Source organism: Cucumis melo, chromosome 10, assembly GCF_025177605.1.
Source record: "Cucumis melo cultivar AY chromosome 10, USDA_Cmelo_AY_1.0, whole genome shotgun sequence".
NCBI classification, from domain to species: domain Eukaryota; kingdom Viridiplantae; phylum Streptophyta; class Magnoliopsida; order Cucurbitales; family Cucurbitaceae; genus Cucumis; species Cucumis melo.
This window is the reverse complement of record NC_066866.1, coordinates 22,476,985-22,549,073: the sequence shown is the minus strand read 5'-3', so window position 1 is coordinate 22,549,073 and position 72,089 is coordinate 22,476,985. Positions and strand designations below refer to the sequence as shown.

At 35.7% G+C, this 72,089-nt stretch overlaps 2 protein-coding genes and 1 long non-coding RNA gene across 10 annotated transcripts; 1 reads left to right on the top strand and 2 right to left on the bottom strand.

Annotated features, from left to right (window-relative positions):
- The first annotated feature begins 16,638 nt into the window (after positions 1 to 16,638).
- LOC103493442 (uncharacterized) lies at positions 16,639 to 21,314 on the top strand. 6 transcript variants are annotated; one of them, XR_007824491.1, is made up of 10 exons: positions 16,639 to 17,145; positions 17,223 to 17,310; positions 17,992 to 18,081; positions 18,555 to 18,613; positions 19,092 to 19,177; positions 19,303 to 19,364; positions 19,563 to 19,646; positions 19,824 to 19,860; positions 20,394 to 20,613; positions 21,041 to 21,314. It is a non-coding gene; the product is annotated as an uncharacterized LOC103493442 (long non-coding RNA). The 6 variants fall into 6 exon arrangements; XR_007824488.1 differs by lacking the exon at positions 17,223 to 17,310 and having other exon boundaries at positions 20,403 to 20,613; XR_538441.3 differs by lacking the exon at positions 17,223 to 17,310 and having other exon boundaries at positions 21,044 to 21,314.
- A 2,512-nt stretch (positions 21,315 to 23,826) lies between these two features.
- LOC103493440 (glucan endo-1,3-beta-glucosidase 3) lies at positions 23,827 to 28,501 on the bottom strand. Of its 3 annotated transcripts, XM_051091414.1 has the most exons (5): positions 28,186 to 28,501; positions 26,336 to 26,426; positions 24,970 to 26,223; positions 24,559 to 24,586; positions 23,827 to 24,444 (listed from the first exon to the last, which is right to left on the bottom strand). In XM_051091414.1, exons 3-5 carry the CDS (start codon positions 26,180 to 26,182, stop codon positions 24,282 to 24,284), a joined length of 1,404 nt encoding a protein of 467 aa, XP_050947371.1. In that variant the 5' UTR covers positions 26,183 to 26,223; positions 26,336 to 26,426; positions 28,186 to 28,501; the 3' UTR covers positions 23,827 to 24,281. The 3 variants fall into 3 exon arrangements, with proteins under 3 accessions (XP_050947371.1, XP_008452393.2, XP_050947372.1); XM_008454171.3 differs by lacking the exon at positions 26,336 to 26,426 and having other exon boundaries at positions 28,186 to 28,500; XM_051091415.1 differs by lacking the exons at positions 26,336 to 26,426; positions 28,186 to 28,501 and adding an exon at positions 27,592 to 27,689.
- A 25,442-nt stretch (positions 28,502 to 53,943) lies between these two features.
- On the bottom strand, positions 53,944 to 55,419 carry LOC107991218 (zinc finger BED domain-containing protein RICESLEEPER 2-like). Its single transcript, XM_051090599.1, has one exon. It carries the CDS (start codon positions 55,417 to 55,419, stop codon positions 53,944 to 53,946), a length of 1,476 nt encoding a protein of 491 aa, XP_050946556.1.
- Between the last annotated feature and the right edge of the window lie 16,670 nt (positions 55,420 to 72,089).

Here is a 72,089-nt window from a genome sequence, read left to right as displayed (position 1 = left end):
GGTCGGGTCAGCTTGGAACCGGGGCGACCACGAACATCGATCTTCGGCGTTCGACGACAGAATGCTTCGCGGCTTGGAGGAGTCCGACGACCGGTTCCGTTTCAACGCGGCGGAGAGTGGCAGGGCGTCGGCGGACGCGGTGGAGTGAAAGATGCACGGCGGCGTCCGGGTGCGTGAGATCGAGGGGGCGTTAGGAAATGGATGGTCGCGGCAGACGAAGGCTGGAGCGGGGAGATTCCGACGACGGCGACGAAGGAGGCGAAGCTGGCGCTGTCGGAAAAGAAGAAGAAGAAGATTGACGAGAAGGGTGGCGTCGCTGTCGGATGGAGAAGAGAGTGAAGAAGAAGGAGAAGGCCGTCGGGGAAAGGAAGAAGAAAAACTGGGGGGGGCGGCGCGGCGCGTCTAGGGTTTTTTTAAAAAAAAATAACTATTTTATATATATATATATATATATATATATATATATATATTAAATTAAATAATAATTATAATAATAATATTTAATAATAATAATAATAATAATAATAATAATATAATTAATAATAATATTAATTAATAATAATGTAATAATAATATTAAATAATATTAATAATAATATAAAATAATAGTAATAATAACAATAATAATTTATAATAATAATAAAAAAAATAATATTAATAATATAATTAATATCATATTATTATTATAGCAATTTACAAAACATTATATTCAAAAAAAAAATTTCGTATCCCCGCAAAAAGATAAAATTTACCTCGAAAATTCGGGACGTTACATTCTTCCCTCCTTAGGGAACTTTCGTCCTCGAAAGTTTTATTCCTCGAACAGTTCGGGGTAACGGGACCTCATGTCATCTTCTCGCTCCCATGTAGCCTCTTCCACCCGGTGATTCCGCCATAAGACTTTAACCAAAGGAATTTCTTTATTCCTCAACGTTTTCACCTCTCTAGCCAGCACCTCAACGGGTTGTTCAGTATAGCTCAAGTTTTCGTCAATCTCCAGTGGCTCGTAATCTACTACATGGGATGGATCTGGCACGTACTTCCTCAACATAGAAACATGAAACACATCATGAACTGTCGAGAGTGATGGTGGCAACGCCAAGCGATAAGCTACAGGGCCAATCCGCTCCAGAATCTCAAATGGCCCAACAAAACGGGGACTCAGCTTTCCCCTCCTTTCAAATCGTAAGACACCTCTCATAGGTGCTACCTTTAAGAACACCTTGTCCCCTACCTCAAATTCGAGATCCTTCCGCCTCACATCTGCATAACTCTTCTGCCTACTCTGAGCGGTATGCATGCGTGATCTAATCTTTTGTATCGCTTCATTAGTAGACTGCACTAACTCAGGACCCATCAATCTCTGCTCACCCACCTCACCCCAGCAAACCGGGGATCTACAACATTTGCCGTACAAGGCCTCAAATGGTGCCATGCCAATAGTAGCCTGATAACTGTTATTATAAGCAAATTCCATCAAATGTAAGTGGGAGTCCCAGCTACCTGGAAATTCCAATGCACACGCCCGCAACATATCCTCTAAAACTTGGTTCAGATGCTCAGTCTGACCGTCAGTCTGTGGATGGAAAGCTGTACTAAAGTCTAACCTCGTGCCCATAGCAGTCTGCAAACCCTTCCAGAATTTGGAAGTGAAACGGGCATCTCTATCAAAAACAATCGACACTGGCACTCCATGTAATCTCACTATCTCAGACATGTACAGCTGTGCCCACTTACTAGCAGTATAGGTGGATTTAGCCGGAACGAAGTGTGCTGATTTGGTAAGTCTGTCCACCACAACCCAAATCACTGTAAAACCCCTCAGAGTTCTCGGCAGTCCTGTAATGAAATCCATGGACACGTTTTCCCACTTCCATTCCGGTATGCTCAAGGGTTGTAATAAACCCGCTGGTTTCTGCCTTGGTGCCTTAACCTGCTGACACACCAAGCATCTACTAACAAATTCTGCTACCCCCCTCTTCATGTTACGCCACCAATAAACCCGCTTCAGGTCCTGATACATCTTCGTACTACCAGGGTGCATGGAGAATGGGGAACTGTGAGCCTCAGATAATAATTCTGTCTTAACCGCACTATCTGACGGCACACAGAGGCGTCTCTCAAACAAAAGTCCACCATCAGAGGATATGGAGAACTCAACCGCTTGCCCTACCTCTGCTAGGCCATGTTTCTCGACCAAATAAGGATCGTTACTCTGAGCATCAATGATCCTTTGCCTCAAAGTCGGTTGTACCGTCAACTGGGCTAACTGCATAGTAACTGCCCCCACCGACACTGCAATCTCAGCCCGCTCGATATCCCGATGCAATGGGGCCTGTCGGGTAATAAGTGCTGCTGAATGTGATACCTTTCTACTAAGAGCATCAGCTACCACATTTGCCTTGCCTGGATGATACAGTATCTCACAATCGTAATCCTTCACTAACTCAAGCCACCTTCGCTGTCTCATATTCAATTCTTTCTGAGTAAAGAAGTATTTCAAGCTCTTATGATCCGTGAATATCTGTATCTTTTCACCATATAAGTAATGCCTCCATATTTTCAAAGCAAAAACCACCGCTGCCAACTCTAAATCATGTGTAGGGTAGTTCTGCTCATGACTCTTCAACTGACGAGACGCATAAGCGACCACCTTACCCTGTTGCATCAAAACACAACCCAAACCCTTCTTGGAAGCATCACTATAAATCACGAAACTGCCAGAACCATCAGGTACAGTAAGAACCGGTGCGGTAACTAGCTTCTGTTTAAGGTTCTGGAAACTGTCCTCACATGCCTTGCTCCAAACAAAAGGAGCTCCCTTCCTGGTCAACTGAGTAAGAGGAGTAGCTATACGAGAAAAGTTCTCCACAAACCATCGATAATAACATGCTAAACCCAGAAAGCTACGAACCTCACTGACTGTGGAAGGTCGGGTCCAACCGGTGACTGCCTCTATCTTAGCTGGATCCACAGAGACTCCAGCCTTAGAAACCACGTGGCCCAGAAAGGACACCTGCTTCAGCCAAAACTCGCATTTCGAGAACTTTGCATACAACTTATTATCCCGAAGTGTTTGCAAAACTATACGTAAATGCTCCTCATGTTCGGCCTCCGTCTTGGAGTATATCAAGATATCATCAATAAACACGATCACAAAAGTATCTAGGAACTCCCTAAACACTCTGTTCATCAAGTCCATAAACACTGCCGGAGCATTCGTCAAACCAAAAGACATCACAATAAACTCGTAGTGTCCATATCTGGAACGAAATGCTGTCTTCGGTACATCACCATCCTTAATCCTCAGTTGATGGTATCCCGACCGAAGATCAATCTTAGAGAACACTGTGGCTCCCTGTAACTGGTCAAATAGATCGTCGATCCTGGGCAAGGGATATCTGTTCTTTACGGTTACCTTGTTCAACTCCCTATAGTCAATGCATAGACGCATCGACCCATCCTTCTTCTTAACAAATAAAACTGGCGCACCCCAAGGTGACACGCTCGGTCGAATGAATCCCTTATCAAGCAATTCTTGTAACTGCACCTTTAATTCTTTCAGCTCTGCGGGGGCCATCCTGTAAGGGGCTCTAGATATAGGAACCGTGCCCGGCTCCAACTCTATGGCAAACTCAACCTTTCTGTGCGGAGGTAACCCCGGAAGTTCTTCAGGAAAGACATCCGGATAGTCCCTCACCACCGGTTCTGATGACAGGGATACATCGACCTCTCTAGTATCCACCACGCTCGCTAAGATACCCCAAGTACCCTGACTGAGCAGTTTACTGGCCCTGATGGCTGAGATTACCTGAGGCAACGACCTTGACCCTCCTCCCTTAAATTTAAAACTGGCTATCGAGTGAGGGTTAAACGTTACCTCCTTGCGGGAACAATCTATGCTGGCGTGGTTAGCGGCCAACTAATCCATACCCAGGATTACATCAAAGTTGAGCATATCCAGGACTAACAGCGTTACTTCAATCACATGGCCTGCTATCTCAATCTGGCATGCTTTCACCTTTTCCTTCGACAACATACACTCCCCGGAAGGAGTAGATACTGATAGAACATGGTGTAAGGGCTCTACCTCTAAGCGGGCATGCAACACAAATGCGGAAGAGATAAAAGAATGTGACGATCCCGAATCAAACAAAACTAAGGCGTAATGCCCCAATACTGGAAGCGTACCTGTCACCACCGTGCCCGCCCTCTCAGCCTCAGTCTTGTTGGTAGCAAAGACCCTACCCTGATGTGGAGCACCTGCTCCCTGATTCTGCGCGTTCCCCGTAAGTCTCAACGGGCATCTATCAGCTGTATGACCCTCTTGCCTACACTTAAAGCAAGTCCTCGTCCCGAATAAGCAACGGCCCAGATGGTGCTTTCCACAAGTGGTACACAACGGCTTCCCTCTGGTAGCTTCCCCTACCTCAAAAGGTTTCTGCTGGAAGCGGCGAAACTCGCCACCTGATCTGAAGTTCCGCTGTGGCACTCGAACAGGCTGCTGCTCAGCCTTCCTCTTCTGTCCCGATGTTGAACCTCTACCAGCGGTCTTAGACGAGTTGGCCCTCTCCTATAAACTGAGATCCGCTGCCAGGCGCAGTGCATCGGCATGAGTAGCGGGTCGGAAAGCTCGGACCAAACCCTGAATGTCCAGTCGGAGGCCTCTAACAAACTTATCAGCTCTGGCCGCCTCGGTCGCTATCATCTCGGGAGCGAAGCGGGATAACATGTCAAACTCCGCATCATACTGCTCCACTGTCATGTCATCCTGCTCTAAGTTCAGGAACTCCTGCCGCTTGGCATCTCTCAAACTAGCAGAGAAGAATTTCACATAGAAACTCTCCTTAAACTGTTGCCACGTGATCTGACTCACATCACCACCTAGCATTCTCTTTGTAGTCTCCCACCATGCAGTACCTCTGTCAGTCAACATAAAAATAGCACACTGAACTTTCTGATCCTCAGGGCATTTCATGTATCGGAATATGGTCTCCAAAGACGATAACCACAGCTGAGCCCTGGTGGGGTCCTCCAAAGACCCATCGAATGTCGTGGGATTATACTTCCTGAAATCCCTCAGGTGCTTAGCCTCTACTGACAACTGATCCGGCACAACCTGGGGCGCAACTGGTACTAGAGCCAGAGCTGGAGCAGGAGCTGGTGTTGGAGCTGGCGCTGGAGCTGGCGGGGCAGGCTGCTGCTGCTCCCGCATCTGCATAATCAAATCTCTAAACCTCTGCTCCATGGCAGCTAGATCCGCATGAGTAACTGGCGCAGCCGGGTCAGTGGCTTTGGCTACAGGCTGCACCTCAGGCTGAACGCGTCCTGCTCCTCTTCCTCGGCCTCCTCGGCCACCCCTACGTGCACCTCTCCTTGGCGGCATTTCCCTAACAACCACCAGTGATCCCTTTAGTCATAAATGGTAATTAACTTTGCAGTTTAACTTAGGTAAGGTAATGCATATAGAGTTATACATATACTTTCTAAGAGCGTACCTGACGAGTGGCAAGGATCGTTTTAGCCATAAGGACACAAAACACAGACTCACATTATAAGTCAGTCTACAGAACCTAAAACTTAGGCTTTGATACAAACTGTAACGACCCAACTTTCCGGACTAAGCTGAGGTCACTACTCAATACCAAAACTCGACCACACAACATAAAATTCATAACGGACCGGTTACGATTTCTTAAAACGTTAGAAATATTACAAAAAAACAGTATCGGGCCCTATTTTAAATCACAGTCACAAAAGTTTCAAATAAAAACTCAGGTCATCAACTCAAAATCACAAAACCACATATTCTAACAAAAATCATCAGCGGAAGCAATAAGAAAACCAGACGCGTCCATATGGCCTTCACGTATCCTTCCTGCCTCTCGTCGGTCTGCCCCTCGTTGTGCCCTTACCTGAAAAGTTAAAGAAGAGAAAAGGGTGAGTATAAGGATACCCAGTAAGGGACCCACTACTGGGCCCGTTAGGGAACAACAGTTAACTTCCTATTCGGGGGTACCCTACATAACAGTCTAGTGGTTCCGTAGAACGCACATATCAGTCTAGTGCTCCCGAAGGATGCACACATCAGTCTAGTGCTCCCGAAGGATGCACACATCAGTCTAGTGCTCCCGAAGGATGCACATATCAGTCTAGTGCTCCCGAAGGATGCACATATCCGTAAGGCACACTACCCGACAGATGAAGCTAACCGTTACCCCTCAGTCCATACTAAACCGTCTACAACATTCATACCCCAACGGCGTTCATATTACAGTTCCGCCATAGGCTTGTCAGTCAGATAGTATAGGTTTAAACAACTACACCCTCAGTTGCTATACGCGTTTCCAATTCGCACACCATTATGGTAACCCCTAAACCCAATCAACTAATCAATCAAAATCGGACTCACCGTCCTTCCCCGACCAACTCCATGATCAATGCCCAGACCAATGACTACCACGTACCTAACCGTAAACTTCAGGGTCCATCGACATAAAATCCCAATCCACAACGTAGCCCATTAACATAACCACCCTATACCGAACATCCAGCATCGGGGTCTATCCGCAAGCAACTCCTTACACCCGATAGCACACAAGCTACAACTAGCGGTCGCATTACCTTTACATCAGACAAGAGTATAGCAACAATACTTAAAAGTCAATCACACATACATTTATTCGGTACAGTTACTAACGTGTAATCCCCTGTGGATTATTACGTTTCCAGCCTCGATTCGAGGTCCAGTAGTAGGAAAACCCTTACCTGATACTCGGTTATGCCCCTCGATCGAGTCCACGCTCAACGGATCCACCTAAACGAAAACACGAAGGTTTTAATCGATGACACTAGTAGAAGTCATTTTAAATGGTCCTAAGCGACATCCGTTGACTTACCCAAGGAAAGGAAAGCTATCTCCAAACAAGCCTGCCGCGGAACCCGAGAAGTTATACGTCAACTCCTTAATACCTTCAAGGAATGAAAGGTAGGACCAAATCTTATTCCAATATTCAACTCGAATCGGATATAGCAACATTAGGGAAATCATCAAAACAATCCTTACCGAGAACTCACCGTGACCCGGAGTGGAGGAGGGAAGGCTTAGGTGGCTCGGTAAACAGGGAGCTCGGCTTGGCTTGGAGGTGTGCGGCTCGGCTCGGCTTGGATCAGTTTACGGCTCGGCTCGGCTCGGCTCGGCTCTCGGCTCGGCTCAGCTTGTGGCTCGCGGCTCGACTGGATCTGCTTGTGGCTCGCGACTCGGCTGGATCTGCTTGTGGCTCGCGGCTCGGTTGGATCTGCTTTTGGCTCGCGACTCGGCTGGATCTGCTTGTGGCTCGCGGCTCGGCTGGATCTGCTTGTGGCTCGCAGCTCGGCTGGAAATGGGTCTCGGGTCGGGTCAGCTTGGAACTGGGGCGACCACGAACATCGATCTTCGGCGTTCGACGACGGAATGCTTCGCGGCTTGGAGGAGCCGACGACCGGTTCCGTTTCAACGCGGCGGAGAGTGGCAGGGCGTTGGCGGACGCGGTGGAGTGAAAGATGCACGGCGGCGTCTGGTTGCGTGAGATCGAGGGGGCGTTCGGAAATGGATGGTCGCGGCAGACGAAGGCTGGAGCGGGGAGATTCCGACGACGGCGACGAAGGAGGCGAAGCTGGCGCTGTCGGAAAAGAAGAAGAAGATTGACGAGAAGGGTGGCGTCGCTGTCGGATGGAGAAGAGAGTGAAGAAGAAGGAGAAGGCCGTCGAGGAAAGGAAGAAGAAAAACTGGGGGGGGCGGCGCGGCGCGTCTAGGGTTTTTTTAAAAAAAAGAACTATTTTATATATATATATATATATATATATATTAAATTAAATAATAATATAATTAATAATAATATTAATTAATAATAATGTAATAATAATATTAAATAATATTAATAATAATATTAAATAATAGTAATAATAACAATAATAATTTATAATAATAATAAAAAAATAATATTAATAATATAATTAATATCATATTATTATTATAGCAATTTACAAAACATTAAATTCAAAAAAAAAAAATTTCGTATCCCCGCAAAAAGATAAAATTTACCTCGAAAATTCGGGACGTTACATCCCTACATCACATAAGACATGAATAAGGTCCAATGATGAAAAGACAAAGAAAGAAGAACAACAAGCAAATAAATTCAAACATGGAAATAATCAATATGGCAGAAGTATATCATTCAACATGGTCCTATGTGTAGCCAGAAGCAAGTCATATTTGAATGCATCTATAGTACAAGAGAAGAGAGGAATAATTGAACCCACCAAAAAAACATGTACACAAAAAAGAGGGGGTTTTGAAGGAGTACATAATGTCAAAGCTAAAATTATCAGTTTCTCAGAATGTAATACATGACTAGTTTTCATAGCCATATGCAACCTTTTCAATGACTGAAAGGAAAGATATCCTTCACATCATTGAACATGTTAAAGAATATAAAATGAATTATTGTTGTTGCCTCAAATCGATTATGATTGAAAAATGAAGCCATGAACATAATTTTCTAACCACCGACCAACATGACATTAAAAGAGAACAGTGGCATTCGTATTTCTAAAGGCTTAAATAAGAAACTGAAAATCAAGACAAGAGCCAAAGAAGACTACAACTTGTAAAAATACAATAAGTAGGTTTCACTTGGCCCTAAATTTATTCAGAAAAATCATCACAGACCAAACATTTAACTCTTGATCTTAAAATGGTATAAGCATATATAACCAGTGAGTCAAATGCCTCAAAACTTGGAAAAAGTTTAACAATGAGGGATACAAGAAAAGAATGGTCCGTAAATTATGTTGGTCCTAGTTAGCAGTCATACGCCAAATCATCAATGAAGTGAAATCTAACAATGGATGTGTAAATTATGTTGGAACTTACTTTTGGATGAAGAAATGCGGGTCACGAGTTGGAGTAGAAATAGTGTCCACGTAATGAAAAAAATATTGAGAAGACAAGTCAGTTGTGGTACATAGCATATGTACATTAAAATGATTCCCACTAAACAGATCACATATGCCATTGTTGCAAGTAGCATGATGTGTATTTGACTACAAGAACAGTATCTTGCATTTAGAAAAAGTATATAAAATAGACGTTAAAGACTAAAAATTATTGACTTTAACTTGAAATTAAACTATAACTCAAAGATGCAAGCTCACTACATCCGAGTTTAACATGAATTGGTTTTTTTTTTTTTTTTGGAGAATTGAAAATATTAGTTTAGGGATCTAATTCATCTTAAATTGTTAGAAGAAGATACAATGAAAAAAAGGACTTAACAACCCCAAATGGACTTAGCTCATAATTCATCTAATTCAATGAATGAAAACACAAGAAACAGAATCATAAAATATAGTATCAAACCGAAATGGCAACCAAGTGCCCAAGTTCAACAACTATAGTGCCAAACCCAACATAACTAGCTAGTCTCCAAAAAGTGCCTAAGATTTAAAGATAACCAAAGAATGTTTAAATGTGAGCTAATTTCCTGACTCATAACCTACAATAAAGTGAGAAAAAAAGATTTAATGACCCAAAATGGCAACCAAGTAGCCAAGTGCAACCACTAGTACAAATTTGGATTTTGATGGCGCAAAATTTACGTCATAAAGACATTTGACAACATAATTCCTTCCGCGTCGTTGAAGCCACTGTTAAGAAAAATTCCACACTTTTATTTTCAACGATACATTTTAATCCATCCCACCCTTTTTCCTTGATTCCATGTGTCATTAAAACCCAAATTTTTAGTCTTACCGGAAGGACTTGGAGCAACGTCCAAATGAAGAAAAGGAAAAAATTTGATGGCGGAGAAGAGAAATCGAAGAGACCAAGATTCAACAAAACGAACTTGATTTACATGGCATTGCGACCAAGATTGGACAACAATGGCTAGTTGGTGGGTTCGATGGTCTTGGCTTGTTGTGGTGTCAACGATGGCAGTGACTGGAGCACTGAATCGACAACGGCAGGTGGCAGAAAATTGGAAGGCAAAAGTTCTTCACAATTGTTGGTTGGGTAATTTCATTTGACAATCGTTGTTTTTTGGTAGAGAGAGAAAAAAATTGTTGAGAGAAAATTATACAAAATTAATCGCACTAGAGAGGGAATTAAAAATTTTTGAAATTTGGGATTTTTTTTATTTCAAAATTTTTTTACTGACACAAAAAATTTGTTGTTAATTACGACACTTTAAATGTGTCAAGAAAATTTAAATTGTGTCAATAGAATTGTATCAAAAAATAATGTGTCATTTTTATTTTCAACGATACAATTGTACCTCACCCATCCTTTTTTTTATTGTCAACGACACAATGTCTTAATTAGAAGTTTCGTTAAAACCTATTTTTCTAATAGTGTTAGGAATGCCTAATTTTAAAGAAGAGAGTTGGGGATGCCCATCTCTGAGGTTTGGATTTGGTATTGATTAACTCTATCATCTCCTAAGGAGTAGTGTTTTAGGTTTTAGACCAGGAAAAACCAGTACAAAAGTTTTGTTTTCTAAATGATTGCTAAGCTAATGAATTTATGATATCGTTATGATTATTGTTTAAATATTTATGAAATGTTATTTAAAACTTGGTCACTCACTATGCTCATTTGGCTCATACTTTCCAAAATGTTTTTTCCTTTCCAAGTAGAGATCGTGTTCTCGGAGCCTGATTAATCATTGTTTGTCTGTTGAAGAATTTAGTATTTTCTTTTGTATGTGTGTCTTATGTTTTGAAGTTGTTGAATAAGATATTTTGAAACCAATTACAAATTGTCACGTCATTTACTAAAATAATTGTATTTGAGATTAACTAAAAATTAGCATGTGTCCCAAATTAAATTTAAAGACAAATTGGACAATTCTAATGATGTCACATGTCTTTATCATGACAGTTGGATCAAATTAATTATTTTGATTCAATTAAATATTATTTACTTGGGCTAAAATTCAATTGATCCCAAAAATGACCTTTATTTAGCCCAAAATTAAATATAACCCAAATCCATGTGATTGAGCCCATGGATATGGTCCATGGACTAGACCGGTCCAAGTTCATAAAAACCCACCAGGGAACTCTATAAATAAAGAAGTTATCTTCATTTGGGAGAAAAAAAAATTTTTACTCCAAAGGTCTAGAGATAATTCTCCCAAGAGCTAGAAGACTCCCCAACTCCTGAAGTTGACCACCCTCGAAGATTGAAGCTCCTTTGAAGATACAAGTTTTATTCCAATACTCCAACTTCAAGAACATCATGTGCTCCGTTTCTTCAAATCAAGCGTAAGCATCCAATCGAAAGAGAATTAGAGGATCAAATTCTAGAGATCGAACCATATCGCATCAAATCAACGTAAATACAACATCAACACAAGTTCAACTCCACGAACCAAATTTCTTTAAAAATCTCGTATGAACAAATTGGCATGTCCGGTGGAACATCTCTACCTCTCATCTCTCTCTCGCCATCCAAATCTACAAGAAAATCAATGGCATCAAATAAGGTTGCATCCAAATCTTCTGTTGCAAGTGATTCTTACACTGAACTTGTCACCTAAAGTCACTTAAAGAGAAGCATGCAAGAAAAAAAAACAAGGTTCTATCATCAAGAAGAAAAGTTTGGAACTGATAGAATCTCCTAAAAGCGGGATCATCATCAGAGAGAATCCTTTGTTCAACAACTCTACGCCTGCTTCTAATCTATCAGATAAAGAATCACACCTCGAAGTAGTGTCTGTCAGTATGGAGAACCACAACAAACTTCTTTCATGTACTCCAAGCCATACACCAAAAGAATTAATGACTTATGAATGCCTGTTGGGTACCAACCTCCAAAGTTCCAACAATTCGACAGAAAGGGTAATCCAAAACAATATATTGCTCACTTTGTTGAAACATGCAAAAACGCAGGATCAAGAGGAGACCAACTAGTTAGGCAGTTCGTTCGAAACTTAAAAGGAAATTCTTTCGAGTGGTATACTGATCTAGAGCCAAAAGTAATTGACAGCTGGTAATAACTGGAAACAGAGTCTCTCAACCGCTTCTATAGCACTAGGCGTGTTGTCAGCATAATGGAGTTGACGAACACCAAATAGCATAATGGAGAGCCAGTCATCAACTACATAAACCGATGGAGAGCTCTAAGCTTGGATTGCAAAGACAAGCTCACTGAATTGTTTGCAGTGGAGATGTGCACCCAAGACATGCATTGGGAACTTCTGATCTATATTTTACAGGGAATAAAACCTCGCATGTTTGAAGAATTGACTCGCGCCCATGATATGGAGTTGAGTATCGCCAACAGAGGAGCAAAAGATTTCTTGATTCAAAGAACGAGAAGTGACAAGAATGATATCAATGATACTAAAAGGATTACAAATAGTGTTCTAAATGAGTCTATGGTTGTTCAAGATACTCCATTGAAATCTTTCTCTAAAAGAAAAGAAACAAAACATGAAAGAAATCATGATGGCGATCAAAAGCGATGCCCAACTCTTAGAGAAAGACAGAAAAAAGTTTATCCCTTTCCTGACTCTAATGTTGCAGACATGTTGGAGCAATTGATAGAGAAACAACTTATTCAGTTGCCATAATGTAAATGACCAGAGCAAGCAGGAAAAGTAGATGATCCTAACTACTACAACTATGATCGGGTGATTATTCACCCTGTTGAAAAGTGCTTTTTTTAGGAGCTAATTCTAAAGATGGCTCGTGAAAATAAGATTGAGCTCAATATTGATGAAGTAGCTCAAACGAATCATGTTACAGTCAAGATGACTTCAAGAGTTCTGCCATCAATGTTGCTTTATGATCAAAGGGAAAGTTTGATTCAATTTAGGACTTTCGAACCTATACTTGTTCGATTCCAACAAAAGATCAAGACAACGAACTCTCAAAATAAAGAAGAGCCTATTGAAGATGATGACAAAGAATGGATAGTCGTGACTCGTCAAAAAGGGAGACAAACAAATTTCATTCAAACGAAGTCGCACTTCCATCAAAAGAATTCAAAAGAAAGCATCTCTCAACACAAAACAACACAAAATCAAAATGCATGTCATGCTAATGCATGTCATGCTTTCAGCGTAGTAGAAGTCGACAACTATGCATTTTCTGAAGAAGTCGACAATTCAAATGAAATTAAGCAAAGGACTTCTGTCTTTGATCGTATCAAGCCTTTAACTACTCGATATTTAGTCTTTCAAAGATCGAGTATGGCCACGAAAGAAAAAGAAAATCAATGTCCAACGTCTACTTCTACTCGAACTTCAGCTTTCAAAAGGCTAAGTATCTCCACATCGAAGAAAGATCGACCTTCAACACCTGCTTTTGATCGTGTAAAGATGACAAACGATCAACAACAAAGAGAGATGAAAATTTTGAAGACAAAGCTATTTCATGAAGCAAACAATGATGACGGTAAGATTCACAGTCATGTTCCAATCACGCATGAAGAGGAAGCTATTTGTTGACATAAGTATAGAAGGCTCCTTGACTGTGAAGCCAAGACTTATTATATTCACCAATTCTACAAACGGAGAAGGTGAACAAATCCTTGATGAAAATATGAGCTACTAAACATGTAAAGCTTCTTATCGCAAGAGCCTAAATTGCATGGTGCTCCTAGCCCACAAGAGCTTAAAAGGTGAATGGCCAAAAAAAGTTGAACTACGTTTTGACTTGATCCCTATATTGTAAAGAGTACGTAGGCAGCTTAAGGAAAACTTTAAGTTCAGTCCAGTAAAAGGAAAAAAACTCAAGTTGAATTACGTTTTGACTTGATCTCTATATTGTAAAGGGTACGTAGACAGCTTAAGGAAAACTTTAAGTTCTGTCCAGTAAAAGAAAAAAACTCAAGTTGAACTACATTTTGACTTTATTCCTATAAGGGTACGTAGGCAACTTAAAATAAATCTTAAGTTTAGTTGCACACAAACAAGAGCAGTGTCATGACCACGTAAAGCATGGCACTAGGCAATTGATGGTGTTCAGTTTCATTAAAAAAAATATTAAGATGAGGAATTTTATTCTTGACTGTAACATATTGAGATGAGGAAAAATTTGCTGCATCGATATTTTGGAGAGGAGGCAAAGCTGCATCTACATTGATGAAGCCTAAAGTCTTCAAACTTGAGCTTGAAGAAGCAATGATGAAGGTTTTTTTTTTCTTGAGAAAGACGAAACTTTTGAATTTACGTATGAGAAAGCGTCAATGAAGCCTTCAAGCTTGAATATGAGGAAGCGTCGAAGAGGCCTTCAAGCTTGAATATGTGGAAGCATCGATGAAGCTTTCGAGCTTGAATATGAGGAAGCTTCGATGAAGCCTTTGAGCATGAATATAAGGAAACATCAATGAAGCGTTCGAGCTTGAATATGAGGAAGCATTGATGAAGCCTTTAAACTTGGACATGGAAAAGTAACAATGCAATCCTTGAAGTCGGTGAAGCATTGGTGAAGTCTCCAGTCTTGCATTTGAACGAGCTTTGATGAAATCTTTGACCTTGAATTTGAAGAAACATCAACAAAGTCTCAGAATTTTGATTATGAGGAACTTGATCATGGATCATGCAGCAAATTTTTCCTCATCTCCAAAATATCGATGCAGCAAATTTTTCCTCATCTCAATATGTTACAATCAAGAATATCCCATCTCCAATAGGGTGCAGTCGAAAAGATCGTCATCTCAAATATGTTGTCGTCGAGAAGATTGTCATCTCAAATATGTTGTAGTCGAGAAGATTTTCATCTTAAATATGTTGCAATCGAGAAGATCATCATCTCAAATATGTTGCAGCTGAGAAGATCATCATCTCAAATATGTTGCAATTAAGAAGATTGTCATCTCAAATATGTTTCAGCTGAGAAGATCTTCATCTCTAATAGGTTGCAGCAGAGAAGATTGTCATCTCATATGTTACAGTAAAAAATATCTTCATCTCCAATAGGTTGCAGATGAAAAGATCGTCATCTCAAATATGTTGTCATCGAGAAGATTGTCATCTCAAATATGTTACAGTCGAGAAGATCATCATCTCAAATATGTTGCATCCGAGAAGATTCCCATCTCAAATATGTTGCAGTGGAGAAGATTGTCATCTCAATTATGTTTTAGCTAAGAGGATCTTCATCTCCAATAGGTTGCAGTGGAGAAGATTTTCATCTCAATATATTACAGTCAAGAAGATCTTCATCTGCAATAGGATGCAGACGAAAAGATCGTCATCTCAAATATGTTGTCATCGAGAAGATTGTCATCTCAAATATATTGCAATCGAGAAGATCGTCATCTCAAATATGCTGCAGTTGAGAAGATCTTCGTCTCTAATAGGTTGCAGCAGAGAAAATCGTCATCTCAATATGTTACAGTCGAGAAGATCTTCATCTTCAATATGTTGTAGCCGAGAAGGTCGTCATCTCAAATATGTTGCAGTCGATAGAAGGTCGTCATCTCAAATATGTTGTAGTTGAGAAGGTCATCACCTCCAATATGTTACATCGAGAGGATCATCATCTCCAATATCGACCATTGAGAGGATCATCGTGTTCAATATGGACCATCGAGGGTTTCATTCATCTCCAATCTGTTATAGCTTTAAGCATGATGATAATAGTACATCTCGACCTCCAACTCTCTAAATGATGATGGTGCAACTTTAAGAGGATGACGACAGTGCAGCTCTACCTCCACCTCTCTAAGATGACAACAATGGTGCAGCTTCATTTCCACCTCTCCAAAGATGACGACAATGAAGCAGCTCTGCCTTCGCCTCTCTAAGATGATACAACTTTTCTTCTGCCTCTCCAATAAGATGATAATGGTGCAGCTCTGCCTCTACCTATCCAAGAAGACGATGTCGACGAAGCAGTAAGGCGTCATGATAGAGTTGCATCGTGTATCATGAACAAAGCCCAAGAAGCAACAGGGTGTCATAATAGAGTTGCATCGTCTATCATGAACAAACCCCATACGTCGACGAAGCAGCAGGGCATCATGATAGAGTTGCATCGTCTATCATGAACAAACCCCAAAAAGCAACAGGGTGTCATGATAGAGTTGCATCGTTTATCATGAACAAACCTCATACGTCGACGAAGCAGCAGGACGTCATGACAAAGTTGCATCATCTATCATTAACAAACCCCAAGAAGCAGCATGGCGTCATAAGGTCATATTTGCCCCTTACACCAAATTCCAATCAAATTCATATACTAAATTCATAGTTTGCTTAATTTACTCGTCTTTTGACTTCAACTTTATCTTTTTCGAGATTCATCCTCATAAATCTCAAAAAGGGAGCATTTGTTGAATAAAATTTTTTGGATCAATAACAAATTTCCATGTCATTTACCAAATTAATGACGAAAAAATACAAATAATTGAATTTGCATTACAAGAAAAACCCTTTATTATGATAGTTGGTTTCATCCCAAATTGAAAGGATGAGAACAATAACTGTCATCAATCGTCAAAAAGTGGGTTTTTGATAGAAAAAAACGATAATTTCGGAATGTCCAAATTCATGACAGTTGTTTGCTATCATAATATCTAAGGGCATTAAAAAAATTAATTAAAATTTTTTATTAAAATAAAAAAATGAAGAAAAGGCAAAAATCTCTCCCTCGTGCAAAACCCTCACGTACACTCTCCTTTCCTTTTCCAAAATCCCTCCCGTTCCCGACTCCTTCCTCAACGCTGCCGCCAGCCGTCTCCTCCCCTTCCCGTCTCCTCTCTCACGCAAAATCTCTTCCATTTCGGTTCGAACATCGCTGTTATCGTTTCAGTTCGAACGCCGGCCGTCTCCTCTCTCAAGCAAAATCAGTATTGTCTCGGTTCAAATGTCGGCCGTCTCCTTGTTTTTTTTTTTTTATGTCGAACCGAAACGGCCATGTCCATTCCCTAGGGCCGCCAGCCGTCCCCTTGTTGTTTCAAAGCGAGGCACCAAACTTGCACCTTGAGCCTAGGCACGCACGCACGTGCAATGTCTTTTTAAAATACTGCTTCTGGTTTTGCTGCATTGTCAAAACATGAAGAAATCTAAGGATGTTTGCCTAGGGAAAAAAAAGGAAGAAATCCTATAGAGGTGAGGTAACCCTTCATTTGCAGGGCCACCGCCACAAGGTACTGATGTGAACATTACATGCTTTTCTGAATAATACTACAAGTTCTATATATATTTTTTATATGAACATATGCAGGTTGTCACGCGGGTCCATCTTTTTCTATGTTTTAATATTTATAAATTTGTTGAAGGACTTTTGGAAAGGGAGCTTAGGGAGTATTCATGTATGATCTTTTTTATCATTTTTTTTTTCTCTATCTATTCAGAGCTAGATTGTAGCTGCAATGCTAGGAAGTTTCATTTGGTTTGTAAAAGGCAGATTATGTTTAAAGGAATTAGATTGGGCTTTTGAGTATTTGGGTTTTGAGATGGATTTGATATCTTTGTATCTGGATCTAACATGCATTGATCATAAAAAGTGATGGATGAGAATTTGAAGTTATGAAGAGAGGTGTATTGGAAATCTTTTAGTTTGTGTTTTGTGTGTATGAAATGATTGAAATAAGGTTGGCCAAATGGTGGCTTTCGGCAGCTGATGATCAAAATGGAGAAATTGGTTTCCAATTTTACATTATATATAAGACATGCGAGAAAATAAGCGAAATCTTACGAAATGAAAGGAATTCTTGAATGAATATCAACCAAAGTTAAATAAATAAGGGGAAAAAATGTCAAATATAAAATTTAAAAGAGACATTTCTAAGAATAGCAAAATATTGAAATTATTTATAAAATATAGTAAAGTTCATTCAAATCTTTATAAAATCGTATATATACATAGATATACAAGAGTGTTGCAAAGATGACATCCATTTCATGTAATTATTGAATAGGATAAGATAATGAAAAAATTGCTGCTTTTGGTTTTGCTGCATTGTAAAAATTTAAAATATATGTTTGCCTAGGCATGCACGCACGCAGAAATCTAAGGATGGAAGTTGGATGTGATCGAGACTTGTGTGCTTTGGAATCTACTTGAACGGGTTTGAAATCAGGTACATTTTTGTGAACTCGTCGATTAAAAAAATTTGGATAGGGGGACAATGAACGAAATTTTGTCGTAAAATCTAATAATTGTGATGCTTTAATAAGAAGGATGTCTATCTCAATTGTGAGGTTTAAATGTGTAGATCTGTGTCTATAAGTTGTTGCACGAAGGTAAAAATTGCTGATACATTTTTAACTTTGTATACTAACATCGCTTGGAGGAAATGAAATGATTTATTTACCCATCCATTAAGTTTTGCCCTTAGTTAACTTGCAATAGAATTTCTTTGCTAGTGGTTGGTCGTTCTGTTGTGTGAAGCTTAAAGCAATATTAATTTTAATATTGCTAGCAGGCTTGTTTATTCAATGAAGAGTATATTGAAAGTTCACTAACTACACAACTTTCTTTTTCTTTAGTTGTATTTGTTAACCTTTTTTTCTTTCTTTTGTAACTAACTCATTGTCATGTTTGGTATCAAAGGGGACCTGCTTGATGTTGTTGTTCCTCCACTGATTGAGTCTATTACTGATGGAACGCTGGTAAAATCCTTGAAGAGTACATCATTTACTTTTTAACTATATTGATTGTTGCTACATGACATAAGTCTTTTTTGGTTACTTATTAAAAATCATTCTAATATGTCGAGGTCAGATCCAGGTGATAGAGTAGAATTGGATGAATTGTTTGCTCAAATTGAAACGGACAAGATGTTAATTTATATATATATAGTTGAAAATTGATTTTCTTTCCCTTCTCTTATGAAATTGATTTATAGTTAATTTATAGATTTATAGTTTCATCTGTGCTGCTATTTCTTTATCGGGTTATAATTGATGTCACTAGTCCAGGATATTATTTAGAAGGTGACTATTTCTAAGCCCCTGTTACTTAATTTCCTTATCTAGGCTTTTAGTAAGTTAAAGGCTAACTAATAAAAATGCTGGCCCAATTTGTTGCCTTAATGGTGTTGGTGCGTTCTAGGATTTAACTTTTTGAGTATGTTGTAACTAAATTCAGTGCTTGCTGAATGGAAGCCTCCTGTTTACGACAATTCGAGTGGAATAACTCTAGTGACTGTTACAACACGTAGGAACTCACCAGATGTAAGACTATTCCTTTATCCTAGTATTTGATCTCTCTCTGTAATTTGGTCTGCTCTCATAAGTTTGATTAAAATAAATGTTGATAATTCAACTCCCCTGTTCTCATTTTCTTAACCCTCATTCAGTCAGTTAGAATTTGGATTCAAAGATTCATCACAATAATCTTCTCAACAACATTCTTGCAAAGGTATTGAATTTCCAACAATGTGACCTTTACGCACATATTTCTTCAAAGAATGTTACTTTGAACACAGTAAAACTGACTGTTTGAATTATATTTGATTGAATCAATCATCTATTGTTGACTTGAAACTAGATCAAATGGGTTGTGTCCAATCCATTTTGATTATCTCTTGTGATTGATCAAGTCTATTGAAACGTATAGATTGAAGGAAACAATGCAAATGCTGGTGATGCTATCATGCTGGACAAAGATGGTTTTGTGTCCGAAACAAATGCTCCAAACATTGTAAGTATCAAATTTCATAACTTTTGTACCGCATGGTATTATCTTAGGAAGCCTGTCTTCTTGTGATTCTGCTTCTTGTTAGGTCTTGTCGATCTCAAGAAAGTAAATATATACATTCATTTGCTTATATTCTGTACTTGGAACCGAGATAATGATATAATATTGATACATGTGCAGTTTCTAGTGAAGAAAGGCAATGTTCCATATCTGTCCGGTATTCAACTCTATGTTCTTATATCTATTCATTTCTTGCAATTTTTTTTTTTTTTGTTTATTTCCCTTTTAGCTTCATTGCCCATATGAATTGAATTTGATAAGATATGTATTTATGCTGTTGGGTAAGAAGTAATAAGATGGTCCGCAACTCTGTTATTGTCTTTTGAGATCTTAGGCTTTGCTTAGATTATATTTATAGGAATGCTAGCTTTATTTTGTCTAATTGTGATGGATGATTCGGTTACAATACTAGAAAATAACGTGTCATCATATTTATATAGTATTTTATCTGAGTCTTATCCATATTTGTATTTCGTATTGATATATGAAAACGAATATATTTGGTTATATAGTAGTCAACGTTTTGTATATGTCCAAATGATGGGTGGAGTTAGTTCTTGAAGTGAGTCAATTCAATATCGATATTTGATAATGGAAACTGACAGTAAATCAAATGTTATTTTAAAGACTCAAACGTTGAATATGTATCCAAATGAACTAGTTGTGGTGTGTTTTTTTTATGTTTTCGAGGCTATATAGCTGCACCAATTTGCCTATTAGTAGAAGGAAACATGAGTGCTTGGAAGCTGAAAAATAGTATGGAAGTGGGTCAATCCTTTGTCTCTGCAATCCATACATGGAGTGTACATGTGAAAGGGCCTGTTTATGTATGAAGTTTTAAACCACTCTCAATTGCCATTGTTGCTGCTACCGGTGTTATTTTCCTTGGAGACGATCTTCATCTTGGAAGGTACATGTCTGTGCATTATTCTTGACTACACTAGAAATTATGGTTCAAACATTGGGTTTGTTTATTAATTAAAAATAAAGTGGAAATTATTGAACTGTTAATGAATGTTTCGGTTGTGGCAATATAATTGGAGCAATGATGATAGCATGTGGGTTTTACTCTATAATGTGGGTTTTTCAATGGTTAATTATTTCACTATCTCATTGATCTTTCCTTTTGATTTTCATCCGTTGAGCTTTTTTGCCTTTAGTCATTTATATTTTATTTTTACAAAAAAAACCTTATTCTAAGTTGTTTTTGTGTTATAGATTTATTAAGATGGAAATGATGTTATTTTTTTCTGAGCTGGTAAATGTTGCAAGTGTTATCTAAAATTAGGTACATGGGAGTGGTTAGTGGATATCTAATTTGATACTGTATTTTATAGTAGAAGGCATCGTATCGATAGTGATGCTGAGTCATCAAAGGAAACAAGCAGTGATGGAAGCAGTAATTCTGGGGGAGAGTATTTATTAACAGTTGATTAGATAAAATCAAGAATCCATTGGAGCAATGAAACCATGTTGAAGCAATTTATTGATTTATAGGTTTTTTTGTAGGTTTGGTAGCAAAATTTTGATTGAAAGCTACTTATTTAAATAGCTTGCTGGTACCAAAACATGTATGTTTATTTTATCATTGTGCAAACTGTTTACCAAAAACTCTACAAATATTACAAAGTGTATGTTAATATATATATATATATATATATATATATATATATATATATATATATATATATATATATATATATATATATATATATATATATATATATATATATATATATATATATATTAATGCATTGACGGTTTGTTTTCATTATGAGTCGGTTGTATAGTCTTTGTGGTTGAATTGGTCGACTAATGGAAGGCGGCAAGAAAAACAGCGATTGAAAAAAAAAGGGGCAAGAAAAACAGAGATTGAAAAAAAATATGACATTTGAATTTTAAAAAAATTGTCATGGAAAGGGTATTCTTGACAGTTAATTAAAGACATGGTAGGTGAAATGATGACAGCTAATCATTGTCATAAATTATAAGTAATGATATTTATTATCCGTCAAAAACATAAATAATGATAGTTATTATCTGTCATAAAATCTAAATTATGACATTTATTATTTGTCATAAAATAAGATATTTGTGACATTTATTTTCTGTCATTAAAAACACATTTCATGACAGTTTTTTCGAACTGTCATAAAATACTTTCCATGACTACTGCATCAATGATTGCAAATAACTGTCACGAAATCTTTCTATGATAGTATTTAATTGTCATCGTTGGTCAATTGGGACTAATTAAAAGTTGATATGTGTCCCAAATTGAAATTAAAGACAAGTTGGCGAATTCTGATAACATCGCATGTTTTCATTAGGATCGTTGGATCAAGTTAATTATTTTGGTCAAAATACTAGGGGTCTTTTCAAAAATATAACAAAGTGCGAAAATATTTACTCAGAAAAATTTTGAATAAGGAAAAAACTCAAAGCCCATAATGTGACATAACAAAAATACCACTCGATCACGCAGGTGTGAAAATGATTAGAAATGATTTTGTACCAAGTTTAAACAATCTTGTACCCAGTCTAAACGCTCTTGTACCTATCTAAATGATCTTGCAACCTTATACTCAGTCTAAACAATTTTGTACCTAATCTAAATGATCTTGTACCCTAGTCTAAACGATCTTATACCCAATCTAAATGATCTTTTACTCTTGTACCTAGTCTAAATGATCTTGTACATAGTGTAAACAATCTTGTACTAATCTAAATGATCTTGTACCTATTTAAACGATTTTGTACTTTTGTTAGTCTAAACGATCTTGTACTTAGTCTAAACTATCTTGTACAAAATTTAAATAATCTATTAGTGATAATGGTCTATATTTGTCTATCTGAGATAGATAACTGATTGTAGATATTGGTACACGACCGTTCACAATCGTTTAGATTTTATACCAATATCATTTAGATCTTGTACCAAGAAGAAAAAGAAAAGATGAAAGATGAAAAAGAACAAAGAAATTATGGAAGAAAAAATGAAGAAATCACAAACAAAAAGAAGTGGAATATGAAGAAGAATAAGTAATAATAGAAAGAAATTAAAAATATACTATGGAAGAATAAATTGCAAAGAAGAAGAAAAAGAAGTGAAGTGAATAAAATGGTCTTGCAATTTTAAAAAACAACAAATGACAAATCTGAAATTTATAAAAAAAAAAAAAAACAATTGTCTTCGTGGGCTTTAAATTTTTGTTACACTGGCCATAAATAGTTTTTAGCTTGGTTAATTTTCATAAATATAACAATACACCAAAAATTTTACAGCTTGTGTAACAAAATCAAAAAACACGTGATATTTTCATAAATTTCAAGTTTGCCCTTGAATAATATAGACGATTTTTCACTTCTTTTTCTTCTTTGCAATTTATTCTCTTCATATTATTAATTTATTCATATTATTATTTCTTCTTCAATTTACAATATTATGATTATTTACGTAAATATTTACCAATTGTTTTCATTTCCTCTTCCAGAATTTCTTCATTCTTCATTCCTCATCTTTTTTTTTTCTTTCTTGGTACAAGATTTAAATGATATTAGTACGAATCTAAACAATCACAATATCTAAATGATCAGTTGTTTATTCAAGATAGATAGATATAAATCACTATCATTAACCTATCATTTAGATTTGGTACAATATCATTTAGACTGGATACAAGATCGTTTTGATTAAATACAATATCGTGAGTATTGTGGGACGTTCCATCTTTCAACTCCAAATATGAGTTTGAGCCAAGAAATGGACTTTTTATATTTGCATATTTAAATCTATCAATATATTAGGAAAATAAAAAGACACAAAAGTAGGTAAACATATTTGTGACATCTAAGCCGCAGAGACGAGTACTTGAATCAAACGATCCCTACATCTAAATGAAATAAATTATAATATTACATACAAGCATGGTTAAGAAAAACTTTTTCAAAAAATGGACAAATTATTACTCATGCACATACTTTTTAGTGACTCACTCGTTATGATTCCAAAAGTTAACGTGACACATGTTTGATTGGACCAACTTCATAGTGAGATACACTAAAAAAGGTAGAGAGAATATGCGAGGAAAAACAACTAAAGAGCAAGGCCAACATCTGAAGATTCAAGAAAAAGGTAGAAAAGAAATTCTAATAGAAAGAAAAAAAGGAAAATTTACAAAGAAAAAAAAAAAAAAAAAATGGCTTCAACTACCTTTAACATTTTGAGTGATTGAACTGAAGATCCTAACAAACTTGCTAAACATAGAGACTACCCTTCAAACCCCAAACTCCAAAGAATGTAATTACTCCCAGAGATGATGATGATGATAGTTACAAAATACACGTCACAAATAATCATTTGATTTTTTTTCTCTACAAAATCCAAACATATAGCTCATCAAACTCGAACTATTATAGCCACATTCGCCGACATCCCCACCCGTCCACCCTCAACCTTACAAAATTGGTTAAACATGCTACAATAGCTTGGAAGTCAAGGGAAGCAGTTCGACAATCCAAAACCGTCATGGGGATGCATGAATACAAGATGAAAAAAATGCAGCAGCAGCAGCAGCATCAAAAGAATGCCAAAGTCATTAACAAAACACACAAGATCATTGAACTGGTGTAAGGGCTGGTACCATAGAGATAATTTGGAAGGCAACCACCGGCGGTATCAGAAGAATTAGAAGATGGAGCGAAAGATGTGCCATTTACCGAACTCCCGTTAGATCCAGTACTGCATTAGAGAAAGGGTCAGTCAGCAGAACATATATGGTTAAGTAAACCATCGAATTGACAACAAACATAACTTAGAATAGCTATTTAAGAGTTGTCGATCAACGCCTATTACCTTCCAGGAAAAATACATGAACTGTGGCCTGCAATGGGAAACGTCAAACTGAACATTAGAAAGTCAACAGAAAATATGGAAATGTCAAAGATTGTGCTCATAAAAGCAGCTTTTCCAACGGTCTTCCTATTGTGGCTATCACCAGATAGATTTTTAACATAAAAGGTTTAAATCTACATGAAATATTTGCAGATATCTGAAAATGAAATGGCATATTCATGTATCGGCCCTGTCTATAATTTGTTTCAGTATGAAGGTCTGTGCAGCCTCTATTCACATTTTTTTACTTGTATTATTTGGTCAAAGAAGCTCAAGGAACAATAATTAGTTATAATAGGATCAGGAGATAGCATAAGATGATAAGCATATATATCCGTTTAAAGTATTTCTATGAATTTCAGGATTTCATACTTGGGTTTGTCGTGGTGATGATAGCCACTCCTTTAAAATCACAGGTCCCTGGAGACTTTCCCATTTTCTGATAATATGCATTGAAAGCGTAGGTTGCATGAGCTATAACATTATCTGGCTGATAACATGGCTGGCCCTGCAATAATGGGGAGCAATCGACTCTTCCCGGTCCACAAGCCCAGTCTAGTCCTGCCTGCAGCAGCTTACGGTCGGCACCATCTTTTGCAACACAGAAGGTCTGGTTTGTGGTATCATTTGCCAAAACAGCACCCGCACTAGACAAGTGTAAGGTATAAACTGGTACTCCAGTTGGATAGAAGAGACCCCAATTCTTTTCCGAGACCAGACCTGGTCTTAAATCCTCATTGAAGAGCTCATATATGTAGGTACTAACAGGAACTCCAGGATGCTTGGGTGTTCCAGTATTGTTAAGAACATGTCTAATTAAGTTGCTATTGTAAGTGTTAGCATTATCTAAAGTTGCATCTGGCTCTGATGCATCACCCTTGGACGGCCAGCCTGACTCCATTACAACAACTTTGACGTTAGTGATGTTTAAATCCAACATTGCAAAATATGCAGCATCAACAACAGCATCAAAGACATTAGTATAGTGCAAGAAGGTATTTGCGTCAATAGCTTCCTTGGTTGGAGGGAGAGGTCGAAAAAGTGCATAGTCTAGAGGTATCACACCATTCGATTGCATGTAATCATAATACGGATATACGTTAAGCATGAGATAAGAGTCGGTGGACTGCAAGAATTTAAGTAAAGGAACCATGACAGGGTCCCATGAACGGTTAAAGAAGGCCTGCGATGGTGGGAACGAATCGAGAATAATTGAAGAAGAATGTGGTGTAGAAACTTTGATCTGGCGATCTAAATTAGATGCAACAAGAGCAGATTGGATGAATTTTAGGGCTGAGACAAGAACTGGGGCAGCATTTGGAAGAGTGGTAAGAACATCAGACCCAACAGCTATTGCTGTGATGTTGGTGGCAGGAACATGAGCAATGACATTTCGAGAAACCCAGTTGGCTGCAGTCGCATTGGACATCCCAATTGCAAGGAGTTGATCATTGGGTACGGAAACAGTCACCTGGATGCCTGTGTTGGCAAGGGCAAGCAGCATGGCACGGTCGGCATCATATAGCCTGATATGTTCAATATTTTGAGCTTTAAGAAGTGCAACTACTTGAGTTGGGCTGGGCATATCAGAAAGGTCTGTGCCAAGGTTTACACCAATGAATGCAGCTGCAATTATATATCGAGAGTTTAGACAGTCTTTTCCAACAAGAAAGCAACACTTTTCAGCTTTGCTTGAATAAAATTATGATAACAAACATGAAAATGATCATCAACATACTTGTACAGAAAAGCTATAATCAACCCAAACAGGGGAAAGGAGGAAGAGGAGAAGAAATGAAAAGCATCCAAAATCCAAGCACGGTTCAGATCTGCCAAATGTATCATATATTTACCAGACATCTGAGAGTATTCATATTATATATTTTTCAGTACTGCATGAAACACAACACATAGAAGAAAGAAACACAATTATATAAATGTGATTAAAAAATTCGCAACCCTTCAAACAAAAGTACGATGTTGTTTCCAAATGCCAAAAGTAAGAAGATTTGGAAGATTCAAATAGTTCATTTTAGGCTTGTGGCCCCATTCTCCGAATTACAAAGAATTCTTGTAGGAGGGCTAAATAGGGAATAGCGTTATTTAACAAATTGACAACTAGTCAGTGGGAAGTGAGATGTGGGGAGAGTGCAGAAGATTGGATGGTGTTATTTGGGTAAGAGCATATAGGAGCCTCTAGTGAAAATTTTGGTTGAGTGTTTGGTTAGGAGAGATTTCCAACTCTCAAGAATTCACTGGTGGTTGGTTTTTTGCCATCTTGGCCATTGTGAGTTGCTGTTGAGTTATTGACAGATCGAGGGAGACTTTTCAATACAATAATGTTTGTTCTTGCTCTGTCTTATGATTGTTTGAGTTTCTTGTGTTTTGCAGGTGTTATCGTGAGTTGGATTCCAGATAGTTTGTTAGTCCTATCCATCTTTGCACCCCTCTCTCTAGATAGTTTGGATAAACATCAGATAACATTGTAGTGTTTCTCCTACTGGTATTTACTTCCCCTAGCAATCAAGAATGAGGATTATGAAAGCAAGCTAAGACATGATTCTAACAAGGATGGGATAATATTTTAGCATCCAGTCTTCTTCACGCCTTCCAATATCAGTAGTATTTCAAACACATAAAACAGGATGATAAACTGATACCTAATTGCTCCCGGCTCCGCATTCCTTTATCTTCCCCTTCTTTTTGTTTTTTGATGTTTCTTAGCGAACCAATTGAATAAGGAAAAGTATAAAACCACCCTCAGATGATGTTCTTAACCCGATAACACACCTCATGCTAGATTTTTTAGCCCCTAATTTACTCTTCCAAGATTCTTCACATCACAATAGGTCAAACTTAAGATGTTGAAAGACAGAAAATAATGAGCTGGAACCAAATAAGGTTGCTGGCAAAAACTCCCAATCAAAGAGGGCTCAGATAGATTTCATTTTTGCTAAAAGAAAAGAGTTTTCATAAGTAACCCCATGTTCTTACCGCAGAAACTAAAGCCCCATTGCTTTGAAAACGATTCTCATCTGAAGTTCTTCCCATCTGCTAACACTCCTACTAGCTAAATCCAAGTCCAGATCCCTCTAAAAAGTTAAGCAGAGCTTCTTCTCAAAAGAAATTTAAGACCCATCAACACAATACCACATCGAAACTAATTCCACTATGAGCAAAACGGGGGAATCTATTAAAAACCCATTTAAGTACAGGTGAAAAACACTACACTGAAATTAATTCCAAGAAAAATTATGGCAGAAATTCTCAAAAGAAATCTAAAACCCACCAACATAATACCACATTGAAACCAATTTTACAATGGGCCAGTCAAATAGAAAGAACAAAAGGCGAAAAGTCTACTAAAATCCCATTGTAGTACAGGGAAAGAACACTACACTGAAACTAAATTTAATAATCTTATAGAAGATTTTAAGTGATATGAAGGGAAACCCACATAAGAAAGAACGAAAAACAGCAAAATAGTGAAAATGAAACTTGAACAAAGATACAATCTAACAAGAAAATCCAAAAGAAATGCGAGAAAGATGGAAGATTACATAACAAAGAAGAAAAAGAAGAGCTAACCTTCACCAGAAGAAACAACAGAAACAGCTAGAAGAAAGAAAAGAAGAATCGTCGCCATAGGAGCAATAGAAAAAAGGAAGAGGAATTTCAACTAGTTCACTTGAAACCCTGAAAAGAATTGAGTTTCTCCACAGACCCAGTTCACAAAACAAGAAACCCAGTAACCGCACGATTCAAAATCTAGGTCGGACACCAAAAAGAAAAGAATACTGATGAACAAAACCTAAATCAAGAGGTAAAATGTTGAAGAGAGAGAAGGAAAAAGAAGACTAGTGGGAGCTAACTTTTGCTGTCCAGTGTAGTGTAGTGTAGTGTTGTGTAGAGTGTGGACTGTAGAAAGTGGTGCAGCCATATGTCAGAGATCCAACGGTGGAGATTTGATGTGGGTACAGGAGAATTAGAGTGTGAAATGGAGGAGAAATGAGAATTATTTCTTTGAACTCGTTTGTCCTTTTTGGTCATTGTTTATTCAAATATATTTTAAATTTCAATTCTTATATTTGTATATATATTTTTCTTTAAATGTTTTTTTTGAAATATAACTTGAATGTGTGGATTTGAATCAAAACTTGTTGCCTTTAAAAACATATAGATGTCGATCAATTTAGCTTATTTTATATTTTTACTAAACCTCAAATGATAATTTTTACCTCAATATAATGGAATATGAGAAATATGTTTTTAAAATTTCTACCCAAAATGTTAATGGATTATAAAAAAATATTTCACAATGATCAAGTTTAATAAAAATTTCACTTAGAAAGAATAAAATGAAACCAAGAATAGAGATTAAAATTGATGATATGTTTTTTATATTTTTACTATTATATTAATTATAAATTTAAAAAAAGATTTTTTTAAAAAAATATTAAAACTATTTACAAAATATATTATCAAAAATAGGTATGTTCACGTAAGAATTTAAATATGAACAAAACTATTATAAAAATAACAAATTTGACAAACTATTTACAGAATAAAACAATATTTCAAATTCTTTAATAATAGATTTTGATATACACTGAACTTTTATCGATGACATTGATAAACATCGATAGAAGTTTATCGATTTTTATTATTAATAGAATCCAAAAGTTTGCTATATATTTAAATATTTTAGTTTATTTTGTAACATTTGTAAATGCTCTTAATTTCTTTATATATATATATATATATATATATATATATATATATATATATATATATATATATATATATATATATGTCCAATTTAAAAACGAAAACATATTAAAGCTACAAATCAGAATGTAAAAAAAAATATAATTGAACTAAAAAAAGTAATAAAATATTATTTTATTTTGAATCATTTTTTAAAATGTTTATTTATAAAATATAACAAAACTTATCAAAGCTCTTGAAAATTTTGTTATATTTTATCGTAGGTTTTTTTTCTTTAAAAAATATAACAAAACGATAAAATATTTATACCGTATAAAACAATTTCAAAAACGGAAAAAACTCACGGGCCCATAATGAAAAGTACCAAAAATGTCTGGTCAACAATGTGCATAATACATTTGGTACATGATAGGTTTAGATTTGGTTATTGTTTAGCACACGATCATTTAGATTTGAATAGCCAAATTTAAACGATTTTTTTACAAGATTTCTTGTACAATATCGTTTAACTTGGTTTCAAGATCGTTTAGATTTGGTTAGATTTTTTAAAAGATTTTTTGGTACACGATCATTTAGATTTAGCTAAACGATTTTTTTTCAAGGTTCTTTTACTACAAGATCATTTAGATTTTGCTCGTTTATTTTTTGTACACAATCATTTAGATTTGAGTCTAAGTATAGATGATTTTCTTATGATTTTTTGTTACATGATCGTTTAGATTTACTCTTTTTTGGTACACGATCGTTTAATTTTGATTATTTTTTGTACGTGATCATTTAAATTTTGCTCGTTTAGATTTAGCTATTCTTTGGTACACAATCGTTTAGATTTAACTATTTTTTGTACACAATTATTTAGATTTGGACAAATCTAAACGATGTTTTTTCAATATCTTTTATATTTCATACACGATCTCAAACCAAATAACAGTTTAGAAAAAAAGGAAGAAGAGGAAGAAAAGAAAAACAATGAGAAGAAAAAAAATTGCATAAGAAGAAAAGAAAAAGACGATAAAAGGGAATAACAAACTTGAAATATTAAAAAATGATTAAGTTTATTGATTTTTTCGCATCAACCATAAATATTTTAAATTTCTCTTTTTTTTTTTCCTATTCCTGCCTATTTTCCTTTTATTTTGAAAAAGGAGTGTGCATGTGCAAGTTGTTTTAAGAAAAAAAAAAAAGAATAAAATGAGTGTGCTGTGATTTGTTTTGTTTTGAAATTGGAAAGTGAAATCTGTTCAGAAAAAAATAGACAAAGTCCCACACACGTTGGACCACACTAACTGACGTGGACTCAAATTGCCAGCTGGATCAAACGGTCGTATTCTTCAATTTTTGTTTTTTTTTTTTTATATATGTTTTTCATTTTGTATTTTAGTTTCATTGCTATTATCAACCTTTATTTATTAGAAAATTTCAATAATAATAATGGATTACTTTACTTTTCTTTTTAATAATCAATAAATTATTTATTCTTTGAACGTTGGCTATGCACATATAATCATTATTTTCATTTATAATCAAATTAATTATTTTTTGTGATGGATTCATCTTACTTTTTATTGTTAGGAACATTTTATTTTAATATTATGTTTTTTAAATTTTATTATCAAAATAAGACTGTTTTGAAAGATTTTAGGAAAATATTGCTATTTAGATGGACAAGATTGAAAATACATGTATTTTAGGGGGACGAGCATGCTCGTCCTAAATTGTTGAAAAATAAATAAATAAATAAGAGTCAAGCATTAAATACTCCACAAACATAGTATGCAGGATTTGAATAGTAGTCCATTGGGAGGGTTGTGCATAGAGGAGGTCGAGTGTCAAAGATTCATCCCTTTGGAATGAGCATGCTTTTCTGCTGCATGCATGCAACACATGCCACATATATAATAGATAGATTTGTCTTTTGGGTTGTAACAACTCAAACTTTTTATACTAAGCCGAGGTCATTACTATTTAAAGAAAAATAAGATTTCTTTAATTAAAATAGAAAATAAAACAAAAACCTTAAATTACTCATTAAAATTTTAAACAAATGTATATAGAAATAAATTAAAAATAAATAAAATCCTAACTCAGACCCTATCTAATTTTAAAGAAAATAAATAAATAAGTAAATAAAATGAAAAAATATATAAAAGGTGCATCTGATCAAATGACATAAGGCGAAAGCAAAAATGATCCATGTGGTTCGCCACGGTCACTTCTTGTTAATCACTAGCTTCCCTTTGCCCTTACTTCTACCTCTGCCTGAAAAATTATACAAGGAGTGAATATAAAAATATACTCGGTAAGGGACCTACTACTAGTCTCACTAGGTGCCTGTTAACTTCCTATTAGAGTCCTGTAAAGTGGTACCTCTAAACTGGTATGTTCCCGAACACGTGCAATCTGTGATCTTATGAAAGCATCTCTAGTTTTCGGTAAACCCAAAGAAACACCTAGGACAAACTGGTCTTTAGTATACCCGGGGGAAATACTAAGACAATCGGGTTGTGAGTGACCCCGTTGAATCACTCATATAATCATGTCTATGTCATACTGGACTGGTGATCTTGTCGAACTACATAGTCATAAAAAGGTGGTGATCTCGAGGGACACCCATGTGAGTATGACTCTAATAGATAAAGATAACAATACACCTCATCCATAGCATGAACATATCATCACATCATCATAAACATGACATAAGTATCAATCATAGCATTCGTACTCAAATAATATCATCATAAACATATCTCAATTGGATCTATCAGTCATCATAATCATGGAATAACTTTGACTACCAATCAAACCATACATACGATCACATTATGCATACCAGCTACATTAAAGCGCATAATGGAAGGATTTCATACTAGCTCTCACTTAAATACGAAGGTCTACTAGGAAAATCTCTTACCTAGAGATTAAAACCAAAATTATACTAATCGTCATAGTCAAGTTTTCCAACAGTCAAGTCCTAAACAAAAAGGGTAATTTACTGAGTTCGATAACTTAACTCGCATTTGATTAAGGATCCAAAATTCAGTTAATTTAACTTACCCAAAGTCAAAGTCGAAACCGACTTATCCTTCGCTGGAAAAAATCCACAGTTCAAACTTCCAGATAAAGTCTAACTAAATAAATCCAAAAACTATTTAATTAGAGTCCAAAATTAATATTTTGTTGGGTATGCCCAAAACCCAATCAAACTTACCAAGACTTACAAAAAAATGAGTCAAATAGGATTAAAAACAAGTTTGGCAGCTCAAACGACTTGGCTAGAGGGGAAACATTGGCTAGCGGCTCAACTGATGGAGGGAAACTGGCTGGTCGGCTCGTGCGCGGCTCACGAGTGGAGGGCGGCTCAGCTAATGAGTACGCGTGACTCGAGTACAGCTTGCGCAGGTGGGGCTTGTGCACGTGTGGCTTGACGGCTGGAGACATTCAGACTTCGCATGCGTGACTTGCGGCGGACGGATTGATGGGCATACAGTGGCTACGGACGACCGACAAAGACGGTCGAGTTTGCGGTGATCTCCGATGCGAGCTGAATGGAACTCTAACGATGGTGCACCCGATGACTAACGGAGATGGCTCGGCTACGCAATGAACCGTGACGAAAAACGGATGACCAATGGCTTACAATGGAGACAGAGACAGAGGCGCTTGGGACGATCGGCCTGCAAAGACGAGGAGACGGCTGACGTGAACAGGCAGCGGTGACTTGCAGAAACGAAGATCGACTTGACGGTTGGCAAGGGAGGCGACGCGACAGAGACGACGGTGGGGGGTTCTTAAGCGGCTAGAGTTTTCTCACAAATTAGGATTTCTCCAAATAGAAGGGATGAAGTGCACAACTCCCCATACCTTATTAAATAAAAATAAAAATAATAATATTACTATTATCTTGATTTCTCTCTCTTCGATTGATATTTGTATTATACTATAGTTTGATAGTTGGTATTTGATAGTTTTTTGTTAGTGCGAATTTTATAGTTTTTTTTTAGTTTTGTGTTAGTATTTGATATGTGTATTACGTTTTCATTTAATAATACTAGTATTTAACCACGTCTATTGTAAGGGTGTTTAATAATTTTAAAAAACTTGAGTCAAAATTGTATGTTTAACATGTTAATATAATTATATCGAAGCTTTCAAGATTTACTTTGGGAAATTTCCAAAAATAGGTTAAAAAATGAGGTTTAAATAACTTTTGGGACAAGTTTTCGAAAGAAAGAGTTTTAGGACAATTTAGGTGTGAATGGACAAAAATGTCCTTCATTAAATTTCTATCCCTCTTCATTGAATTTCCACTACCGACGTTCGCTTTTCCTTCTCTTTCGCGTAGAACACCTGAAGTAAAAAAATAAAAACATCTCCTTTCGTTGGCTTTTGAAATTTCCCGCTCTGCTCTTCGAAGATACTCCGACTGTTCGTCGGTCCTCCAGTGCATTTCGTCGCTTCTCCTTTTCGAACCATTCAATCAACTTTGAGCGTTTTCTCTTATTTCAGTGAGTTTTATGTAACGCCCCAACAATTTGGAACTTAATTTATCGTCTCAAATGTAATTATGTGAACATTGGAAGTAATTGAGGAACTTGATTATTTTGACTTTGTATTTAATTAAGATTTAGAGTTATATAATTACCTTGTTTTGGATAATAAAATTGGTAAAGTTATATGTGGAAAATAAAGATAATTGGGTTGAGGAGAGAGTGAATTGATTTTTGTTAAAGGTAATGGTGAGATATTATTTGGAAAAAGAAAGAGAAAGAGAAGGGATTGATGTGATTGGTTGAAATTGAAAGAGGGAGATTTTGATGGGTTTAATGGAAGAGAGAGAGTGAGACTTTTGGGGAAGAGAAAAGATAATAATGATGATAAAGAATCATTATTATTGCATTAAATAGCACTATTCATCTTCCTCTTCAACCAAACCAAAAAAGAAAAAAAAAACAAATACCCTAGATCTAAAGCGCCGCCGCCCCTCCCTTCTCTGCCAGTCGTCGTCGTCGACCGGTTGTCACAGATCAACCGAGCCAATCGCCACCTAGCCGAGCCGTCACCCTCAATCGAGCGTCTCTTTAGCCAAAAACCTTCGCTGATCGGAAGCCGACTCGCGTCTCGCCAACCGATTCCTTCCGCCAGCTGCCGCCGCGAAACCAGCCGTCGCCAGCCGCCCGATCAGCCACACCACCGCGCACCGGTCGTCGAAGCCCGCGAAGCTCCATCGCGTCGCGCCCCCGCAACCCAAGCCGCACAGCCGTATCGGACAGCGTCTCCACTCCACGTAAACCCGAGCAATCCGTATCCTCCCGCGTCGAGCCGCACGTGCGTCGCGTCTGCATCCGCTAGCCGAGCCGTATCCAGCTGCTAGTCGAGCCACATCCAGCCGCTAGCCGAGCCGCATCCATCCGCTAGTCGAGCCGCATCCATCCGCTAGCTGAGCCGCATCCATCTGCTAGCCGAGCTGCATCCATCCGCTAGTTAAGCCGCATCCATCCGCGTCGAGCTGCACTTGCGCAACGCCTATGCCCGAGCCGAGCCCCGCCGCTTCTCCAGCCTTCAAGCCGAGCCGACTCCAGCCTTCAAGCTGAGTCGATTCCTGCTTTTCTAGCCGAGCTGATTTGCCTGTCTTTGAGCCGTCAGCCTGCTCTGGTCCTTGCACCTATTTTGGTAAGTTAATTGGGTTTTTGGCACACCCAGCAAGGACTTAAGATTTTGAATCGAAATAATTTATTTGGATTAAACTGATTTATTTCTCTTAAGGAACATCTTGGACCAATTGATTTTGGAGCGTTGGATTTCTTCAGTAAGGGCTCAAGCGTTGCAACCTCGACCTAGGGTAAGTCATCTCAACTACATTCTTGAGTCCTTGGTCGTTTAATGTCAAGTTATGAAAATTGGCGTTATTAAACATTTAAGACCTCGCTGCTTGGAAAGCGCATTTTCTTGCTGTTAGGACTCGTTGAGCAAAATCTCCAGGTAAGAGATTTCTACTACTAGCTCTACGACTAGAATCATGAGACCGCATGCATTCCTAGTTATGCACTTGAGGACTAGACTGCATAACGATATGTTAATTAATGAGGGCATGATATGACTGATGATGTGATTTGATGTGATGGCATGGTATAATGTAATGATGTGGCTGGTTATGGCTTTATGTTTTGATATTGTGATGAGATGTGATATGATGATTAGACTGATATGATTATGTGATGATGCTATGTATATGTATGCTATGGTTAGGGTACCTGTTAGCTTAGCCTATTAGAGTCGTACCTGCATGGGTGTCCTTTGGGATCACCACCTATTTAGAACTGCGTAGTCCGACGGGACCGCCAATCTAGCATGGATATAGATATGATTCGAGTGATTCGACGGGATCCTCGCAGCCCGATTGTCTTAGTGTTTCCTCCGGGTTCGCTATAGAGCAGTATGTCCTAGGTGCTCCCTCGGGACACCGAAGACCAGATTCTGTTCCTACGGGAGCGCATGTGCACGTGTTCGGGAACGTGCCAGTTATTGGGTACCATTTTTAGGACTCTAATAGGAAGTTAATAGGCACCTAGTGGGACTAGTAGTGGGTCTCTTACTGAGTATTTTATACTCACTCTTTCCATGTCACTTTTTCAGGTAGAGGCAGGGGTAAGGGCAAGGGCAAGCTGGCGGGCGACCAGAAGTGACCGTGGCGAGCCATAGGGATTTCTGCTTCCGCTTTACACCCCGTTTAAACTTTTAGTACTTGAGTTTTTATTATTCTTTATTTACTATTTCATTTCTTTAAAAGTAGATAGGGCTCGAGTAGGATTTTAATATTTGTTTACATTTCACACATTACCCTGATTTGGTTTTTAAATAAATAAAATTTTGAGGTTTTGTTCATTTTAGCCAAACTTTATAACTTTAATTATGTTATTTACATTTAGTTATGACTTCGACTTAGTGTAAGGAGTTGGGTCGTTACATTTTATCTGTAACCCATTTTCAATATATTTGTTGTAAATGTTTGGTTTTGGAATCGACTTATTTGCTGGAATTTGTTCCTTTTTCTTCAGGCTTCAATCATGACATCGACATCGACCGACGAACCCTTGTACAAGATTAATCCTTCCCATCATTTTTATGCCCTAGTAAGTTGTTTGTCTCATCTAGAAAAGACAACACATAATATTAAGGCTAAACTCAAACCCGATCAATTATCCTTATTTAGGAAAACAAAGTTTGGGCACTTTTTGAACCTAAATATTGTCTTTAATGGGCCACTCATCCACTACTTATTGTTAAGGGAGGTGGAAGATGAAGGAAAAGACTGTATAAGTTTCTTACTAGGGGGCGTTGTTTGTACTTCCGGTAGGAGAGAGTTTAACATCATAACTGGTCTATAGGGTCCTAAAGAGGAGTATATTCAGTTGGTTGGGAATAGTCGATTATTGGAGAAGTTTTTCAAAGACAAGGAGTGTATTTATGTAAGCAACTCAGAGGATATATTTTTGGAATACGAGGGTGATGACGATGATATTGTGAAATTAGCTTTAGTCTACTTTATAGAGCTATCTTTGTTGGGAAAAGATAGGCGAACCAAAGTCGACATTTGTTTTTTCAAGATTGCTGATGATTGGAATACATTTAATAATTATGATTAGGGTGGGATTGTTGTTGGACGCACGCTAAGTGCCTTGAAAAGAGCCTTGGATAAGTAATATGCCAAGGGAAAGAAGAAATCAACATAGACAAAAATATATACTATCAATGGATTTCCGCATCATTGCAGGTATGTGACTTCTTACTTCTTACTTCAAAACTTATGCATACATTTAAAATTAAATGATCGTTTAGTTATTTTAAACGATCGTTTAGTTGTTTTAAACGATCGTTTAGTTGTTTTTTAACGATCGTTTAGTTATGTTAAACGATCGTTTAGTTATGTTAAACGAACGTTTAGTTGTTTTTAAACGATTGTGAAACCACTTTTTTATATATCTATATATATATCTTGTGGCACTTCCTAAACTTGTTTGTCAAATGTCGAATAGGTTTGGGCATATGAGTCTATACCAACCATCATTGGATGTGGTGTAGATAAAGTAAACGATGATGCCATACCACAAATGCTGAGGTGGGTGTGCCAACAATCACCAAAGTCCCAAACTATAAGCCAGGTGTTTGACTCGCCAATGGTAAGTAGCAAGCAATAGTAACTAACTTAAGGATCGCATGATTTTGTGCTTATTTCTTTGTCCTAAATACATTTGCCTTTTTCTATTTGCAGTTGATAATTAAGGCGTCATTGAGATGACACCTGAAGAGGAGCAGTTGAAAATTGCTTCAGGTGAACTTTTTGAAAACCTCCGCTCATCTACCATTGTTAAATCGAAGAATGGTGGTTCAAAAAGGGGAAAAGAAGTTGTTAATGATGAAGATGACTTCAAAAAGAGTAAGAAACAGAAGTCCAAGACTAAGATGAAAAAGGCTATTCAGAATCTCCAAGATCGAGTAGCGGTTGTTGAAGGGCAACTTACTAGTATAAAATCAGATATTGACGAATTGAAGGGCATGATGTCAACCATATTGAAGCACATTGGACTTCAAAGAAAGGTTAGGAATGAAATTGTTAAGTGTATTGACGTTAGTTGTTTCATATTTGGTAATTACTCATACATTAAGTTGCATGTTCTCGCTAATTCATTTTGAGGTTCCATAGGGTGACGAAAGAGACCACAAGGGGTTTGAAGGCTTAGTAGATCATACAGTAGAAAGTGAAGAAGTGGATAATGCTAAGACCGAAGATGTTGACAGAGGCGGTACCCCTAATTAGTTGAGGATGCCAAAGGAGGATGAGATAAGTAATGGGGCGAAACACATTGAACTTAAAAAGAAGGTTTGGTTCTATGTTCTTGCTAATATTGATGTTTAATTTCTATCATTATCCACACTAATGCATTATGAGCTTCCATAGGGTGACGAAGATGTTCACACCATCGGTACACCTCCTTGGTTGAGGTTTAATATTGAGTTAGAGAAGCCAATCGATGTGTTGGAGAAGAAGGTTGATATTGGTTTAGAGGAGCCAATAGATGTCATTGACAATGAGGTTGAAATTGAGGACAGTGGAAAAAAACTTCGTACTCATTTTGATTCAGATGTCACAGAGATAGAACCATTTCCCACTCAACGACCACACGTTTGGCCTGCCCGTAGGAAGCGTGCAAGTGTTTACCTATCAAACCCATTCACAACTCTACCTAAACGGTCTATGACATCAACCACCACCACCTCTCAGTGTGAAATCAATTATTTATCATCCTATGCACAAAATACTTGACGTCGATTTAGATAGACTTCGAGCTTGGATTACAGACAAGCGTACAGACGATGAGGTGCGTGAAACCTTTCATGGGAAAAAATCGAAGATATTTTTCAGAGACTTGTTTATGTGTCACCGGTGGTTGGCGGATGAGGTAAGGGATTATCTTATCATTTATGCCATTATAATTTTTTTATTGTTATGGTTCTATACATTTGCTGCTTACTTTTGTTTCTATTAACATTTGGATGCACTTTTTCTTTTTATTCGTTTGAAGATTAAGGCAGCCGGGATACCTTCTGCTCAGAACTTCACAACTGCAGACACAATCTTTATGGTTTGGAATTGTCACGTTACTTTATATATGTATTTGCGTTTGATATTTGTCTTTCGGTCTGATATTTGCGTTTGTATGTTTTTCTTTGCAGCGCATTTTAGTTGCGAGGTGGCCCCTATACAAAGAATGTATTAAAGAGAATCATCTGTTTGACTGGGAGGAAGAGTATAGGTTGGTTGACTATGTTGTCGGGTCAAAAGAGGACTTCCAAGATCCTTGGACAAGTGTTGATTACGTTTACTCTCCATTCAATGTCCATGCCAACCATTGGGTTCTATTATGCTTGGATTTGGTAAATTGTCAAGTTAAGGTATGAGATTCGCTTCCGTCACTTACAACTGCCGAAGAGATGACAAACATATTACTGCCCATTCGAGAGTTGGTGCCAAAGTTGTTAGATAGTATTGGCTTCTTTGATAGGAGAGGTAGATCATCGACATACAAGGAACCTTGACTAGTTGTTATTATCGACTCAATTCCACTACAATGAAATAATAGTGATTGTGGCGTATTCACGATTAAGTATTTTGAGTACATAGCTGCTGGTATTGATTTAGATACATTATATCAAGAAAACATGTCGTACTTCAGAAAACAATTGGCATTTCAATTATGGACCAATGCTCCTATGTATTGAAATATGTAAATAAATCACAAGTATCAATTGGCTTTTCAATTAGTAGTTGTAAAACTACTTGTAGTATCGATTATTCTCTATGTTGCATTTCAACTAGTATCAATTGGCATTTTAATTAGTAGTATCGATTATTCTCTATGTTGCAAAACTACTTGTAGGTAAACGATCGCTTAATAGTTTTTATGATTTTAAGAAGATCGTTTAGACTTTACTAAACGATCGCTTAAAGATATGTGCACGATCTGTTACATTAGTGTCATACATATAAACGATCGTTTAATATTTTTCACCTGAACGTTTAGGAAATCGCTTAATATTCTTTTAGATATCAATGTGGTTTCTATAAACGATCGCTTAATATTTTGATGTTTATTAAGAAGATCGTTTAGACTTTACTAAACGATCGCTTAAACATATGTGCGCGATGAGTATTTCTCTACACGAATGTTTTGTGATATGTATCTAAACGAATACAAATATTAACTCAAAAGTACAAGAACCAAATATATATATATATATATATATATATATATATATATATATATATATATATATATATATATATATATATTTATTTACCAAAAGTATTTATTCGCCCAAAGTTTCAGTACATACTGTTGTCTAAACAGTTTCATGTTTGACACAGTTAGACAACCAAAGTCAGTACCAGTTACAAGGCATTTAATAAATTTAGAACAAAAAATTCCACAATCCAATGAACGCCCTTTCTATAATGTGGCCTTCGATCTGCGTACTGGCCAAGGGCTATATGTGAATCGTTCTGAATAGAGGTTGACTCCAATTTCAATTGCGAGTGAGGCGATGCATCGTGCAAGCATTTAAAGAGCTTCATCAATAAGTTTCTGCTCAACATAATTTGGCATTGAGTTGAACACGTAGATCTTGCATTTTCTCATATCAGCTGCAATAGCCAACCAGTGTTCTTTTATGTTGATGCAGCCAATCATGTAGTTGACATCTCCCCACCCTGGTATTTGTTCGTAATCACCAACAGCTGTGTTGAAATAGTATTCCAAATCTTTTTCTGTCCATATATTTAGGTGTGCTGTTGGGTCCGTCCATTCAGCTTTTTTATTATCTGGTGTCACAAGACGAGTATCGAAAATATGGTTCCAAACAATGCAGTCTGGTTTATTGATTCCAGTCTTGAAGAACAAGTAAAAAAATTTAGTCAGAATATAATGATGCAGTTTAACTTCTATAAGAAAAAAAAAAATTAAAGAATGACAACTTACTATAAACGCAGAATGTAATATTCTAAAAGTGCACTTGCAAAGTTGCTTGAGATGCAACATTTTATTGTGCAAGTGGGATAATAGCAAATCCATTGTCTACAAAAAAAAAATTAAACGATCGTTTAGTGAATGAAAGGAGAGTATAAGCGATCGCTTAAGAAATGTACATGTGATCGTTTACTTACTAAGCGATCGTGTAATATTAACTTAACGATCGTTTAGTTAATAGAAGCGATCGTTTAGTTAATAGAAGCGATCGTTTAGAAAATGCGAGTGATCGTTTACATGTAAAATGAAATTTAGGAAGAGTACTTACGTCTCCAAGTACCCATGTGTTTTCTTCAAGCTGTTTGAAAAAATCTTTCTTTCTGGTTGTGGAGACTACTTTCCTTTTTTCATGGGTTGTTTTTCTTGATCTTTTCCATTGTAAGTATGCCTTCCATAATTTTGGATCCACTTGCCACATTGGATTATATCTATCTACTTCTCTGATTTCTACATCTGGGACAGGTATTGTAAATTCTGATATGATCTTAGTAGATGTTGTGGGTGGATTACCTTGTTCATCTTCATCAGGCACATTTTTATTTGCTATTTTACATAGCTTTCTTTCCTTTATTGATTTTTCTTGTTCATCTTTATCAGGCACAGTTACTGATTCTTTTTCAACCAAAGTAACTGCTTCATCATTTTTTTGAATCTCAATCTGTTGTTTTATTGTTTCCTACAATGTAATCGTATTAAACAAGTAACAAACTATTAATTCAAAGGACTACAAATTTGTTGTGTATACATACCAATTGAGATTCTTCATTTACAATTTGTACAGTTTGATCCAATGGAGCCATTTCACAAAGTGCAAGAGGTCGGCTCACAAGTGGAAGGGTAGTAATCATTTGTGGCAGGTCTTTTTCTTTCTCATTTTTAGCAATTAGATTATTCGATATATCTCTTATAGTCATTAGCAAGTCCGCATCCATGCCGTCTATGCTTATATCACTACCAGATTCCTGTTAATGTTCCGTAAACAAAATGAGAAAAAAAATGAGAATAAGAAAAAAAATACAATTGTTACTTATTTATAAACTAGTAAACAATGAATGAAATGTTAACCTTTGGGTTTCCTCTTGATGTTCAGTATGTTGTTCTTGAACAACATACTCATTGTCATTCTGATGAGTATGATCATTCCCTTGATTTTTATTTTATTCTAATAAACAAATAAAAACGAACATAAAATTAAAAAATAAACTTTGATAAACGATCTTGTAACTGTGATGAACGATCGTGTAACTTTGATAAACGATTGTGTAACTAATGTATTATGAAAACAAATTTTACCTAGACCAATCTCTCTAGCATCTGCTTCATTTCATACAACTCCAATGATTGCTTTGTGATTGTGTCATCCATCCGACAGACTATAGAAGTCAGTGTGGATAAATCCTTACGAACTTCTTTTATTTTCTTCTTCAGTTTCTTGTAGGATTTTGAATGACTTTGTTCTTCTTTGTCATTGGACTTCTTTGATATGCAACGTTTCTTGTTGGTGATTGGATGCATTTCAGACTGGTCAGCCACTGTTTGACTTTGTTCTCTTTGTGGTGACAGTTGTGGAGATGAGTCTGATTGCTCCAATGATTTGTTGTTCATTGCTCCAGTGGATTCATCGTCCTCCATTTGCATGTTATCATCCCATCGAATTCGACTCTCCATGAAAGCCTTCTCTTGGGTTGACATTTTCATTTTAGGTTGAACAACAGTCTGCAATGTAATTGTATTAAATGATCGTGTAATTGTATTAAACGATCATGTAATTGTATTAAACGATCGCTGACAAGTTTTACTTACATTTTTGTTGTCGAATATGTTCTTCTGCAGCATTTTGTAAGATGGAGCTTGTGTACAATTCCATCTCAATATCCTAGGGATTAATCCCTTGCTGTTTCTTGTGGCCAGGTGCTCATTTGTAGTTGAGGGTACTTCATAAGCCCACACCTACAACATTTAAACAAATATGTTAAACTTTGATGTTCAATTGGCATTTACTTAAAGTGTATGAACAAATAAAAATCACCTGAAAAGCAAGCATGTAGTCTTTGATGTTGTAGTATGACACTGCTTTGGAACTTGTTGTCTTCTTTAGCTCGTATGCTTCTTTTTCCCTTGTAGACTTGTCTTTAAACTGTTGAGCAGACAAGTGTAGAAGAAAGTTGATCAATCGAAGCTTTTAAATGCTTCTTCATCATCAACTCTTCCTAAAATATCCATGTCAAACTGTGTTTTCTTATCCTTTCCGACTATAACAGTTTCTATAAAGACAGCCAATGCGACCTTCACAGCATCGTCAGCATTTGTAAACTCAAAATTCTTGAAAATTTCCTCAATTTTTATTTTCTGATCCGAATAGAAGGCTTTGTAGGCACTTGCTATTGCAATCTTTCTCCAATGTTGTGTTTGTTGGCCACAATTCAGTTATGATGTTGAATTCCTTTTGGGTTAAACGGATGTTCTTCCCTAAAATTGAGAAACAGATTCCATCTGCGTTACCGTCTTCTGGTATCTGCCTCAGCAAGAAATGATGGATCAACTGGCCGTTGAAGACCATGTTCACATTCAGCAATGGACCAAAAATTGTTTTGTTGAATATTTGCAGCTGTTCCTTGGTCAATTTATCCTTAATAAGACTGTCGATCTTGTGCACTTGGCATGAGACAGTGGCAGGGAAATACTTGTCGCTAGGTACGGCCATCCTGAAAATATAGTTAATCGGAAAGTAATAAATTTAACAATATGAAGAACTATATTCAAGATAGAAGTCGAATCTGAAACCCTAAACGCTTCACAATAATAATTTAAGAACACAATGATATTTTTTCAAGACAAAAGTCGAAACGTTTGAAATATAAAAAAAGGAAAAGTGTAATGTTATAGTAGGAAAAGTTCGGGAAAATACCTTTTGACGTTGACGAAAAATATGGACTGAGACAAAAAGGTCTGAGAGAACAATAGACTGAAAGAAAACGAAGGTCAGTGATCAGTGCGGTTGTGTATTGCGAAGTGATGGAAAACGAAGAAGGCGGAACGTATATATCGGATGTTTTTACCAAAAGGGCAATATTGTAAATTCATGTACTATTTTTAAAATGCTGAATCGCGGTTGTAAATTCGCGATTGTGTTTCGTTGTTTTAAAAGATCGTTTAAAACTATTTTAGTTTTTTATAATCAATCGTTTAGTTAATTGCAAACGATCGTTTAGTTTTATTTAACCGATTTGTCACGAAGCCTAGATTAGGCACCTCCCCTATTGCACCTTTTAATTTTTCTAAGAACCACTGTATTGAGTCATCTGTTTCTCTATTAACTACTCCAAAGGCTAGAGGATAAATCTGATTGTTACCATCTAAGCAAACGGCCACTATCAACTGACCCTGATATTTGTTCTTAAGAAATGTTCCGTCCATGACTATGACCGGTCTAATGCAATTTAAGAATCCTCTAACACATGGACCAACAGCCATAAAAAGATATTTAAAGAAACGATCATCTTCGAGTTCCATGTGAAATATTGTACCTGTATTTGTAAATTTGAGTGCTTCACCATATCTACGCAAAAGATTATATGACTCTTCAGGAGACCTTCACACTCGTTCATGCATTTTCTCTGGCACGCCATGCTTTCTCATAACTCATATTTATGCCATATTCTTGCCTCATGTCTTCTATGATATCACGTGGTTTGTATATGCGACCAGCTCCGTTGAATTTGGACTTTATTAATTCTCCAACAACCCAAGATTTTGCTTGCTTATAGTCACGATTCAAAAACTCAAGAGAACATGAATGAACTTTCACATACTTTTTAATCTTGAATATATTTGAATCCTTCAGTCTAACCGCTCGCAATCTCCAACCACACTTGTTGTCGATGCATCTAATGAAAAGAACCTCTTTTGTAGACTTTTTTACTACAAACTGAAATTTTTTTGTCATTGTCAACACACTTAATCTCATTGACAAATCTCTCTTGCAAAAAAAGATTTGTCCTACATCCAACTCTTCACTTGTACAACTTTCTTCGGACCAACCACTTCCTTTTGTCTTCAACTTCCGACTAGAGGAGCTGCAGTCAACTTTACCTTTTCCTTTGCAATCTTTTGTAGGAGCATCTCTTTGTTCTGGGATGTCAAACAATTCATTGTTCATCTCAACTGACTCCCATGTAAAAGTATCATCTTTTGAATGATATGACTCATATGATTCCCATATAACGGAATTGGTCCATATCATGTTATCACACAAGCCAACCTGAACTTCACCAATATCAACTTCATTCTCATCTAATGTATCCATTCCAATTGGAGGATGAGGGTTTAAATTTTGAACTTGGTTGCTCCCAGATATTGAATTGTAATCTTTGTTTAACACTTTCATGCTTCGGTTGCTCGTAGGCTCAAATGATAGGTATAGGGGGACCTCCAATGGATTTTCACTAAGAATTTAAAACTTCAAATCACGGTCATTGCTTAACTCAAATGGAGGAGCTTCCTTTTCCCCTTTTATCTCATATATACATCTTATCTTTATATCGAACTTTGTAGGGTCAACATCTGCAAGGTCATATAATTCATACTGTAAATCTTTGTGCGTTATTTCTTTACTGACAACAATGCCTTTTAACACTCCTCCTTCATATTTTCTTCGTCCCTCATCCTATGCACCACCGTGACACACTAAAATCCGAACATGTGCCATCCTTAAACTACCTTAAGTAGCTTTGTATCTTCAAAAATTGATTTGAACTTAAGAACCTACAAGATGCGTGCAAGATGTAAAGAAATAACAAAAATAACTGCGAGATGTGTGCGGGCATAAGAGAGTTACTAAACATGCAAATAATAGCTCTAAATGGATTAGGAGGTGTACCAATTTGATTTTGAAATAAATAGTGAAAGTTTGGAACGTGCGAGATACGTGCGAGATAAAACATAAGGGCCTAAGAGAGTTACTAAACATGCAAATAATAGCTCTAAATGGATTAGGAGGTGTACCAATTTGATTTTGAAATAAATAGTGAAAGTTTGGAACGTGCGAGATACGTGCGAGATGTGTGCGAGATATGTGCAAGATAAAGCATGAGGGTCTAAGGGAGTTACTAAACATGCAAATAATAGCTCTAAATGGATTAGGAGGTGTACCAATTTGATTTTGAAATAAATAGAGAAAGTTTGAAACGTGCGAGATGCGTGCGAGATACATGCGAGATACGTGCAAGATAAAAAAATACGTGCGAGATAAAAAAAAAACCTTCATTCCTTCTATTCCTATTGCTTACTCCTCCTCTATTTGATCCAACTAAATCTTCATCCTCTAGTTCAATGCATTTTTCACTACCCATTGAACTTTCTAAGAACCTAAAACCAAACTTTGACTAAACTAATTTACAGCAAATAAGTCAATTCCAAAAACTAGACAATTACGGATGAAAATAACAACAAATACCCCAACCAAACATTTACAGCAAATAAATTGAAAATGGGTTAGACATGAAACTCACCCAAATAAGAGAAAATGCGAAGTTGATTGAATGGTTCGAAGAGGAGCGACGAAATGCACTGGACAACGACCGACGAAGGGCAAGCGACGATGGCCGGAGTAGCTTCAAGTGTTCTACATGAAAGAAAAGAGAAGGGAAAGGGAACTATACACGAAAGAGAAGGAAAATCGATCGTGGAGAGAAGGGAAAGTAAATGTGGAAGAGGGAAAGGAAAAGAAGGGCATTTTTGTCCATTCACACTTAAATTGTCCTAAAACTCTTTTTTTGAAAACTTGTCCCAAAAGTCATTTAAACCTCCTTTTTTAACCTATTTTTGGCAATTTCCCATTTACTTTCTATGTTTAAAATATTCTTCAAGATATACTAACATATAATGATAAACCATAGAAATTTGCATTATCCAAAACGTAGTACACCAAATGTAGGATGCAATTTTCTAAATTTAAGAAATATATAAAATAATTTATTTATCACTCAAGAAAACGTAATATTAATTTATCGCTATTAGATTTTGTTCTAGTTTTAAAATTTTTATTTAAATTTAAAGCATTATAAAGAAAATATATTTATTGAAAAATTAGGGTTCATGGTAGTATTTAAATATTTAATTAAAAATATGTGATTTTATATTTTTTATTGGTTCACATTTTTTATAATCAATTATTTATATTGTTTGTCCTTTTTTTTATATAGAAAGTGATAGACAAAAAATTGGCTTTTATGTTATCTGCAAATAGTCATATAATAGATGGTGTCGCTGAAGTTGATTATGATCAATCTCCATGTGAATTTTTAGTACAAATGGAAAAAAAAAATCACTAAAATTGTGGGATTATCGCTTGGAGTAAATATGAGTTCAAACCAGATAGAGATAATATATATGACGGATTAGTCCTTTACGACATAAGTAATTAATAGAACCATTAAAGTCAAATTTAATTGAGATTTAGAAAAACCAGAACACAAAAATTATTATAACCTAAATAAATTTCATGGTTAAGTATGTTTGATACGGGAAAATTAGAATGCAGAGAAATTGGAACTTACTCTTGATCAACTCTCTAATTGTTGAGCAATTTAAGATTTTCGTTTGTGGAAACCAAAATTTGAATGAAAATTTTACAAAGAGAATTAAATTAGATCACTGAGTTTTTTTTTTTACTTAAAAAATCATGAAGCCTTAAAAAAAAACCAATTGCATCCTCTCCCATCTCTGTAGCGTCTATATGTAGAAAAACGAAAGAAGAATCCGAGAGAATGTGGGAATTCTCCCATGGTATTTCAGTAACTCCCACGTAAGGAGAGTTACTTTATTTATTTAATAAAATAAATAATAATAATTAAGGGAAACTTACATAAATGTAACAAAAACACCAAACTATTTACGGTCCGTATAACAAAGCCTTAGCCATTTTTTAAATATTCAAGGTTTGCTCTTCCATCTTTCTTTTGCGATTCGTCTTCCTCCTGCTATTTCTTTCATCGTCTTCCTCCTGCAATGTCGTCTTTCTTCTTTTTTTTTGCAATTTCTTTCCATCATCTTTCTTATTTTTTAATTTTTTATTTATGTCGTTTAATCTTTCCATAGTTTTTCTTCTTTTCCTCTTCCTTTTTTTCGCTTTTCCATTGTCTTTCTACTTTTCCTCTTTTTTTTTTTTCGCTACAATTTCTTCCCATCGTCTTTCTGCTTTACGTCGTGTACAAAAAATAGTAAAATCTAAAAAGATCGTGTGAATCTTGAAAAAAAAATCATTTAGATTGGAGTAGCCAAATATAAACTATCGTGTAAAAAAGTAAACAATCGTGTAAAAAAAATAAATAAAAGATCGTGTAGAAAAAAATCATTTAAATTGGAGTAGCCAAATGTAAACGATCGTGTAAAAAAAGTAAATGATCGTGTAAAAAAAGATAAAAGATCGTGTATAAAGAATCTTAAAAAAAATCATTTGGATTGGAGTAGTCAAATGTAAACGATCGTGTAAAAAAATTTAAACGAGTGTACCAAAAGAATTAAAAAAATCATGTACCAAATTTTGAAAAAAAAAAAACATTTAGAACGATCGTGTAACAAAATTTAAATGATCGTGTAACAAAATTAAACGATGGAATTGAAAAGATAAATTGTAGCCATATCTAAACGATCGCGTATAAATTGTAGCCATATCTAAACGATTGCTTATCAAACAATAACCAAATCTAAACGATCGCAAATATATTACGCGCACGTTATTAACGGCGTGGTTGATGGAGCTTTTTTGGTATTTTACACGGTGGACCTTTGGGCTTTTTTCGTTTTTGAAATTGTTCTATAGAGTGTAAATATTTTGCCGCTTTTTTATGTTTTTGAAAAGACCCCAATAATTAAATTAATTAATTAATTAATTTAATAATAAAAATTAATTAAATCAGATTTAATTGACATTTTATTTATTTCATTTAAATCATATTTAAAAGTAAATATCTCGTATAACCAAGAATTTTTATTTAATTAAATATAATTAACCTAAACTATTAATTAATTCTCAGCTAAATTAAATATCTTATATTTAGTTTAATCTAAATTTGAATTATATTCGTCTATAAAGATCTCCATTAATCTATAGTTTTAATGTGTATCATATACGCGTTAAATTTTAATCGATAGTTTTAATATGAATCTAATTTACATTAAAATTGATATTTCAACTCATTTAAATACTTTATTATCTCAAAAAATAATTTTGAATCATATCCAAAATTAAATTTATATAATTACTTTTAATTAAAATATAAATTTTATGTTTTAATGTGTCTCTATACATTATATTAATTCCCAAAGTTAATTTGAACATTTATGTTCAAATTATACCCAACATAAATTAAACCTTATTACCTTTACGAGCTAGGAAGGGGACCTAATAAACCTAGAGATCAGAAGCTACAACAATATCATATTAATTAACTAAACTCATTAACCACATCAATTAGTAATTGTTAACTGGTGTTCATTCGAACTCTTCTCGTTGTAGATATATTTTTGTATCCACGAACAAAGACTAATAATAGTAAGTTAATCCTTCAAAAGTGTCTGTAATGCCAGCTGGATCAATTGACCATTTTACCCCTAGGTTACTTCTAGTTCTTAAATATCAATGCTCCTCTAATGAACAACCTATTTAAGGTCCAGCCAATAAATAGAAAACATTTCTGTGCCATAAAGGGTAAGACTCTTTGTTCAAGTCCAAGAGACACCATTTAAGGGAACACTCATCTACTTACCTTAAAGTCGGGAAGGAGTGAATTCATTCTTGTGTTCATGTTTCCAATTATGCACTCGGTCTTGCCTCAAAATGATATGTTTATTGAGTCGACAATCAGACCACTCTCATCTTGTACAAATCAAAGGATAGTTATTTGCGAACATGAATTCATAATACATTGGGATGAGCATCGAGCGATCGGGGTCGATTTTCTGACCAAACCGTTCCGAATCGACTACAAGTCGGCACAAAAGTTGGAAAATCGGCCTCGATCGTCGGTTCTAACAAAACCGGTCAGACCGACCGACAGTCGGGTCGATCGGGTTGTTTTTTTTTTTTTGGTTCTTCTTCTTCTTCTCCTTCCTTTTCTATGTTTCTTGCTTTCTTTCTTTTGATAAACGATTTTAAAAAAATAAGAATGACATTATTATGTTTTATTTCACTTTTTAATTTCAATAGAAAAGTCTATGATATATATTATATATTGTCTTAAAATCATATAATTGTCACTAAAAAATAAAATCTAGTTCTATTAATTTCAATGCTTAGTTCATAGGTATTACACAAATTAATAAAATAAACAACATAAAAATAAGAATCTAAACATACTACCAAAATGAAATTAGAAACATCCAAGTTCAATTCACTTCACCACATTAAAGAGTCACAAATACAACCAAAGTATGAAACAGAAACACTATGATAGTCTAGTCAGTAGAAATATTACAAGTCTTGGATCAAAATTAGTTAGTAATCGCTTAATTGGTAATTGATAACTTATCAAAATCTGGAAGGTCTTCAAGCTCCTTGCCATTCTCCATAACCACCCAAAATCCTACATAATCAATATGAAAAATTTACTAAATAATTTAAGATTTCACTAAAGTTACACATTACAACTACAAAAGATATCATGTAAAGATTTGAAAATACCTTCTTCAAATTTTGAAGCCTCTTCCAATTCATGTTGAATTTGAAGATGTATTGGATCAAAATTTATCCAATTTTGAGTACATATGAGAGCTTCCATTGTTTTAGGAGCCAATGAGCAGCGTGATGAGTCAACAACACGTCCTCCATAACTAAAAGTCGACTCAGACGCTACAGTAGAAACTGGAATAGCTAAAATATCTCTAGCCATATGACCAAGAACCTCAAATTGATCACTGTTCATCTTCCACCACTGTAGTATGTCAAAATCATCTTCGGTCCTAACATTGACTTCCAACAAATAGATATCAATCTTCGATGACCCCTCTTCGAAAGGTGTTGTAGCATCATCTTCAAATTCCTCAACAATCGTGTCGTAGACAAAATCTTCACCCACATTTTCATTTGAATCAAAATCAATATTAGCAGCCAAGTCTGAAACAGTTTTTGTACTAGTTGTACTAGTACTACTACATCTTTGTCTACTCCCACTTCGAGTAGTACTATACTCATGAAAGAGACATCTACAACTGTAACGCCCCAAAAAATTTAGATAATTTTGGAGTTAATTATCTTAGTTTTGTTTAATTAGATTTAATTTATTGGGGGTTATTTTGAATTCATTTAATAAGAATTATTTGATTTTGTGAGAATTTAAATTAATTAAATACTTGTTGGATGAGTATTTAATTAATTAGAGGTTTTGACATGTGGTGTTTGTTGAGTTTTTGATTAAATGGTAGGTTAAGAGGATTAAGTAAAGTTGCGGATTTTTAGTGTTGTTGAAGTTGAATATAATTAAACAATTATGGATGTTATTTAATTAAATTGTGGGGTGAAAAGTTTGTTGGAGATTTAATAATTATATGTATATGTGGAAATATATATAATTATTATGTTAAAGGAAAAGATAATTATATTTGTTGAAATATAATTATTTAAGGAAAAGATAATTGTATTTTGGAGAAAGATTATTTTTAAGGGAGAAAAAGAAAAATAATTATATTTTGGGTAAATATAATTATTTATAAAAGGATATTTATTTTCGAGAAAGATAAATAATAATTAATTATTTGGAAGAAAGATAAATAATAATTAATTATTGTGGAAGATAATTAATTATTTTGGAGAAAGATAAATAATAATGAATTATTGTAGAAGATAATTAATTATTTTGGAGAAAGATAAATAATAATTAATTATTCTCAAAAAGATAAATCTTGATTATGGAGTGGAGTTATTATGGTTGGGTTAAGATAATTTATGTTGGAAGTTGTGAGTGTTTTATTGGAAAAAGATTTGATTGATTAAATTAATTGAGAATTTAAGTTAATTTGAGATTTTGGAAAGAAAAGTTAGTTTTGGTGGAATTGGATTTAATTGAGTATATATATATGGATATATATATATATATATATTTAATTAATAATTTGGAAAAGTGAAGTTAATTATATGATGAAATATAATTATATTTGTTTGGAAAAGAAGATAATCCATGAGAAGAGAGATGGTTGATTTGATTGGATGAAAAAGATATATATTTATTTAAAAGAGAGAATAATGATTTAAATAAATAAATATATTTATTGTAGATTTTGGTGAGAGAAAAAAAATAATAATAAAAAAGTATTATTATTATTATTAATGGTTATAAATGCCTAAGATTTTGTGTATTTAAGACATTTATTTAGAAAAGATAATGGAAATAAAGATATATGTATATATTTGGTATTATATATATATATCCTAAAAGGAAAAGGAAATAATAATAATAAATATTATTATTATTATTTGGGTCTATAAATAGCATTGGAATGCTTAAGTCAGAAAGTAAAGGAAAAAGAAAAAGGTTCTTCATATTCTCCACTAAGATAACCTTCTGCCATTGTCGCTTCACCAATTTTAGTTATGATTGGTCCCTTTGGCAAAGCTTGAAGAATCGATGAATTTTCTCATCAAGGTTTAGACAAATTTTCAACCTCCATTTGGTTAAGTTTGGATCTGCTTTAATTGGGAAATTACTGTCAGCAATGAAATATTTTTAGCTAATCTCCAAAATCTTCAGGTAAGAGATTCTACTACTCTGGACCTTCGAAATGAATTTAATAGACTGCATGTATTTACGATTATGCATTGATGGTAGCTAAGACGCATAATGCGATGCTATAGATGATGATTGATATTATGTTAATGATGATGACTGATACTATGATTAACGATGATGACTAGTATGTTTATGATGTTTATGATACATGATATATTAATCACATGAATAAGGATGTTATGATTAATATTCATGTCTTGTTATGATGTTTATAATGATGTTACATGCTTTGGATTGTGGTGTCTGTTAAGTTTGTCTATTGAGCTTTTTACTCCACCTGTATTGTGATCCTATCTATGGGGTCACTCGCACGACTAGGGGTGTTCCTACGGGATCACTCGCACGATTTAGGGGTGTACCTACGGATCACATGCACGGTTAGAGGACAGTTATATTGTGTATACGGGGTCACTCGCACGACTAGGGGTGTTCTGACGGGACCACTTGCATGATTAAAGGTGTACCTATGTATTACATATATGTTTATGGAGTGTATACGGTGTCACTCGCATAACAGGGGTGTTCCGACAGGACCACTCACACGATTAGGGGTGTACCTATAGATTACATATATGTTTATGGAGTGTGTACCTGCGATCACTTGTACGACTAGGGGTGCTCCTTCGGGTACGCTCGCACGATTTAGAGGTGTTCGTAAGGTCTCACTCACTCAGGTGTGCTCCATTGGACCACAACGTTATGATTATGTTTCTAACGGAAAGTTAATAGATCACCTAGCGGGACTAGTAGTGGGTCCCTTACTGAGTATATTTATATACTCACTCTTTCCTATGTTTAATATTTCAGGCTAAGGTAAAAAAATTAAGAAGCTGGCGAGCGAGAGTGAGGGATCCGTGGCATGCCATATGGGGACACAGTTCAGCTTCCGCACTCATTTATATGTCTTTCAGTATTTTTAAATTTTAACCATTTTACTTAAAGATTTTATTCTATTTATTTGTTTTTAATTCTTTAAAATTTTTAGAACCCACGGGTCACATTTTCAAATTATTTTTGTTAATTTTGAAAATCTTATGTTTTTCGTGAACGTTTTGATATTAATTTTATAAAGATTTTAGTTATCCTCTTTTCAAAAAGGTGTCTTTTGATGTTTATCTTTTTAATAATGACCTTAACTTAGTTTAAAAGTTCGGGTCGTTACAACAACATTGTTCCACTACATTTTCCATGGATTCAGCAACATCGAGACCAAAAAAATTTTTCAAACAAAAAGATACAAATCTTAATTTCTTTCAAGGATCTAACACAATAGCAACATACAACAACAAATTATTCTTTACATTGTTTCCCCAATATTTCTCAAATTTTGTCTTCATGTTATTAGCCATTCCAACTAACAATGCATTTGCACTACCTGCATTCAAATGTATACAATTCTGAACCACTGTAATCTGATGGAAAACCAAGTTCGAAGTAGTATACAAAGAGGCCGAAATCTTCAACGTGACATCATAAAATACTTTTAAAAATCGTATTAACATCATAGCATTTGTCCAATCTTCCTTATTTGGTGACATATCATGTCTATATGAGGCATCTTCATCTTTTAATCTATCAAAAGCTTTTTCAAACTTAACAGTAGCTTCAAGCATCATATATGTGGAGTTCCATCTTGTAGGAACATCAAGACACACATAACTCTTACAAGCAATTTTTTCAAGTTCAATGCACTTTTTAAATTTCAAAAAACGAGCAGAAGAAGACCTTATAAATCGCACGGCATATCGAATCCTATCAATACAATCATTATGTTCCTTAAAAGCATCAGTTACTATAAGATTCAATATATGGGCACAACAACGAACATGTAGAAATTCCCCACCAAACAATAATCCTTTATTGAATCTCTTTAAAAGATAAGCAACAGCAGTGTCATTCAAACTTGCATTATTAATCATCAATGTCATTACCCTCTCAATGCTCCAATCCTTCAAATTCTTTTCAATGGTTTTATCGATAGTATCACCTTTATGATTCTCAATTGGACAAAGATTAAGTATTCTCAATTGGACAGTTAGGACCATGTAATTAATATTTTGTCCCGATGTCCAACAATCAGTGGTGAGATAAACTCTATATTTATTTTTTACAAACATGTCTCTCAAACGATTCTCCTCATTAACATACAACTTAAGCACATCTCTAGCCACAGTAAATCGAGATGGAACAACAAATCGAGTATGATTTCCACATGTTAATTTATCCACAAACTTCTTAAACCCCTTACCATCCACAAACTTAAAAGGTAATTCATCAACTATTATCATCTCAACCAAAGCTTCCCGACAACCCTCTAAACTAAATGACTCACATACAAGTTGTGAAGAATTATCTCCAACTTTGTCTTTAGGTTTAAAAGCTAATGTCATTTGAGTTTGGTCTCTCTTTTTTTGGTAAGGGTACTTTTTGCAATTTTCTAAATGATGCTTCATAGTCCTAGTACCATTACGTTTAGAATGACATGTATAAACAACTCCACAATATTTACATTTAGCACGAGGGTCATTAGGATCACCTTTGAGCCTCTCAAAGTGGTCCCAAACCATTGATTGTTTGACATTCTTTCTTATTTTTGGGAGATTTGGAACATCTTCTCTCCCATATGAATCAAGATCAACATCAATGGTTTTACGCTTGGCATCCGTATCTTCGTCGCTTACGATTTTTAAAGTTTCACAACTTCCATCACACTCTAACTCCATATCCATTGAATCCACTTGATTTAACAGTAATGAGAGTAAAAAAAAATGATATTCCATTTTAGTGTGTGTGGCAAGAATAAAAGAAACTGAAAGCTTAAAAATAACAAATCAATAGATATAGATATCGTAGGCAAAAATGATGATCAAATTCAAAAGCAAGCTACATAACTACTGCATGATACCAAAATTCAAGCAAAACTCATCAAATGAAACAAACCACAAAATTATAAATGAAATATTATCCAATATAAATGTTGTAAGATGAATTTAATCAACATAATAAAATTCAACTAAGACAATAGCTCATGAAATCGTATATTTTCTTCTTAGTTTTGAATGTATAATATGAGTTAGAAACTTTACCTTTTAAATAAGTTACTCATGTTATTGATATATATAATAAATCATTATATCTTTAACCAAGTTTTGGTGAAAGATACTTAAGAAACAAATAAAATTGTTCTGAAGAAAAAAAGAAGAAATTAATGATGGAAAGTTGTGTTGTGGGTGAAAATTAATCATCTTTTTTGGGTTCAAATAACAAATCAATTTAAAATCAAACCCAAACATAATTTGAATTCAAAATGTCCCCTAAGTTTGGGTCTGAAGTCTCTTTCTTTTCCATATTCTTCATAATCAAAAACCCCACTTCCAATTTTTCATTAATCTCAATCCAAAAAAGTGTTAGAAAAAGATAGAGAAATCTATTTTCAAACAGAAGCAAAAATCACTTCAAAAATGAGAAAACCCCATCTCTTCTAAAAATCTCTTCCTTTGATTTTTTCTTCACACAAGCAAAAACCACTTCAAAAATTAGTAAGTATTTTTTCCCCTCACAGAAATGAGAAAACCCCATCTCTTTAGAACCTTCAAAATTTTTCATTCTTTTTCTTCTTCATTTCAATGGAGGAAGTTTTCTTCACAATTCACAACATCCCCTTTAATTGCTCCATTTTTTCAGTTCTCTTTACATTTTCGTATACACATATATTCAAAAAGAAAAGAAAAAAAATACCTAACGAGTTGGGTGTGCGGTTGATGGCAAATGGAGTCACCGGCGGCGGCGATTGCGACAACCAACTGAGAGGAGGAGAGATGAAAGATCTATGCCGGTGAGACTGTGCAATTGCGACGACCAACTAAGAGACTTTGCGTGTGGAATCGTGGATGTGGACTTTGGTCTGTAGCGTGAACCAGCGAGATGAAATAACCTAAATTTACAAAAGTATATATATATATAAATATTTAAAGGGGGAGTCGGTTTGGTTAGTTCACCAGACCGACCGACCTCATAGATTGAACCGACCGCTTGAACTCGATTTTCAAATTGTAATAACCAAAACCTGACCGCCCATAATATTTTTCTGCCAGCCCGACATCGGTTCGTTCGGTTTCGGTTTTTCAACCCATCATGCTTACCCCTATAATACATTCAGGATTAAGATTAAGTTACCTAAGTCATCCTAGTGAAATAGAAACCTAACTAATTAATGGAGTTATATTTAGTGGTTACTATTTCGTGGTCCGATCTTATGAAAACTCATTGCATAGGATACCCTCACTCACATGTCACCTATATGAACACGTTGGATCATTGCATTTGTATCTAATACAAAGTAAGTTTTATCCGTAGTGTTATAGCATTGATCTTTAAGTAGTATCTCGAACATTGATCTCTGTATGTCTTTACATACAATTCAAGACTCATCAAATAACTTAGGATGTTAGTTTATTGTATTTAGGTAATAAAACAAAACTAATAATCAATAACACTTTATTGAAATTACAAAAATAAATCTTTATTAATGATAGTCAACAAATTATATTTACCATTTACGAGTTTTAGGAAATAAAACCCAAGAATATACACCCTAATTTAACTTCACCAAGATAAATAAGGTTTATAAGATAAATAAGGTTTATGTCATTTCCTATTCTTAATGAACAAGCAATGAAATTATTTTTCAATTGCATTGTCATTTCCGAACATAGTGGTAATAAAAATTGAATACTCATCTTCTTTAATTGAATATTCAAACTATTTAATTATATGTCAAACTTTCCACACTGGTAACAGAAATCAGGGAGTTTCTCCTATTGTTCGAATCCATGATTCCTCTATCGTAGTCCCTTATTTTAACTTTAGTTCCTCTCCTTAACGATTTAGTAACATCATTTTACTTTGGCTCTTAATGTCTCTCCCAAATATTTTTCGTTTTCGTTAAAATCCACTTCTTCGAAGGACTCGATGGAATTTCCTAACACCCTCCCCCATTTCCTAAAGAAGAAAATCAAAGATAAATCATGGAAATGAATCGAGAAAGTTGTGTACAGCTTTAGAGTGGATAATCTAGGGTTCTCTTTCAGATTCTAAAAAAAAATTAGAGCTTTATCAAAACTCCATACACCCTTACTAACTATTTTGCTTTTCTCTGCTTGTTGTTTCTAAATCTATAGTGGAGTAGATTTTTCTAACGACCTCTATTTTAAATCTTCCTTCGATATCCCAAATCATTAATTGGCATTAATATTTTGAACGCCTCCTTGAAAACGGTCTTCTCTAAGAGGATCTTGATCATAACTGCGTTCTTTAGACTCTCATTTGAAACAGCAATGTCATTGTCCACAATCTCAACTGTCTTTTCTTGCCTTTCAAATCTTGTATAATATGAGTTTTTCAAGTTGTTCCTTTATCTTCTCTTCTTCCATGGGACTCAACCCACTCTTCCTTACACGATCACAATCACAGCGGACCTCTAAACGCAACCTTCAAAAGTTGTCCTATAGCTCAAACCTGAATCATGAGGGTTTAGTATGTTGGAGTATATATTAGATGAAGTCAAATTAATTACTAATTCTTTAGAGGTCGTGATTTTTGATGTTTTCTTAGAGGAGATGTTGTAACTTATTACTAGGGGTGTTGTGAATAATGTTAATACACGATAATGCTCGCAAGATCTCAACTAGTAGGGTTGGAATATATATGAGATGTTCATTGAATAAACTAATATGTACGAAACGTTCTTAACTTATTACTTACAAACTTGAGTATATAAATTGAATCTATTGATGATATTTATGATGGAAAGCGATAGATATGTGCAGCGGGATTCAGATCTACATTACCCTAATTGCATCTAAACAATTTAGAAATTAACATGTATCGCAACCCTAAGTAAGTGAAATTAGAGGTAAAAGAAAATCATACCTTTGAAGCTTTATGATCCTTGTAATCTTCTCACGAACATGATCCTAGGACCACCACTAGTGTTGACTCGCTATTCTCCGAACTTAGAACTGAACGGATGAAAGCCTTATGCAACGGAATAATTAACAGAGATCATAACTTAAATTAATTTAGGAACTTAAAAATACCATTTCATTGGCAAAAAAAAAAAAAAGAAAATACATAAACTAAATTTTGTAAGGCTAGGCATGCTTCTAAAATTAAACTACAAAGAAAAAATAGAGAGGAACTGTAACGCCCCGAAAATTCGAGGTAAAATTTTCTCGTTTATGTAAATTTTTCGGAAATCTAAAATGTTGGTGTAAGTTGATATAATAATAATATAATATTAATTATATTATTATTATTAATATTTATTCTATTTATTATAATATTAATATTATAATTATTATTATTATTTAATATTATAGTAATATAATTATTTTAAAACAATAACATTATCATTATCTAATGTTAATTTATTTTATTATTTAATATTAATATTTTTATATATTATTATTATTACTTTATATTATTATTATTATTATTTTATAATTATTAAAAGTGTGTATATATATATATATATATATATATAATAAATTTTTTTTTAAAGAAACCCTAAAGGAGGCGCGCGCGAGCCCCCCCATCCATCTTCTCTTCTTCCTCCTTCCTTCACCCGACGCCGCCATCCACCGCCTCCATCTCTTTCTTCTTCATTTCTGCATCACCGTCGGCTCCTTCGTCTCTAGCTCGGTTGTTCTTCACCGTCCGCGCGTCTCCGTCTTCTGCCCGCGAACGGCCAGCCGTCGACAGGTCCTTTAAATCGGTCATCCGATTGTTCGCAAGCCCGTCATCTCTAATACTCTCTCTCCGTCTCGTGTACCCGGTGGCCGCCGACCGCTTCTACCCTCAGTCGAGCGGGCCGCACCTTATTTTCCGTCGCGGTGCCGTCGTCAGTCATCCGCGAAACGCAACCATCACGCCTGTAGTTTTGTGCCGTACCCGACCCGAGACCCAATTCCAGCCGCGGGCCGCCAGCAATCCCAGCCGCGAGCCGAGTGAGCCGAGCCGAGTGAGCCACATGAGTCGAGCCGAGTGAGCCGAGTGAGCCGGGCGAGCTGAGCTGCAAGCCGAGCCGAGCCGAGAACCAAGCCGAGCCGAGCCGAGCCGAGCCGAGAACCAAGCCGAGCCGAGCCGAGAACCAAGCCGAGTTAAGCCGAGCCGAGCCGAGCCGAGCCGAGCCACCTAAGCCTTCCTTCCTCCACTACGGGTCACGGTGAGTCTTCGGTAAGGATTTGTTTTGATGAATTCCCTAATGTTGCCATATCCGATTCGAGTTGAATATTGGAATAAACTTTGATCCTATCTTTCACCCCTTAAAGGTAGTAAGGGATTGACGTTTAAGCTCTCGGGTTCTGCGGCAGGCTTGTTTGGAGATAGCTTCCTTCTTTCCTCGGGTAAGTCAACGGATGTGCTTCGGACCTTCTAAAACGACTTCTACTAAAGTCATCAACTAAAACCTTCGTGTTTTCGTTTTAGGTTGAGCTGTTGAGCGTGGATTCGATCGAGGGGCATAACCGAGTATCAGGTAAGGGTTTTCCTACTACTGGACCTCGGGTCGAGGCCGGAAACGTAGTAATCCACAGGGGATTACACGTTAGCGACTATACTGAATAAGTGTATCTGTGTTGACTGTTAAGCACTGTTATTATGTTTCTGTCTGATGTAACTGAACTGCAACCGCTAATTGTAGATTGAAATTTTAGATTGATGGACGTTGGTCATGGGATTAGACGGGGAGGGACAGTGAGTTCAGTTGGTTATTTAGCTGTTTGAGTCTTGGGGCTCTTCCATAATGGTATACGAATAGTTGACGCGTATAGCAACTGAGGGTGTAATGGTTTAAACCTATACTACCTGGCCAGTAAAGCCTTTAGGGAAATTGTAAAATGATTGATGATTGGGATATGACTGTGGTAGACGATTTAGTATAGACCGAGGGGTAACGGTTAGCTTCATCTATGGGGTGGTGTACCTTACTGTTATGTGCATCCTTCGGGAGCACTAGACTGATATGTGCATCCTTCGGGAGCACTAGACTGATATGCGCATCCTTCGGGAGCGCTAGACTGATAAGTGCATTCTACGGAACCACTAGACTGTTATGTAGGGTACCCCCGAATAGGAAGTTAACTGTTGTCCCCTAACGGGCCCAGTAGTGGGTCCCTTACTGGGTATGTTTATACTCACCCTTTTCTCTTCTTTAACTTTTCAGGTAAGGGCACAGCGAGGGGCAGACCGGCGAGAGGCAGGAAGGACGCGTGAAGGCCGTATGGACGCGTCTGGTTTTCTTATCGCTTCCGCTATGTATTTTGTCAGAATATTTGACTTGTGGTTTTGAACTGATAACTTGAGTTTTTTTATTTGAGACTTTTATGATTGATTTAAAATAGGGCCCGAAACTGTCTTTTTGTAATGTTTCTAATGCTTTTAATGAATCGTAACTGGTCCGTTTTAAATTGTATGTCGAATGGTCGAGTTTTGGTATTTGGTAGTGACCTCAGCTTAGTCCGGAAAGTTGGGTCGTAGCAGTTGGTATCAGAGCCTAAGTTTTAGGTTCTGTAGACTGGCTTATAATGTGAGTCTGTGTTTTGTGTCCTTATGGCTGAAACGATCCTTGCCGCTCGTCAGGTACGCTCCCATGAAAGTATATGTATAACTCTACATGCATTACCTTACCTAAGTTAAACTGCAAATTCAATTACCATTATGGCTAAAGGGATCGTTGGTGGTTGTTAGGGAAATGCCGCCAAGGAGAGGTGCACGTAGGGGTGGCCGAGGAGGCCGAGGAAGGGGAGCAGAACGCGTTCAGCCTGAGGTGCAGCCTGTAGCCCAAGCCCCTGACCCGGCTGCGCCAGTTACTCATGCGGACCTAGCCGCCATGGAGCAGAGGTTTAGAGATTTGATTATGCAGATGCGGGAACAGCAGAAGCCTGCCTCGCCAACTCCGGCGCCAGCTCCAGCACCAGCTCCTGCTCCAGCTCCGGCTCCAGTACCAGTTGCGCCCCAGTTTGTGCCGGATCAGTTGTCAGCAGAGGCTAAGCACCTGAGGGATTTCAGGAAGTATAATCCCACGACGTTCGATGGGTCTTTGGAGGACCCCACCAGGGCTCAGATGTGGTTATCGTCCTTGGAGACCATATTCCGTTACATGAAATGCCCTGAGGATCAGAAAGTTCAGTGTGCTGTTTTTATGTTGACTGACAGAGGTACCGCATGGTGGGAGACTACAGAGAGAATGCTAGGTGGTGATGTGAGTCAGATCACGTGGCAGCAGTTTAAGGAGAGTTTCTATGCGAAATTCTTCTCTGCTAGTTTGAGAGACGCCAAGCGGCAAAAGTTCCTGAACTTAGAGCAGGGTGACATGACTGTGGAGCAGTATGATGCGGAGTTTGACATGTTATCCCGCTTCGCTCCCGAGATGATAGCGACCGAGGCGGCCAGAGCTGATAAGTTTGTTAGAGGCCTCCGACTGGACATTCAGGGTTTGGTCCGAGCTTTCCGACCCGCTACTCATGCCGATGCACTGCGCCTGGCAGTGGATCTCAGTTTACAGGAGAGGGCTAACTCGTCTAAGACCGCTGGTAGAGGTTCGACATCGGGACAGAAGAGGAAGGCTGAGCAGCAGCCTGTTCCAGTGCCACAGCGGAATTTCAGATCAGGTGGTGAGTTTCGCCGCTTCCAGCAGAAACCTTTTGAGGCAGGGGAGGCTGCCAGAGGGAAGCCGTTGTGTACCACTTGTGGGAAGCACCATCTGGGCCGTTGCTTATTCGGGACCAGGACTTGCTTTAAGTGCAGGCAAGAGGGTCATACAGCTGATAGATGCCCGTTGAGACTCACGAGAAACGCGCAGAATCAGGGAGCAGGTGCTCCACATCAGGGTAGAGTCTTTGCTTCCAACAAGACTGAGGCTGAGAAGGCAGGCACGGTAGTAACAGGTACGCTCCCAGTGTTGGGGCATTACGCCTTAGTTTTGTTTGATTCGGGTTCGTCACATTCTTTTATCTCTTCCGCATTTGTGTTGCATGCCCGCTTAGAGGTAGAGCCCTTACACCATGTTCTATCAGTATCTACTCCTTCCGGGGAGTGTATGTTGTCGAAGGAAAAGGTGAAAGCATGCCAGATTGAGATAGCAGGCCATGTGATTGAAGTAACGCTGATAGTCCTGGATATGCTAGACTTTGATGTAATCCTGGGTATGGATTGGTTGGCCGCTAACCACGCCAGCATAGATTGTTCACGTAAGGAGGTAACGTTTAACCCTCCCTCGAGGGCTAGTTTTAAATTTAAGGGAGAAGGGTCAAGGTCGTTGCCTCAGGTAATCTCAGCCATCAGGGCTAGTAAACTGCTCAGTCAGGGTACTTGGGGTATCTTAGCGAGCGTGGTGGATACTAGAGAGGCCGATGTATCCCTGTCATCAGAACCAGTAGTGAGGGACTATCCGGATGTCTTTCCTGAGGAACTTCCAGGGTTACCTCCGCACAGGGAGGTTGAGTTTGCCATAGAGTTGGAGCCGGGCACGGTTCCTATATCCAGAGCCCCTTACAGAATGGCCCCCGCAGAGCTGAAAGAACTGAAGGTGCAGTTGCAAGAATTGCTTGATAAGGGATTCATTCGACCGAGCGTGTTACCTTGGGGTGCGCCAGTGTTGCTAGGATAAGGTATCCAACCTTGTAAAGAATAGAAAAATATGATTTGATTTTTTTTCACCCTTAGCATTTTGTTGTGACTTGTGAACATGAATGAAAAAAAATTGGTGGTATTTATACCCAAAGATTTGAAAATGAAGAATTTGAAATGTTGCAAGAAATAAAAAAGAGTTAATATGAGAATGTGAATAGTTAGGAGATGGAAGATCAAGGGAGAGAGAGGAATGTGAATGAATTTGAATAAATTTAAATGACATAATTAATTGGAGAGAAAATTTTAAAATTTTGAAAACAATTATAATAAGGAAATGAAAAGTTAACAAAGTGTAACTTTTATATTATTAAATGTGAAAATGACAAACATTAAATATATGTGAATGACAAAATTGCCACTAACGTAAGACTAAAAAGAAGTTATAATGAAATGGTAAAATGAAGCTAAAAAAGTTTCTCCACTTCTATTCTTTTATATATACTATAAATTTATATTCAATACTTTTTTCCATTTTATTTAAATTTATTTTTTACATTCAATTTTCTTATTTTCAATGCTCCGAGGAAAATACATTTACTATGGAGAGATAAATACCTTTTTTCATGGGAAACTTACATAAATGTAGCAAAACTGTAAACTATTTACGGCCATTATAACAAGTCCATTAAGGCAAATTATTTTTTTAGAATTCCTTATTTGCCCTTAATCTTTTATAACGATATTTCAAATCTGATTTTCTTCTTCTTCTCAATTTTTTCACGATCGTCGTTACTGAGTTATTCGTCTCGTCCTTTATATATCTTTCATCTTGATCATTCTTTACTTTTTTCGTAATTTTCGACAACATTCGCTCTCATAGCCATCATCTTCGATAACATTGTTTCTCTTCTTGTCATCTTGGACAATCAAGATTGCGTATGCTCTGTTAATATCGTCTCAGTTATTTTGGTTTTGGTGAGTATTCTAAATATTGTTTTTTCTTTGAACTATTTAGTTGATTATAAAATTTCGTTCATAATTATATATTTCGACGTGAAGATAGAATGTTTAGAATATGTAGGTATTACTGTAAGACATCCTGTAATTGATTATGAAGATCGTTGAAGATTTTGATTACTGTTTACGTTGATTTAAGAATTTATATTTCAGTATCAATGTCGTTTGAGTTTTTTGTTATTTGTAAGAATTTAAGGTTTTTTTCGCTTTGAACTTTTAAGAATTACTGTAAGAATTGTGTATTTCATTACGAAGATTGATAGTTTGAAGTTTTTCAGGATAATTTTTATTGAATTACTTGATCGTTTACCTCTATCAACATGATCGTTTAATAATATACAGACAATCGTTTTGTTATATGAACACGAAAATTTTTAATATTTTGTATGATCAACGTCTTTAAACGATCGTGTATCAAATTCAATACGATTGTTTAAACGATCAACGTCTTTAAACGATTGTGTATCCAATTAAATACGATGGTTTAAACGATCAATATCTTTAAACGGTAGTGTATTAAATTGAATACGATGGTTTAAACGATTAACGTCTTTAAACGATCGTATATAGCTTATTATATATAATAATTTAATTTATTATATACGATCGTGTAATATTGGTGTTAAACGATCGTTTAGTTTTTATTAACTTCTTTGCACGATCGTTTAGTATTCTCTTATTACATCTAAATACTTAATTATATTTACTTCTTTTTTAGATTAGAATGTCTATTCTTATTGTTGTTTTTTATGGAGGTCAATGGAATGGCTGCAATGTTTATGAGAATTACTCGGTGTCCGAAATTTTGGTAGATATGCGAGTCAGCTTTAATTCTTTGGTTGCTTTGACATGTGAATAACTTGAATTGGATGAATTAGTAGAATTATCTGTTTTACTTGATTTTGGTAAAAGTAATGTTCAAACTGTGGTGCTGATAAAGAAGGACAATGATGTTGTTTGGTATTTAGCTTTTGCTAAAGATGCAACTAGTAGACATCCATTAGTTGCCATGTAAGTGTTAATTGTTTGGGAACATCTTCTTCATCTAGTAATGTATGGGAGAATGTTGATATGTCACTGAATATAGGTTTTTCTTCTTCTGTTTTCAAATGATGAAGTTATAAGAGACATCTCTTATTATATTCTAATTTGAAGGAAAAAAAGTTAATTTAAAAGTAAAGAAGTGCTTTCAAAGTATTATTGCATAATAGCAGTGAAGAACAACTTTCAATTTAGGACTACAATATCAAATTTGAGGTCTCTTGAATTTAGATGTTTGCAAGAAGGTTGCAAATGGTATGTAAGGGCATCTCGTTATAAGAAGAGTGATTTGTGGATGCTACAAAAATACACTTCTGACCATGATTGTTCATTCAGTACTGCCCAAAGTTCTCACATGTAAGCTTCTTCAACAGTAATTGGCAATTGTTTGATAAATGATTTTAGATTCATGTCTACTGATCATTCCATTCGTAAAGAGATTGTGCATAAGGCTCGTACAAATCTTGGAGTTAATATAAGTTACCAGAAAGCTTGGAGGACAAAAGAACATATGGTAAAAATATTACATGGTGACAAAGTTGAATCGTATGCCTTGATTCCAAGATTCTTTGATAAATTGGTTGAATCTAACCCAGGTATAATCAGTTTTGTATATCAAATTTAAATTGATTTGCAGATAGATGTGGATAGACTAATATCACAATCTATCTAGATAGACCAATATTGGCATCTTTCATATTATTTCTGTTATTTTTTGTTTGTGCTGATAGAAATGTGTTTTTAATTATTATAGGTACATGCATTGCTTTAGAAATGGATGATAGTGGTCATTTCAAGTTTTACTTTATGACTTTTGGTGCATCAATTGAGGGGTGAAAATATTGTAGACCTATTATCTGTTGATGGGGCATTTTTGAAGTGTAAGTTTGGTGGCATCCTATTGGCAACCTTATCACAAGATGGTAACAATCAAATCTTCCCTCTTGCTTTTGTCATTGTAGATTCTGAAAATGATTTATCATGGACATGGTTTTTGAGAAGCTACGAGGTAGTTTTCCAGAGCGGGCTAATTTAGTCATTGTTTCTGATAGGCATCTTAGCATCCCTAAAGGAGTTTTAAGAGTGTTTCCTGATGTTGAGTATTGTGTGTGCACAAAACATCTTTTAAGTAACTTGAAACTCCATTTTAAGGATCCATTACTTGAGAAGTATTTCTTTAGCTGTGCTTATGCCTACACTGTTGAAGAATTTGAGTACCACATGAGATGCATGGAGTCTGTTTGTTCAAATATTAGAGATTATCTTAGTAGTGTTGGTTTTAAGAAGTGGTCTCGATCATATTCACGTAGACAAAGGTATAGAATGATGACATCAAATTGTGCAGAAAGTGTAAATTCAGTGTTTAAAAATCTTAGAGAACTACCTATGGCAACGATGATTTGTTCAATTAGGGATGTATTGAAAAAGTGATTTTATGAAAGAAGTAAAGCTGCTTCTACAATGAAGAGTAATTTGACTTCTTGGACTGAGAACATTCTGCGTTAGAACATGAAAAGTCGAGAAGATTATTGGTAAGAGTTTTTTTTTATCTTGAACAGCTAGAGATAGATTGCTATCTTTGTCTATCAAATATATAAAGATAGCAATTTATCTGTTCCTATCTCAGATAGACACTAATAGATTGATATCTATATATCTAATGTATACAGAGATTGGAATCTATTTGTTCTTATTTTATTAATTGTCCTTATTTGTGTTATTTATTAGGTTGATCCAATAAGTACAACTGAATATCAAGTAACGGATGGAAATCAACAGTTTATTGTGAAGTTAAACATGGGATGTTGTAGTTGCCGAGTATGGGATGTCGAAGAAATTCCTTGTGCACATGCTCTTGCTGTTCTAAGAATGTTTAATTTAGATACCTATTCTTATGTATCTAAGTTTTATTATAGAGAAATGTTATCAGCAACATACAATGGTTGTATTCAACCTGTTGGATCTCATTTTGATTGGAGAGTTGTAGATTCTGTCATGAAAATATTACCTCTAGTCTTTTAAACGACAGGCTGGAAGACCAAGAAAACACAGAATTTCATCTATTGGCGAATTTAGTAGTTCAACCAGATGTTCCAATTGTAACGGTAAAGGACATAATAGTAGGACTTGTAAGGAATACCAAGTTTGAACAATTAATGAAAATGTGTACTCTCGCTCTTTCATTATTATGTAAAATTTGATGGAGAGTTGATATCGTTTAGACATTAGATATATCGCTTAATATTTTTTATATGTATTTAGTTGATCGCTTAGACTTTACTAAACGATCGCTTAAAGATATATCCACGATCTTTTATATTAGTGTGATATATATAAACGATCGCTTAATATTCTTTACATTTACGTTTAAGAAATCGCTTAATATTCTTTTAGATATTAGTGTGGTTTATATGAACGATCACTTAATATTTTTTTATGTGTATTAAGAAGATCGTTTAGACTTTACTAAATGATCGCTTAAAGATATATCCACGATTTTTTACATTAGTGTGATACATATAAACGATCGCTTAATATTCTTCACATGTACGTTTAAGAAATTGCTTAATATTCTTTTAGATATTAGTTGATGGAACAAAAACAACAGAGAAACATGCAATAGCGGAAGAATAGGATCATGCTTTACTCTATATGCATCTAAACGAGTTAGAAATTAACATGCTGCAACTAAACGATAGACTTAAACGAAGAATAGAGAAGGTAAGCGATGAGCTTACCTTTGTAGTTCTTAACTTCTTTGTTTCAAAACTTCTTCTTACCTGAAGATCACGATCAAAGGACAACCACTATGTTGATCTACTAATCTCAGGGCTAAGAACTGAGTTGTGGGACTCGTTTTTATGAAGGAAAACTTAGAGAGATAGATGGAGGAAGGTGTATCGTTTAGAGGTTTTTGTGAAATTTGTATCATCTTCTCATTTTGTAAATGAAAGTTTATAAAGAAAATTGCATGCAAAATGCATGCAATTTACTTTATGAAATATCAACACCTAAATAATCCATTAATTATTAATGGAATTAGTGGCTTTATAAATTCATTACAAGTTGCCACATTTTCCACTAACATTTAGTAATAAATATACTAGTCAAAAGGGCAATTTGGTCATTTGACCAATTATGTCAAAGTCAAACTTTGACTTTTCTTAGTCAAGAGTCAACCTTTTGATTTTTTGCTATTTTATCCGTCTTGACCAATTCCAACCTCTCGAGTATGAATCCGCATTCATTTCTCTAAAATTCAAATCATATTTGAATATAAATCCGGTCAAAGTTTTGTTTTTCAAAGTCAAAAATCAACATTTTGACTTTTACAACTTTGACCGTTTCAAAACTTTCCAAGCTTCTAAATATGAATCCATATTTATATTTTTATTATTTAAATCATATTTAAACATAAAGCTTAAAGTTTATATTTACCGACTTATATCATATATACTTGTCGGTTTCTCTCTCTTTACCTAATTTGAACAATTTGAGTTATTCCAACATATTGTTCTAAGTTGTTCTAAGTCGAGTTATTCCAACATATTGTTCTAAGTTGACTCCAACAATTCGAGATTAACTGGCTAAACTCTTTTAGACCAAGCTTAATCAACATTCGTTAACTAATGAGTCATTCCACTAAAGACTCATAGTTGCACTCCCCTCATTATAGATATATTTTTGTCCACCTGATATAACCATGATGAGTAAGTTTATCCTTCACAGGTTGTTCGTAGTCTTGGCTGGGTCAAACTACTGTTTTACCCCCGAGATGACATCTTACTCTTTAAGATCCACTGATCCACTATTGAACAATTGATTTAAGGTCCAACCTATAAACCTAAATCCTTATCGAGCCAATGAGAAGGTGGGGCCCATTGTTCAAGACTTGGATTCAGTCTTTAAGGAAACAACCTATCTATTATCCCAGAAGTAGGCAGGAGTGAATATTATCTTGCACCCTATGTCCCTAACTATCCACTAGGTCTTATCCCTCAAATGGGAGGCTTATTGGGCCAGCGATGATGAGCTGTCCTCACCTATGCAGATCTAAGGATATTACCGAATGAACAAAAGTTCATAGTTAGCTCAGGATTAAGATCAAGTTACCTAGGTCATTATAATTGAAATAGTCAGTTTATATAGTTTACGGTGTTATAACTAAAAGTGACTATTTCATGGTTCCAGTCTTATGCAAACCATTTACATAGGATGCCCCCACTTCCATGTCTCCACATGAACAATTCAAGATTACATCGTTTATACTAACTACGGAGCGGGCCGCATCCATAGCGTTTTTCCAAAATAAGCGCCCAACCTTATTCATACACTATAGACAATTTGGGCTATGAATTCAAACTTGATCCATGTTTATGTCTCTACATAAAGTTCAAGTGTATTGACAAACTTAGTAAAATAGCCTTGGGACCTTAATTTATTGGTTTTAAGATTATAACATTCAATAACAAACTTATTGAATCAAATAACAAAGTACGAGTTTTAGGACATAAATTCCAACATTACTGTGGTTTATATGAACAATTGCTTAATATTTTTTATGTGTATTAAGAAGATTGTTTAGACTTTACTAAACGATCGCTTAAAGATAAATCCACGATATTTTACATTAGTGTGATACATATAAATGATCGGTTAATATTCTTCACATGTACGTTTAGGAAATTGCTTAATATTCTTTTAGATATTAGTGTGCTTTATATAAATGATTGCTTAATATTATTTTATGTGTATTAAGAAGATCGATTAGACTTTACTAAACGATCGCTTAAAGATATATCCACGATGAGTATTTCTCTACACGAATGTTTTTATATTTTTATACAATTGTTTTGTGATATCTATCTAAACGAATACAAACATTCACTCAAAAGTACAAGAACCAGATATATATTTATTTACCAAAAGTATTTATTCGTCCAAAGTTCCAGTACATACAGTTGTCTAAACAGTTTCATGTTTTCCATAGTTAGACAATCTTGGTCAGCATTTGTTACAAGACATTCAATAAATTTTGAACAAAAAAATGTCACAATCCAATGAACGCCCTTTTTGTAATGTGGTATTCGATCTAACTACTGGCTAAGGGTTATATTTGAAACATTTTGAATGGAGGTTCATTCCAATTACAATTGCGAGCGAGGGGATGCATCGTGCAGGCGTTTCAAGAGCTTCATCAACAAGTTTCTTCTCAACATAATTTGGCATTGAGTCAAACATATAGATCTTGCATTTCTTCATATCAGCTGCAATAGCCAACCAATGTTCTCTTATGTTGATGCAGCCAATCACGTAGTTGACATCTTCCCACCCTTGTTTATCTTGGAAATCACCAAGAGTTGTATTGAAATAGTATTCCAAATCTTGTTATGTCCATAGATTTAAGTGTGTTGTTGTGTCTGTCCATTCAACTTTCTTATTGTCTGCTGTCAGCACATAAGTATCAAAAAGTCGTCGCCAAACTATGCAGTGTGGTTTATTGATTCCAGTCTTGAAGAACAAGTAAAAAGATTTAGTCTAAATATAATTATGCCGTTTAACTTCTATACAAAAAATGTAAAATAAAATAAAGAATAACAACTTACTGTAAACGCGAAATCTATTACTCTAAAAGTATACTTGCAAAGTTACTTGATATGCAACATTTTATTCTGCAAGTGGAACAATAGAAAATCCATGATCTACAAAAAAAGTTAAACGATCGTTTAGTGAATAGAAACGAGAGTATAAGCGATCGTTTAAAAAATAAAAGCGATCATTTACTTACTAAGCGATCGTGTAATATATATAAACGATCATTTAGTGAATAGAAGCAATCGTTTAGAAAATACAAGTGATCGTTTACAACATTATTTTCCTTACTAAGCGACTATGTAATATATATAAACGATCGTTTGGTTAGATAAAGTATATTGTACTCGATTGTGTATTTTTATATATAAAATGAAATTTGGAAAGAGTACTTACGTCTTCTAGTATCCATGTGTTTTCTTCAAGCTTTTTGAAAAATTCTTTCTTTCTGGTTGTGGAGACTACTTTCCTTTCTTCATGAGTTGTTTTTTTAATCTTTTTCCACAATAAGTATCCCTTCCATAATTTTGGATCCACTTGCCACATGGGATCATATCTATCTACATCTCTGATTTGGACATCTGGGACAAGTATTGTAGGTTCTGATATGATTTCAGTAGATGTTGTGGGTGGATTACTTGTTGATCTTAATCAGACATCTTTTTATTTGCTATTTTACATAGCTTTCTTCTTTTCATAGGCTTTTGTTGTTCATTTATTTCCTATAATGTGCAATGTTGTTAACTAAGGAAAAAATAAAAAACAATAATAATTGATGCAAAGTACTTCAAAGTTCTTCTATATACGTTAGGAAATTGGGTCAACTCGTGTTTGGCCCAAGGGTTATGATAAATGGGGATTAGAGTTATCCAAATCCCCAAATAATCCTATCTTCTCCTTTTTTTTCCTTCGTACAACCCAACATTACCTTAAACAATTTTCGGTTGATTTCTCCCATTTTCCTCTGATTTTCCGTTCAATTTTCTTCCCTTTTTCTCTGATTTCTTCTTCATTTTTTGTTGTTTTCTCACTTTCCTCTGCACTGTTAACCGAAATGAAAAGGAAATCTCCATCACTCGCTACCTCCAAAATGGTTCTCATCCTCTTTTCGATGTGT

Bases quoted from the DNA above. Each gene is read 5' to 3' on its own strand.
- LOC107991218 (XM_051090599.1), bottom strand. From the start codon at position 55,419: ATGGATATGGAGTTAGAGTGTGATGGAAGTTGTGAAACTTTAAAAATC.
- LOC103493440 (XM_008454171.3), bottom strand. From the start codon at position 28,243: ATGGCGACGATTCTTCTTTTCTTTCTTCTAGCTGTTTCTGTTGTTTCT. The intron at 26,224-28,185 runs GTTAGCTCTTCT...ATATAATTGCAG, and splicing joins TGTTGTTTCTTCTGGTGAAG to CTGCATTCATTGGTGTAAAC. The intron at 24,445-24,558 runs GTAATAGGCGTT...TCTCTAATGCAG, and splicing joins TCATGTATTTTTCCTGGAAG to TACTGGATCTAACGGGAGTT.